The sequence below is a fragment of the Thermobia domestica genome, chromosome 3 (assembly GCF_964235325.1).
Source record: "Thermobia domestica chromosome 3, izTheDome1.hap1.1, whole genome shotgun sequence".
NCBI lineage: Eukaryota > Metazoa > Arthropoda > Insecta > Zygentoma > Lepismatidae > Thermobia > Thermobia domestica.
This window is the reverse complement of record NC_137456.1, coordinates 14,899,016-14,959,963: the sequence shown is the minus strand read 5'-3', so window position 1 is coordinate 14,959,963 and position 60,948 is coordinate 14,899,016. Positions and strand designations below refer to the sequence as shown.

At 35.3% G+C, this 60,948-nt stretch overlaps 1 protein-coding gene across 6 annotated transcripts; it reads right to left on the bottom strand.

Moving 5' to 3' along the window:
- Window positions 1–703: 703 nt before the first annotated feature.
- On the bottom strand, window positions 704–32,007 carry LOC145682426 (uncharacterized). 6 transcript variants are annotated; one of them, XM_081754061.1, is made up of 5 exons: window positions 31,699–32,007; window positions 27,849–28,007; window positions 23,415–23,785; window positions 4,641–4,779; window positions 704–1,396 (listed from the first exon to the last, which is right to left on the bottom strand). In XM_081754061.1, the coding sequence occupies exons 1-5, from the start codon at window positions 31,873–31,875 to the stop codon at window positions 1,031–1,033; spliced, it is 1,212 nt and encodes a 403-aa protein (XP_081610187.1). In that variant the 5' UTR covers window positions 31,876–32,007; the 3' UTR covers window positions 704–1,030. The 6 variants fall into 6 exon arrangements, with proteins under 6 accessions (XP_081610187.1, XP_081610189.1, XP_081610184.1 ...); XM_081754063.1 differs by lacking the exon at window positions 4,641–4,779 and having other exon boundaries at window positions 1,248–1,396; XM_081754058.1 differs by lacking the exon at window positions 704–1,396 and having other exon boundaries at window positions 1,731–4,779.
- Window positions 32,008–60,948: the final 28,941 nt, after the last annotated feature.

Below are 60,948 nucleotides of genomic sequence, written 5' to 3'. Positions count from 1 at the left end.
TGGCTATGTGCATGATATTGCCAGCAATCAATTTCCACCAAATTGTGACACGAAAAAAGTGTAATTATTATATTATGGCATCACCGTGATCTAACGTCTATTGGACTGATAAGGACTGAAAACTCAACCAGTCCTCATTATTTTTCTCTGTGTTAATTCCTGCATGGGGTCCATAGATGCAAATAAGCACTCACCCGTCTGATGGTTATGCCGGTTAGGCTCAAGGGGACGGTGATGATGAGAAATGAATGATATGGTGGAATGAAGAGTGGGGAAAACGAAAGAATCTCGAGGAAACCCACCCACATGGTGTTTGTCCACCACAGAGTTCACTTGGCGCGAGCTGGGATCGAACCAAGGACCCCATGCACCAGAAGTGAACGCTCTACCACTGAGCCACCGCGGCCTCTCGTCACAATGAGAAGATGCTCCTAAATCTCATGAGATGAAAGGATTCCGATCTAGTGATAAAATCCGGACAATCTCGACTTAACTGCGATTTTTATCTCTCAACCAGAGTAATTTTACCGAAACAAAGAAGCTTGTCCAGGAAGATACCATGGCTGATTTTTAGAAAATTAAATTTTAGAAGAAATTTCGAAACGTAAATTTTGAGTTTTTTCGAAACGTAAATTTTGAGTTTTCTTAAGAAGACTTCATATGTCAATATTCTCACATAAACAGCATAGAAACGATAGAAAAATTACAGAATATACTTTTATTTAAAACAATATCCTAATATTTCTGGTGAAATACACAAAAAACTAGAATATTAATAATAATACATGTAAATGTTATAAGACATTAACTGGTATACTACAATTAAGAAAATATAAATTTTATAAGGTAATTCATAGCAAAAGGTAGAATTTACTTAAATACTGTTTGCTCATTTTAAACTAAATACATCTTGGAGTGAAACTTGTATAGGGTGTTCCAAAAATCACGAACTTATGATACATTATACTATCTTAAATTTGTGACAAATGTATAATGGTTTCCTGGGCTTTGTTGACGGAAGCATTGTCCACTAAGAGGTAAACATATTTGATGGAATGCTACGACGCTTCACCTTCCGAGCATCACAGTTTTTTTTTTTCCAACAGACTTTTACAATATGTACAGTCACATTATGCCGATAGGTTAGGGTTGCAATCCCATAAATCGCTGAACAAGATCTGTCATTTCTTGGTTCCTCTTCCAAACTCGAGCATCCACATTTCTTGGTTTTAATAGTGCTTAAGTTTGAGCACATGTTACCGCAAACAGCTGTCATCTCTTCATAGATCTTCTTGGCTTTCATTCTCTTCAGATGTAGGTACTTTATGACGATATTCCATTTTTGAAAGTCTGACATTTTCACTACTTCAAGATTCCATGTTTTCAAGCCTTGAACCTAATTATAAATATTGACCAATCATCATACGTGCTTTTAACATCATCAATATTTTTAAAGGTTTAACAAAAAAAAATTATTAATCTCTGGGAAGTACATATTTGACATCAGTTTAAATCAAAATAATACTTTACGCTTTATATACACTTTCACACCACAAGTATGAGCTTTTAACCCCACCAATATTGGTGGTTTTAAAAAATTAATTGCAAAATCACTTTCAACCTTAAAATATATTTTATCTTTTAACCTAAGTGGCCCAGCGTAGCACAGTCGCTAAGGCTCTGGTGCGAGCGGTCCCGGGTTCGATTCCCGGTGGGACACTCGGTCGAAAAAGTGTAAAAGCCTTTTCAGACATGCAACCTTGAGTGCTATTTCGCTGAGTTTTCTTTATTCATTGCAAAAACATAGAATGCTTTCGTTCAAGTTACCGTGTGGAGTAAACCGTTACCGTTGCACATTCTGACATTACAAAGCCCTCAAGCGTGATCCTAATAACACGCTCGAAACAAGGCAACAAAATTTAGTTTTAAACAGGGTTGCCAACTGGCCGGCATTTCACCGGACTGGCAGGAAATATTGCTGTTATTTTGATTAAAGCCGGTAACCAGTACAAATTTTTTACCAGCCCCTTTATGACTGATATTTTGAAATCTGTAATCCAAAATAAAATATTGAACATCGAAATTCTTTGACAGTGAATTTACAAATACAAATTTCCGTTGTATTATACATTAAGCGATATTTTTCTTAAATCTACGAGTTTTTTTTTTTTTTCATTTAATTAACAAAGAAATTTGATAACAATTAGATTTTATTGTGAAACATTGTTTTCAACCTAGAGACAAAAGTGTATAATTTGTTATAATTATGCGGCATAAATATAGCGTTAAATTTAAATTGTCCATCGATTGTTGGCAAATAACTCTTAGATACTTCTTTAGTATAATGTTTGTTGCATTGTTTAGCTTTACGTCCCTAGCTGCTGAATATATATATATAATAATAACTTTATATATATTATTATAAAGTATGAGGGAACTTTCCTTTATATATATATAATAATAAAAAAAAAAGCATTCCTGAAAGGGGCCTCAACTATTGTTTTGTCCATTAATGTTGACCCGGAGCCGACACTTCCTCTTTCCAACGCCTACGTGGTTACGAGTACAATAATGGTCCTTTATTTCACTAGCCCATACATTACTTGGTATATTGATACACGGCGGTTTAAAGCGCCCTGATTGAAACCAACGCATACTCCGTCTTCTCATTCAATTTGTTTTTGTTTCAATCTCAAATCTCAGGGAATTTTGAGGGGATGTCGGTAATTTTATTCTTCAAAGTTGGAAACCCTAGTTTTCAAACTAGTCCATTTGTAAGTTTATCATTTTGTTTTATGAAAAAAAAAATCCACGACGACGACTCTGTTGCTTTTTCCTTAATCTTTTCACTTATTTTATTAGAATAACGCAGTAGGACTTACAAGATTTTACTGTTAATACGTTACGTCCGTTCGTTCATCTACACGCTAAATCTTGAACGAAAACAAATTTTTGATTTTTTCTTTCAATAGACAGCTACAGCGATTACCTCGGTCGAGTTCGTTAATGGAGTCACACGGGTAATTGTGACTATTCATACCCAGTCGAGTTGATTTTCAATTTAACGTTCCATTTAGCAGCGAGGCTATGTCAGACGGGACCTACTATTTAACGTGGAATCCGAAGTACATGAGCTCCCGCCGGGAAACGAACCCAAGTTTCCCACGCCAAAGGCGCATACGCAAACAGCTTAGCCATGAAGGAGCTCCTATTCATACCCAGTACATGAATAAATAAACACGGGTAATTGTGACTATTCATATCCAATACATGAATAAATGAGTTTCGCGTAATCCTCCTCTTTACTGTCCTACCCACAGTTTCTTTTTTTGTCTTTCTCATCAAGAAAAAGTTGTCTGAAATGCATGGTGAAAATTGAAATCAGCTAACTAAACACTATGGCATTTTTTTAAATACTAACAAAAAAAGCTCGTACAAAAGCAACAAAATTGTAAATACGTATTTACTTATAGACAACTATAGCAAAGAACACTATTTCAAAGGATGTTCCTCTGATGTCACGACTGACATATATTACAACTCTTCATTGTCAAAGCAAACGGTTATAATATTTTCACGTTTCCTCGCTTAGAATGTACTCGAAAGTGTTTCTGCAGACTGTCTTTTCGATAAAAACGCATGGGACACACAGTACAAACGTATGGTTTATCTCCAGTATGCATCTTTACATGTCGTGCGAACGACTTCTGTCTGCTGAAAACTTTTTCGCAAACACTACATACATATATTTTCTCTCCAGTACTTATACGAAACTCAGATGAATTTGAAACTCTGTCACCGTTACTCTGTCGTTGACTTCTAACGTGTAGTTTTAAATGCCTTCGTAAACCATCAGCACGAGATAAAATTTTACGGCATATGAAACATCTCCACGGATGCTGGCCGCTGTGGAATTTTGAATGGGTATTAAGACCAAATTCTGTTAAACATTGCCAGCCACACTTAAGGCATTCTAACGGCTTGGATTTACTGTGTTTTCGAGTATGTTTCTTTAGAAGGTCTTCAGATATAAATGTTCTCCGACAAACAGAACAGGAAAAAGGTCTTTCTAGATGACGTCTCATGTGATGCTTTAGTTTATCCTGCCGTGACAAAACTTTATTACACACAACACACTTCCACGGTTCAGCCCCTGAATGAATTTGTTCATGTGCAGTGCGTACTTCTTCAGTAGGAAATTTCCATCCACACTTCGAACATATACTACGATCAACTGTACTGTGATTCTCCGCGTGACTGTTCAACTCTTCTTCGGTAACAAAGAATCTTCTACATACTGGGCACATAAATGGTTTCTTCGAGTGAAACTTCAAGTGTCTTTCTAGACCTTCTGAGGTACGTGAAATTTTGGCACATATATAACACTTGTGGGGCTTATTTGTACTGCGTGTTTGTCTGTGTTTCTTCAGATTAGAGGGCGAACCAATTTTTTTTCGACTTACAGAACTCTTTAGTAAAGAAGTATCATGTCCCCTATGGGCTCTCTTTTTATGAACTTTTAACTGGTAGTCACTGGACAACATCATCTGACATAGCGAGCACTTATACCACTTAGTTGGATGTAATTCTTTAATATGATCATCCAAGAGACTTTGTGTGGAAAATACTTCATTACAAACCTTGCAGATACATCTCGTCTCAAGGCTGTTTTCTATCAGATCTTGCTTGCAAATCATACTGGGTATTATATCTAAAGGGTCTTCCTCAATCAAACTGCAGTATGTAATCGAGTTCCATTCCGTATTAGTCATAAAATGTCTGCAATGAGCAAGAAATTCTCAAATTAAATATGCAATCTATAATAATAAAGTAAATAATATGAAATTTTAGTAGGAAACTTTGTTTTGGTGGAGCACGTTACACCGTGCACCGAACACAAAAAATATTTATTAAAAGTATTACTCATGTGCTAATAAGTAACCAGTTCAATAAATTTAAAAGCTTCTAAACTTAACTACGACTTCAAAATGTGAATACGGATTTTTAAAAATGGGAGAAATTAGCTGGGTGGAAACAAGAAACATGTATTTGATGCTTACATGCGAAAAAAAAAAAAAAAAAAATCCGTGGAACTTTACTGTCGTGACAACACGTGTTATTCCGAGCACGAAGAACCGTGCAGCTGGCGGTCTCTACCGACTTCATGCCGCAGCAGTCCATGTTCACTGCTGTCAAGGCATATCTTTTCCCCATTTTTGACCCACCTCTATGTAAGAGCATATCCGACAATTCTATTGGGACCATGATGTCCAGGAATTATACTCTGTAGGGAAACCCTTGCACACCCATTGGACATTACTGAAATAATCTCTTTTTTTTTGTGTGTGTGTGTGGGGGGGGGGGGGGGAAGAGATGCCGTATGTGAGACTTCCTGCACGCTGATATAGATCGCCAGGTTTTAAATGTTCAAAATAATACATGTTGCAATGTATCTTTTCCACGCTTTTAAACGGCCCTAGCTCTGAAACCAAGCGCTTTACCTCATAAATTGATATGATTTCTCTTTCTTATCTTAGTCAGGAATCAATTCCCAGGTAACATCCTGTAGGTATTTTACAGACAAATAATGAATTTAACACATATTAACTATGCTGCAAATAATATACATTTAAAAGTCAATAATTTTACATTATAGAAGAAATAATACTACGAAATATATGGGTGCTGTGTTGTATCCTCTATCACGTGGAGTACCTGATTCGATTCAAGCTCCCACTGAGTGGGTTTTGTGATGGACAAACGCAATGTGTGTGGATTTTCTTGCACTTATCCCCGTTTCCTCCTACTTTCGTCATTCTATCATTATCAGTCATCTTATAGCCATTTCCCTTACCCTCAATGCATAATTGTGGGACGATAAATTAAAAAAAAAAAAAAAAATCTATTACTTTTCGTTAATAACAAAATTGAATGGAAATGAAATTATTATTTTCATACAGCACTAAGAGTTCATAAGCATCATTTAACCAATTGAGAATCCTCCAAGACCATTGACAGAACAAACTTTTATAAGAATTAGTTTTTCTTATTAACTTCTACAGGCTTTACACCAATTGTTCCATGTATTTTATTATTGTACTCATTAAAGAATTCTTGTAATATATCTATCCATTTATAATTTCCTTGAGTACTAAATTGTTTTCACATATTTTGTTTAAGAGTTCTCTTAAAACGTTCTACGATATGGGCTCAAAATTGAAAAAAATCACAAAATATCATCTCTCTATGACTTACGGTTTCCGAAATATGCCTCCTTATATCTTCCGCAAGCTGAATTTTTTTGGACAATATATCGGGAATGGTAAGAGTGGCGCAAAACAATTCATTACTCCTATTAGATAGCTTTTTATGTTGTATCAAATGCTCAAAATTGAAAAATTCACAAGTAACAGACAGACACACAAAGATACATAGAGAATTCAGTAACGAACTTTTTATTTCACTTTCACAGACAGTAGTTTTCAACACAAAATTGAGTATAAGAAATCAAAAGTTAAAGTTCTTGTGCTGAGTATTATACTTACAACTAAACTGCTCTAAACTACCTTTATAATGAAAACTATACACATTTCTCTGTAACGAAGTAATTATATATTTCTTTTTTCAATTGGATTTATCGTCCTCTTTTACACAGAAACTAGCTTAAGTTTAGACATACCCCTCCCGTTTCAAACCTACAAAAAAGCAGCAAAACATGAAAAATTGTTAGGCTAGGCTAGGTTAGGTTAGGTTTGGTTAGTTTAGGTTACCCGATAAGACTTTATGTTAGACTAGAACAGTGACTGGAACCGCTTCTCATAAAAATTTAATAGATTCTCTTTATTATTCTTATATAATGCTGTAAAACTCAATTGGAAATATCCGATTTAACGCACCGATTCGCCATCCTATATGACTATCACGCTGCTGAATCATCGAAACCTTCCGCGTCTTGCAAATAGTACCCACTTCTACATATCTTTTTCCGTATTAAACATAACTTTGCTGCCCAACTTACACATCTAAACATCACATAAGAATTCAAAATCATCATTTTTTTACCTCATTTCTTCTGTAAAATTTCATAATTTTTATAAAAGAAACGGAGAGGCAACTCTAAACTTAATCCCGTAAAGTTTCACTGACAATTTACACAAATTAAATTCCCTAAAGTTTGTCAAAAAGTACACACTATCATCTCTCTCTCTCTTTTTTTTCACATGTAGTTCTAAACAGTTTAAACAAACAGAATACTGTCAAAATTTTACTACTAAAATAAACTAGCACTTGTAACATACTTTGAAATAATAAATACTTCTCAAGTTATTAGTTATCAATGTAAAATACGTTTTGAAAAAATCATAAAACATTTCCAAAGATACTCAATTTTTAAAAAAATGAAATAGCATTATTCAGATATATTTTGAATTGAAACTAATTTTTGTGTGTGTGTTATTTTCAATACTTGATTATATGTAGTCACAAGATATTTCTTTAGCAGCACACACTACTTTGGAAAACTTCACAGAAAAAAACGACAAATATTTAACACGAATAATTTCGTTTTCAATCAGATGAACAATTACCAGTTAATTTACCACGTTTTTGTACTTGAAACACAATGTTTCAAGTCTACACGGAATAATTCTTTAGGTTTTGAAAGAATAAAGGAGAAACTCAGTACTCAAATTAAAGCCGAAATTAAAAGTAAAATGTGCACGTATTCGTGCCACGTGAAGGTAATTTCACAGAAAGAAATTCCCCCGGAGATTATAGAGATTTCGTCTATACATTCTTCTACCTTACCGCAATGCCACTTCGATTGAAAGTCGGTAGCACGTCTTCTATATTGCGTTACACATTTTCATTATGAAACACCACTGATTTGTGATATAATAACAATATACTTTCTCATTGATAACAATTAAAAAAAAAAAAAAAAAATACGAATCAATTTACATAACAAAATTTGATCAACTTTCCGAAATTTTGTTGCAGCTCTTTATTACACAATATAACTACCCATCTAAATTTTATTTATTTATTTATTTATTAAATAAATAAATAAAATCTACTTAATCGCCTTCAAAGTTGGCACCTTCGACAAACAAACAAACACATACTTGTTCCATCGCTCATGCGATTAGTGGAAACACTGACTAAAAGTCTCTTCTGTTATCTTCAGAAGTTCAGCCGTCATGTTACTTTTGATCTTTTCTACGTTGGCAAACGAAGAAGACTCATTTTTAGGTTTGTGAAGAGCTAAACATTCGTTGGTGCTAAACTGTTTTTAAGGCTATCAAACTCCCTGAATCACATTTTCCCCAATTTACACATGAGTTTGGTGTTTACCCGTTGTGCGGTCTCTGAAGTTGCGCAAACGATCACCACACACTGCTCCGTTTAGCTTTACTACTTATACACTACCTCTTAAGACGTGTTCACACTTGTTAAATTCAGAATTAGGCAACCTAAGGACTGTATTGCCCATGATACATTGTGGTGCCAAATTTAAAATATATATATATATTTCAATATCTATGTAAAACCTTGTCTCATTCTGAAGGCAATTACGTGTTGACCATGATACTCGAATGAATAATGCTGTGTTTGGAAACTATTTTACGAGGGTAAGTCAACTGAAAACCATAAAAGTAGAAATAAAAATCCGCATATGGCGCCAGTGAGCTGCCTGTTTACGATAGTATGCCGGATGTCTCCTAGGTGGCAGCACCCGGCAGATGCACAAACACCGGCGCAACAACAGTTCCAAAATGGCAGCCCCACTAGCCACATGCACCAGCGAGGAGCAGCGTTCTGTGATTCGGTTTTTGCGAAGTGAAGGTGTGAAACCGATTGACATTTTTAGGCGAATGAAGATTCAGTATGGAGATGCGTGTTTGTCAGCCACAAATCTATGAATGATGCCGGAAATTTGCAAATGGTGTTACGTCTGTGGCCGATGCTCCATGCCCCGGCCAGGCTCGGCGCGTAGTGACTCCAGAGACCATTGCAGCCGTTGAAGCCATCGTTTTGGAAAACCGCCGTGTGACAATAGACGAAATTGCAGCATGTGTACACATGAGTCGTGGATCGGCACGTCATAACGCGGTGCACGAGTGGTTGCGCCGTCGCCCAAAATACTTTTTTTCTGCAGGTATTCAGGCTCTTCCGAAGCGCTGGCGGACTTGCATTGAACGAGGAGGGGACTATGTTGAAAAGTGATTTACTTCTGTACCCTGTGTGACCAATAAATAATATTTTTAAAACAAATTATGGTTTTCATTTGACTCCCCCTCGTATATACACCCTACTTTTTCCCCTGTTTACATATGTAATTTGATATTGTCAAGCAGGACTGAGAAATATTTTTCCCTCGTAGCTATTGTAGACTTGCAACGAAACTTGGTACAAGCATTACGTATAGACCGTAGTACTTTTCAAAGTATATTATGTTAGGGTATCTGTAGACGAGGCCGCTCCAAAGAGCACTGGATTTCAATAAAGAGATTATTTGGAGAGAAATTTCCCTTCTCGTACATCATGCATACATGCGCACGAGATCATTTAAAAGGCTAGTTTCATTCTGAAGAGAATGACGTAACAGCCATGATACTTGGAAGCAGTAGCTACTTAACTGAAAGTCAAAATTTTCCTTCAAAAAAGCAAGAGTCTAAAAGGATTACTAGATTTAAAATATAATATGTCAGTCTTGGTGTAGGTTTGAAGGTTTCGGATTCGGATCAAGTATACCCGAGAAGCGCACATTAAAAATGATGACTTGTCTGGAAAATTAGTCAAAAGTAGAAGTGACGTTAGTGGTACGGTTCCTGTGAGACAAAAGCACTAAGCTTGCTGAAATTCATAGGCAGATTGTAGAGGTGTATAGGGGAGCTAAATTTCAAAGCAACATGTAGGGAAGTGGTGTTGTGCGACAACCCTGTACACAGTGGTAAACCCAATATTTCAACCACTGATGTTAGGCTCGGTACGACAAGAGTACAACTTCCACAGCCCTGACCTAACTCCAGTGACTGTCATCCTTTCCTTGTTCTAAAGCAAAAATGGCTGGCCACCATTATCTGACATGTGATTATGTTAAAACCGTTGTCTCACGGTGGCTACGAGAACCTGACGCGGATTTCTATGCAAATGGTATACAAAACTTTATCTGCCGTTCTGATAATCTGTTAAGGTTGGTTTAAAGGGACAAGTTTTGCCAATAGATGTCAATACAGTCTTCGTATCTCTCTCATGTATTTGTTACCTTTCACGAAAATTTACAATCTCTCTTACAAATTTCAGCCTAGAGACTTGAAATTTTTAGGGAAGGAACTTCATAACCTATCGAAGACAACAATCCGTGCCGATTTTTTATTTAGAATTTTCCTCATTGTTGGAACAGTTATATTGTTAAAGGTTTGGATATCCATTTCAACAATGAAGAAAATTCTAAATAAAATAAAGAAAAAAACAACGGCACAGATTGTTGCCTTCGTTAGGTTATGAAGTTCCTTCTCTAAAAATTTCAAGTCTCTAGGCTGAAATTTGTAAGAAAGATTGTAAATTTGTCAGCGAAATCGTGAATTTTCGTGAAAGGTAAAAAATACATGAGAGAAATAGGAAGACTTTAGTGACATCTATCGGCAAAATTTGTCCCTTTAAACCAACCTCAAACAAACACTGTGATTACATCGAGGAATATTGACGAGTGTCCTCTTATCACCAGGTGTGTTGATCTTCCAGCTATATCTCACAAATAAGCCATAATACGCTTTGTAACGCCCCCCCCCCCCACCGTTGTTTTTATCATCCCTTGTAATTAAATAAAAATAAAATTTGTCCAAAGGAAACACTTATTAATATGAAAGGTGGTTATAGTTTCGGCAATATATCATTCATTGCCTTCATCAAACATATTTATCTTATAGTACGAGGGTCATTCGGAAAGTAAAGAACGTTTTGCGCTAGCGCGTGCGCGTGTTCCCCCACCCCCGCTGCCGCTGGGTTATTGACCTGGGCATGCTTTAGCCTCAGTCTGGCACCAGCTGCGACCCGCTACGATCCGTCATTGCTTCGCTGTGCGACTGTAAAATGTGCGATACAATTACTGATCCCGCCAAGTGTGAGGTTCGTAGTGTGATAAGATTTTTGAATGCAAGAAAAGTACGTCCGATAGAAATTTATAGACAAATCACTGAGGTGTATGGAAATGTAATGAATGAAGCATCAGTTCGTAAGTGGTGCATTATGTTTAATGACAGACGGACGAATGTGCACGATGAGGAACGCTCGGGCCGGGCTTCTGTTGTGACTGACGAACTCAAAGGAAGAATTGAGCGGAAAGTTCAAGAGGATAGGCGATTCACTATTGATGGGCTGCACGAATTCTTTCCTGAAATTTCAAGAACTGTGTTGTACGAAATTGTCAGTGGTGAACTTGGTTACAAAAAAAAATAGTGCAAGGTGGGTGCCTCGACGTTATCGGAGGAACACAAAACCAAGCGAATGGGAGCCGCATTGACTTTTCTCAGCCGTTACCATAAGGATGGCGATGAACTTTTACATCGTATTGTTACTGGAGATGAGACGTGGATTTTGCACATCACTCCAGAAACAAAGCGCCAATCCATGGAATAGCACCATTCAAATTCTCCGAAAAAGCCGAAAAAAGCCAAACAAATTTTGAGCACCTGAAAGGTTATGGCTACGGTCTTTTGGGATCGTAAGGGTGTTTTGCTCGTTGACTACATGCAGAGAGGTGAGACCATAAATGCAGCTGCCTACTGTCAGACGTTACGTCGACTTCGCCGCGCGATTCAAAACAAAAGGCGCGGATTGCTGACCAGCGGCGTCATCCTCCTCCACGACAATGCCCGTCCTCACTCCGCGGCATTGACGAGGGACTTGCTTCAGCAGTTTAAGTGGGAAGTTTGAGAGCACCCACCCTATAGTCCAGACTTAGCCCCCAGTGACTTCCACCTATTCCCAAAGTTGAAAGACTTTTTGGGTGGAAGCCACTACGGCAGTGATGATGAACTTAAGGAAGCTGTTAGTGATTGGTTCAACAGTTTGGCGGCAACTGTGTATGCCGAAGGCATAGAAAAACTTGTACCACGGTATGACAAGTGTTTAAATTTACACGGCGACTATGTCGAAAAGTAACTTAAGTATCACATAGTATGTAACACAAATTTCGCCTTTGTATATCAGTTATTAAAGTGTTTATACAAAAACGTCCTTTACTTTCCGAATGACCCTCGTAATAATAAGCATTTGCTTCAGTCAGATATGTTTTTTTGAAGTTCAATTTCTTTTTGACACCAAATGAATGAAGAAGCAAATTTCAACCCATAAATATCACAGGAAGGACATAATCTGCGAAAATAATACAGAAAACTACATTCACACATTTTAACAATTATCAATCTCTTATCCGAGGTGTGTTCAAAAAGTATCGAACTTTTGGTTGGCAAAAATACATTTATTGATTTGGAAATCCGAAACACAAATCCCCTTCAAAGTAGTTTCCTTGGTAATGCACACATTTCTCCGAGCGTTCCTGCCATTGTTGATAACACTTTTGGAACGCAGTTTTTGGAATAGTGAAGAACCGTGCCCACGCATTCCGCATTTTTTCTCTTGATTCATATCGGGTCCTTTTAGTGGCATTGTCAGCTCGGGAAATAACCAAAGTTACAAGGAGCCATGTCGGGTGAGTAAGAAGCTTGACAACACACAGGAAAGTTGTGTTTGGCGATGAAAGCCTGAATCAAATGTCGCGGACACTTTCCTCGTGCCCAAATTCAAAATTGAATGTACCGATTCGATTGGATGGTTTCCGCTTGGGTATCGCCAAGCTTTTGGCAAAATTTGATGTAATATCGCTGCTTAAGGGGGCAGACTACTAAATATTTTTCAAAAGGTAACTATTTTTCTTTTTGCTTGTTTTTCGTAAGTGAAAAGAGATAATGGAAGGTAACTTACCACAATAATAGATAATGTTATTCTACATCTGAAAATACGAATCGGAAGAATAATTAGTGTTGCCATCCATAGAAACGACAGTGTGGCCAAAATTTGAATTACCCAAAAATCTTGGTTAAGTCAGTGACTAGAAAAATAAACTCAACGGTAATTGATGACTTATCATAATATCTGTGTTCCTTGTTAACTACGTTTTAAGTATTATTTGTATTTATTTTGTAATAACTTATATATTTTGTAAAAATTTATGTAAATTATTACAAAATAAATACAATTATTATTTAAAAAGTCATCAATTGCCGTTGAGTTTATTTTTATAGTTTCTGACTTAACCAAGAATTTAGGGTAATTCAAATCTTGACCACACTGTCATTTCTATGGATGGCAACACTGATTATTCTTCCGATTCGTATTTTCGGGTGTAAATAACATTATCCATTGTTCTGGTAATTTACATTTCATTATCTTTATTCACTTACGAAAAACAGGCAAAAGTAAAATTGTTACCTTTTGAAAAATATTTAGTAGTCTGCTCCCTTAAGTTTTTCTATCATTTTACAAATAAACTGAAATCCAACGACAGCTCACTACACGTCTTCACTTGTTGGCCCACTGCAAACGACTGAGTGGCACGCTTTCTGCGAGCGTGAAAAAATTCACGGCTGCGCATGAGTGTCCCTTCTATATCTACACTGAAGAAAAGTCTCCCGCGCTTCACAGTTTACGCGGGTAAAAAAAGGTTCGATACTTTTTGAACACACCTCGTATACAATAGACATAAACACTAATCGGAACTCTTGACTCATTTCATCAGCATCTATACGGTATGCAAGATTTATTTTCAATGACATCAGGTAAATCACATATTGTAACAATTAACTTAAACTCTTACTGATCTAATACACCTCTGTTTTCGTTTGATTATTTTTGGCAAATAGCTCTATTAATAAATAAAACGACCAAGTGAAGTTATTTTTGAAAACTAATTGTTAATGATCACATCACAAGATTTGATCAATAAAAATAAACTTACGAATTTTACAGCAAATAAATAAATCGACCAAGTTAGAGTATATTGATGAATTTTAATCATAAGTTATTTAAATCAGAGAGAATCCATTTTCTGAATATGAACATACATTACATTATATGTACGCAAAACTTGTTTAAACATTATTCTAATCTGGACATTTAAAATGAATAATGCAAACAATTACACTTCATATATCCTTTTTCTTTTAGACTTCCTTTTCTAATATAAGCCATCGTTAACAAAACTACATACATAATAATAATAATAATAAAAAAAAGTTTTCCTAGTTTTATCGTGAATACTATTTACCACTGTACAATTATGCTTATTAGTCTTTTGTTCAAATGAACAACAAGAGAAAATCACAGATTTGTGTTTACTGTACCTAGACTTAGAAAAAAAAAAAAAAAAAAAAAAAACTTGTATTCTGTACTAGTATGTACTGAAGTCGAAATACTAATACTGTTCTTGTATTTACGTTTTCAAAATAATAAAGGAAAATATTTTATATTAACGTATTTTTCAAGCGAAGTAAAACCACTGTACCGTAATACTGTGTATAGAGTATTATTGACCAGCAGATTCTTTTGTTTCGACCAGACAACACGACTTCAAATGTTTTTTCAAGTTATCCCTTCGATGAAACGCCTTACCACACACTGCACACATGAACTGTTTATTGCCTGAGTGAAGCGTCTGATGTCTCTTCAGGTGATCCGATCTATAAAAGTTTTTCGCACAGACTGGACAAGTAAATAGGTTACTCTTTGAGTGAACAGTGGAATGTTTTAGGAGATGATCATGGCGAGTAAACAACCGCGAACACACTGCACATTCGAACAGTTTTTCTCGCGTATGGGTATTTATGTGCGTCTTCAATCCTTCTCGTCTACTAAACCTCTTTAAACAAATTTCACACTGAAAAGGTTTTGGGTCTCCGTGAGCTGTTTTAACATGTTTTGTAAAGTCTATTCGTCGATGGAAGGTTTTGGAACACACAGCACACTGAAAACACCTGACATCTGTGTGATCACTGCTCATATGCTTCCTTAAACACTCAGTGTTTTCAAACGACTTGGAGCATACGTTACAGTTCAACGTCTCCGGATCGGCATGTTGCAGTAAGTGCTCCTGTGGTCCATCGCGGCTGGAAAATAATTTTGAATACACTGAGAATTTGAGATTTTTTTTCTGACTAGCAAATGTACAGGAACCATTATAATGTTTTCTTCTGGGTATAAAAGGTAATAAAATATAAAAAGATTTTAATACACGATTGTAATTCAATACATCGCAATTAGTTCCCATGCACGAAATTCCTATTCATTCCAGACTATAGTAAGGGCATCTAGGAAACAACACATGCAATGGAAGGGAAACACTCTGGCATAAGCCAAAATGAAGTGCAACTAAGAAAAGCGTGTCGTAAACTTTTAACGACCGATCAAATAAGTAAAGATTGTTCTAATTAACATTTACTTCTAATACCTTCTCTTTGCTGACGTCCGGATTAAACAATAACTAATGTCATTTTCACTCTCTAAATGCACCTCATATACTACAGTATGAATTCCAAACGGACGTAAAACAATCTCGATCAATGCGACTGAAAATTTCTTTCCTTTTCTTTCTTTTTCTCTCTGATTATAACAACGAAATCATAAAAAGTCGTCTCTCTGATTATACCAATCAAATCACAGCGAAGTTGTCTTTTTCTCTCTGATTATACCAACGAAATGATAGATCACTTGTCTCTCTCTATTTAATTATACCAACGAAATCATAGGCAAATTGTCTCCCTCTCTTTGATTATACCAACGAAATCACAGGTAAGTTTTCCCTCTCTCTATGATAATACCAACGAAATCATAGGTAAGTTGTCTCTGTGACTATACCAACGAAATCATAGATAAGTTGTCTCTCTGATTATACCAACGAAATCATAGGCAAGTTGCCTTTCTCTTTGATTATACCAACGAAATCATAGGTAAGTTTTCTCTCTCTCTCTGATTATATCAACGAAACCATAGGTAAGATGTCTCTCTGATTATACCAATCAAATCACAGCTAAGTTGTCTTTTTCCTTCTAATTATACCTACGAAATCGTAGGCAAATTGTCTCTCTTTGATTATACCAACGAAATAACAGGTAAGTTTCATCTCTCTCTGATAATACCAACGGAATCATAAGTTAGTTCTCTCTCCCTCTCTCTGATTATACCAACGAAATCAAAGGCAAGTTGTCTCTCTCTCTAATTATACCAACGAAATCATACGTAAGTTCTCTCCATCTCTCTCTGATTATAGCAACGAAATCATAAGTAAGACATCTCTCTGATTATACCAAAGAAATCATAGGTAAGTTGTATCTTTCTGATTATACCAACGGAAACATATGTAAGTTCTCTCTCCCTGATTATACCAAAGAAATCATAGATATGTTGTATTTCTCTGATTATATCAACGAAAACATATGCAAGTTGTCTCTCTCTGATTATACCAACGAAATCATAGGTAAGTTGTCTCTTTCTTTGATAATACCAACAAAATAATGGGTATGTTGTCTTTCTCTGACTATAACAACGAAATTAAGTAAGCTGTCTCTCGCTCCCTGATTATACCAACGAAATTAGAGGTAATTTTTTCTCTGATTATTCCAACGAAATTAGAGGTAAATTTTTCTCTGATTATTCTAACGAAATTAGAGGTAAATTTTTATCTGATTATTCCAACGAAATCATAGGTAAGTTGTCTCTGTGACTATACCAACGAAATCATAGATAAGTTGTCTCTCTGATTATACCAACGAAATCATCGGTTAAATTGTCTCTCTCTGACTATACCAACGAAATCATAAGTAAGTTGTCTCTCTCTGATTATACCAAGCAAATCACAGATAAGTTGTATCTCTCTGAATATACCAACGAAATCATAGGTAAGTTGTCTCTCTCTGAATATACCAACGAAATAATAGGTAAGTTGTTTCTCTTTCTCTCTGATTATACTAACGAAATCATAGATAAGCTCTCTCTCTCTCTAATTGTACTAAGGAAATCATAGGTAAGTTGTCTACTGCATAAAATTAAAAGCCATATCAAGAAAATTCTTAGAAACAGACTTAAAACAAAAGCGCTACAAAGTAGAAAATAATAAAAGCGTTAAAAATGGAGATAATAATCGTAAGCTCATTAAAGCTATAAAAAAAATCATTACATATAAAAAAAAATGTGAAGTATGTACAAAGCCAAACAAAAAGTACCAAACTAAACAAACTGATGTCTCCTAAAATTACCGTTAAAACTAATTTTATATCAGACATTAATTTGTTACACACAAGAAAGAATCAAAAACTAAGGTTACAAGGCCGATATTTCTGGATTTTCGTCTGTTATAGAAGAAAGAGGAATGTGCGGTAATTGTAATACATGGAATTAGCAACTGTGCAAGTTTCAGCCACCCACCAACCGTTTAGTTGTATGGAAACACAAATGGCGACTCGTTTGGAAAACCGGTCTCGCGCAGAAGTCCACTCAGTTGTTCGATTTTTGTGGGCGAAACATGTAACCGCGGCTGAAATTCACCGGCAGCTGATAAAAGTTTAAGGAGAGACTGTAATGTCTCGTCAGCATGTCGCAGAATGGTGTCGAAAGTTTGCGGCTGCTAGAGAAAACGTCACCGACGAGGACTGCAGTGGCCGACCCAGTACACTATCAACAAATTGTAACGTCGAGAAGCTGATTCAGAACAGGAGGACTATGTCATGGCATCTGATGGCAGAATTGGAAATGAAAATGAATGGTGGAATGAAGAAAGTGGGAGGAAACGGGAGAATCCCGAGAAAACCCACGAGCACGGTGTTTGTCCACCACAAAGTCCACACGGCGCGAGCTGGGATCGAACCAAGGACCCCAAGCACCGGAGGTGAACGCTCTACCACTGAGCCACCGCGCCCCTCAATGGCAGAATTGGGAATGTTGTTCAGAAGCATTTGTTATCTTGTGCACGATATTCTGCAGTACCGAAAAGTTTGTTCCGCAAGGACAGCATTATTACCAGATGGGAATCTTCGAACTCATCCTACCATGCAACATGTGCCTGCACCGATATGGAAATTATGCGGAAAATAACGTAATGTATGTAGTATGTGCTATCTGTTGGTTAGTTGTACAAAACAATACATACATGTTCCACTGTAGCCTTTGTAACCTTACTTCTGATTAACCCTCGAATTAAGCATATTACATATCGCTCATACACTTCGTAAAGAAAGAAAAAAAAATTTTTTTTTGAAATTAAAAATGTCAAAATACTTAAAATTTCTATTAATTATCCTTTAAGCCACTGAATTCAACTCACTAAAATATTCGTGTCACCAGTATCTCTAATGTTAATACATTGTAGAATCAGAGGGCTTTGTAGTGAATTGAGGAATATCTATGAGCTGAGTTTGCAACACGATTAGGTGACCAAAACTCGTTACACATTTGTCTATTTACGTATTATGCAAACAAGCAATCACATATTAAAAGGCATGGAAAACCGTTACAATTACTTCTGTTACGCCGAAAAAGAATACTTTGCTTGTACAGTTGTGTGTTCAATATGTTGTATTTTCATACATCTTCACATTAGTTGTAAAAATTGCTTCAGCTACTTAAATCCTTTAATGGACGTATCTTCTGTTTAGAAGAGAAAAATGAAATGAAATTTTACGTCCCACGGTTATGCCGGTTAGGCTAAAGGAGACGGTGATAATGAGTATTGAATGAAATGGTGGAATGAAGAAAGTGGGAGGAAACGGGAGAACCCCGAGAAAACCCACGCACACGGTGTTTGTCCACCACAAAGTTCACTTGGCGGGAGCAGGGTTTGAACCCGAGACCCCTAGCACCAGAGGTGAACGCTCTACCACTGAGCCACCGCGGCCCCTGTTTAGAAGAGAAAAGTAAAATAAAAGTACATTAGATCGCAGAACTATGCCAAGCATAGATCCAACAGATTGTCTATCTAGAAGCATTTCCCGAGAACGAAGAAATTTTTATTCTTTATTATTATTATTATTATTATTATTATTATTATTAGGGGAAGGCTTTCTACCTTTGATTCAATGTACCTTTGAACACCTGTGCTTTTCTCGAATTTAGAGCTATCTAGGTGCAGTGATTAAAATTCATTTGAAAGATTAAATGAGAAAAAAAGCACTACAAACGCCTTTGGCTGTTTTTATTGGGTGTTGTGCCGAGTAATGTTCCTTTTACACCCCCAGAACGAAGATTTTTTGTAGTTACCTTTTGAGTTTTGTGCTCTTCGGTTTTCTCAACTTGTGATATTTATTTGTCCAAACTTGGGGTAGAATCATTGGTGAATACAGTAATATTTTTAGTTTTAACTTCTGTTCAATATTTAAGCTAGTGGAGAACTTTTTTTCGTAATGGTGACCCTCTTGTACCTATGAACATTAATGCATCGTGTACCTTTGAACGATAAATAATACTGTTTAAAGCTACAGAATGTAAGTAGTTAAAACAATTGATATATTTTATATAGGTTAGGTTAGGATATAAAGTTATAATTTTAAGTAGTTTCTATATATTCGCTTATTGTATAACATAATGTTAAGAGTTGTATATGCTCAACTTTATTGTTCACAAGTTTTTGTTAGAACTTCTCTTTAATTTTTAATTTAATTAATAAAATTTCAATTCTGGGGAACTTTTTATAGCTAAACCTTTTATTGCAATTTATAACTATTCATATTTGTGGCTTCTATTCATATTGTTGCCGCAGAAACGTTGTAATTATCACTTTGTTCAAAGGTACAAGAGGGTCTGTTCAATGGTGCATGACCATAATGTACCTGTGAACAAAACGGGTGTGTTATTATATCCTAAAAAAGCTAATGTAATTACGTAACACGTTTAAAAATCATCCCATCTGATAGCAAAGAGGTGGCACTTTAAATATACGACAAAAATTTGAGAAAAAGTACTGAATATTAGCACCAAAATTTCGAAGACTCTAAAAAAAAAAAAGTGTTCAGAGGTACAACGCCTTCCCCTAAGCGCGTCTGTATACGATGTACCCGATTCAGCGTCGTCTTGTAAAATGAATTTTTTCAGTTTTACTTCCCATGGTTATGCCGGCCAGGTTAAAGGAGACGATGATAATGAGAAATGGAGGAATATACGGTTAGTGATTTATAAGATATCAAATACAGCAGAGAATGTTATGAGAAAGTATCTATATTATTTGGATATTGTTATGATCATCGGTGAATGATAAACAGGATTAAAGGAAGTTAAAGGTGAAAATGGGTTGTTCTGAGGAATGTGATTAGTGCTAGACTGGGCAGACACAAGGGTTACCGTTTTTTTTTTTTTTTTTTTTTTTAAAATACCGAAAATGGGAACGAAGTAAGAAATTCTGAAATATGCAAATGGAGTTGGTATATACGTAAACGTTACATGTAAGGAGCTGAGTGAACATACATATTCCCATCAGGATACAGCACGAGAAAAATGAGTACAATGGAATCGTCAGTTCCATACGTGTTTCACCTCGAACTACATTACGAGTACGTGTTTCACAATTACAATTATACATTGTTACGTATGATATTTCATCTGTACGTTATTACTCTTACCTAGGCGAGATACAAATTCAATTTATTACGTTGTGGTTTTTCTTTAATATCTTTGGTAAATATGTCGAGATGGATTTAGGAACTTTTGTTACTTGGTTGTACATATTTATCTACGTAATCTTCTATTGTATTGCCCTCTGGTGGCAATTTTCATGGTTTCTGCATCGCCAGAAGTTAAAGCCATGAAATCTACTTGTCGCACGGGAGCAAATGAATTTGTCGTAAGCAGCCCTAAGTAAAATGCGTGGTTAATTTGTGGTATGTTTTGTGTGAATATCATATAATTAATTATTCTATATGTCGCTCGACTGAAAGTATTTAGGTAAAGATGTTACCAAGAGTTCTGCTTTCATATCTGTAAATTTGTGTCGGCATTAGACGGACTAATTCAACCATTCGCCGTACGTGATCCAACAGGAAACGTAAGTGTAGAACGTTTCCTTTTTATTAATTAATTGCTTTAACTAGTCTCTTTGCTCGCTAAATTGATTCATCTTCCCTTTTTTTCATTATACTTGCTATACTTTTGCGTAATTTTCCTTTGTTGTATCACGAACCTTTTTTGGTTCGTAACCCGTTGTAATGACACATCGAAGAACAGCGGAATTTTCAAACTATATTCTGTTAAGACTATATAATAATAGTAATAACTGAGGGATGCTATCTTCTATTTAGAAAACTTTGCAATATTTATGGTTGTAGTCGAATCGTTATCTTTGTATCGTTAACTTTGTTGAAATGCTTATTGTTAAAATATACATATTCTCACAGTACTTTTTCAAATTATCGTTTAAACGAAAATGGTACTAGAAATCTCAGATTAGTTAATTTGGAGTAATAATCAGTAAACAGCTTCATTTTTTATTAGGTAGACTTGATTCGTTATAATTGATGTGTGTGCGTGGGCGGGGGATTTTTGTAATATTAATTTTGCGTATCCCTCTAACGGATTTATCTGTGTTGTTAGTTTAATAGCACACAACACAGACTACATTACCCCGTAAAGCCCCGAAACCTCCCAAAGAACCCATTTACATGATAGGATCATCACGTTACAACAATAAAACGCTATATCACAAGACGTGGCGATAAGACGCACGGAACAGTCGTATAGCATAGTTATTACCCGGCTCAGTGGCAGGAATGCGCGAAAATGTCACATGGAGCTTACGGAAGCTTTAAGAAATGCTACCCTACCGTACAGAACAGTTGCGTAGTGAGTAGCAGCACTCGGACAAGAACGGCCGACATGCGACGATCCAGATGATGTGTCAGTGTGAATACGGACTTTGCTCATGCTCTCATCGCCCAATGCATGAAGAATGAAAAAAGATGGACTCCGCAAGAATTACATCTCTATTCGCCAGATTTATCACCTTGCGATTTCAACCGAATACCAAAACTCAAGGAGCCCTTGCGTGGAACACGTGAAGACATTGCCACAGCGTGAGCCATGAAATCAGAAGATGGGTATTAGAAGCCTAGCACATCGTTTGCAGCGTGTGGTGGATTCTTTGGAAGACTGTTTCCAAGGACTTTTGATGCCACTATCCAGGCTTTACGCATGACTGAATTGTACTTGTATTTGTCTGTAATGGTGAAATTTCAAGTAAAATACATATGAAACGAATGATTCTGTTATACTCATTTTTCTCGTAATATATCCTGATAGGGATATAAATGTACAGTCAGTCCAAAATGATTGTCGCATGTCTATAAATACGTTGTTGACGGGATATAATTTGATAACGAGTTTGCCCGGTATTTCTTATAATGTTAATATGTGTATAATCGGAAAGACATGTATGTGGCAAATTTCATGTCAAAAGAGCAGTAAATAAGAACAATAAAATGAAAATAAAACTTTCTTGTCCATTTAGCAACATTTTGTTTTGCTCATTCTACTTTTCTTATTTATAATTCTTTTCCTATGAAATTTACCACAAATATACATTTCCCGATTATACACATATTAACAGAATTAAAAGTATCCTGCAAAATCATTACATTTCCCAATTATACAAATAGTAACAGTATTAAAAGACCCTGAAAAAAACATTATCAAATTATATTTCCATAACAAGACAGTTATAGATATGGGACAATCATTTTGGACATGACAGTACATACATGTACTAACCTTCCTTAGCATATTTTGCTTCGTTCCCAATTTCGTACGGAATAATTAAATTAAATAAAAATAAAATAGTTGCCATGACTTTTGTTGTAACCCTTTTACATGATACCAAGGCTATTGTAAGATTTGGTATAAACGACTGTACATAAAGGCTGTCCAAGTTCAGTGATTGCTGTGGCACTGTCTTGCGGCGGACAATATTTACGTCCGAACAAAAGAGATCCAGTAAAGTACTGGAAATGTATTAACGGAATACAACAATGCTAGTATCAAATAGGTGACATTTTCTTTCCTAGGATTTAGGATTTAGATTTCTGGGCTTTCGGCATCTAAGGTCACTTAGCCCGTCAGGTTTGAGGGATGACGTCCCTCGGCGAGCACACTATCAGGGGAAAGGGAAGGAAGCGTCCTGGGACCTATAAGTTAGGCACCACCCCGGCATTTGCCAGGTGTGAATGAGGAAAACCCAGGAAAACCTCGTTCACGGTGGTTGGCCTGAAAAAGCGTTTTACACTTTTTCGATTGAGTGCCCCCACCGGGAATCGAACCCGGCTTTTTTCTTTCTTTACGAAGTATATATGCATAGTAAATAGTAAAGATTTATTTATATTTACCCTTCAATAGGTTTCATCTCCATGTCCTCGTGGTCCACATAATTGTTTCCATCGCCAGAATTTTCATCAATGAAGCCATCATTTTCCCCAGACGCCATTTCAGAAACGTTCATCTTGTCGAGAAGCATACTTTCATCGCCAGTATTTAATTCTTCTTCACTCCTGTGCGTAATGCGTTGGACGTGTTCGTCTATGGATTTATTCTTGCCTACTCTGTCACGTAATTTTCTTAAGGTTTCGGTATTAGAGGGTTTCTCAGCTTTAACTGATAAACTTTCTGGTTCACGTTTCACAAGTACAGTCGATACATCGCTTCCATCCGAAAGTTCCTTATCATTGATATCGAGTTGAGAACCTTCGCCATTCGAGTTCTGAAAAAGAATTTCACAGATAGAACATATGAAAAGTTATAAATAATACAATTTACAAACTTTCATAGTCTCATAAAACCATATTACGCTATTTAACAAAACTAACTCACGCATGCTTTTAATGAATATACAAAACATTACCAGTCGTCAGCACGCCCAGGGCCGGCTCTACAACATGAGCAACACGTGTATTTGCACGGGGAGGCAAAATTGTCGTAACTAGATTATTTAAAATAAATATTTCTTGTTGGAAAAGACTTTATGATGCTGGTAGTTAAATTTACTAAGCTGACATATTTGAATACTACATTCATAAATCATGTTCAGGTTGCATTAGTGTAAGGGTACATGGACAGTGCTAAAGCAAATGGTCAAACAAATCCCAGCATGAATTGCTTGATCGTTGTCAAATACAAGAACTCAATTCTCGAACAGGAGCGAACGCCTGTTTAATTTAGTTATCACAGTTATGATATGAAAACTAGTCTATACAAACAAGTTTATTATCATTGAGGGAGTAAACATTTTTTTTTTAATAGATATAAAAGCAAAATCAAGAAATAAAGATAAAAGATCTAGTTGCACTGATATACTGAGATTGAAGCTCGATATTAGATTCTATAAAAAGCATTATCATCTTTTCTCTGCAGGTGTGTTTGCTTTGTTTTTCACTAACATAATATATTATTTAAAGAAGAAAAAGAACAGACACCATTTGTGCTGTTTAGCCCTTTCAGAGTGTGAGCGCTCTTTCCCTCGTCTTCGTTTTTCATGATGGGGTAGCACAATTAAAATTATAGCTTTTACGGTTTGTTCTTTCTGGAGAAAGGGGGAAGGACCCAAATGATGCCATTGCCTAGGGCCGGCCTTAACCACAAATTGTTAAAATTGTTCTGCACAGTTTCGAAACAGTCTCCTGTCTTCGTTAGAAGGTTGGAGTTATTTCAGGGTTGACTGGTTTAAACCAGCTGGTTTAAAAAAAAATGGTTTAAACCAAAAAACGAAAAATGTTTGTAAAAGTGTAAGTGTTCGTAAAATCTTGAACACATATTGTGGGTTATCACGTTTCACTCCCGTATATTATTCGTATTATATTCAGACCTAAATTCCTCATTCATTACTCAAAGAGATGATACTATAAAAGCAACTTTTTTTTTTCTGTTATAAGCTTATGACTGTTTATTTTGTGATTTTTTATATAATTTGTTATTATTGTTATTTAATTGCAATCCAAAAAATGCTAAGGCTAATGTTTAGCAAAAGGGGTCCAGCTCTTTCTTCTAAAAAATGTTTCAATTTTGGTAATTTCTGTTCAGATTAGGTTAGTTTAGGTAAGGTTGGGTTAATTTAGGTAAGTTTACAGTGTAGGGGTCCAGCAAAATTTTCCAAAAAATGATAGAATTTCGCTTATTTCTAATAATATTAGGTTAGTTTAGGTTAAATTTGGTTACGTCATGTTACGTCTAAGTACTTACATCATCCATTTCTCCTTTAAATTTTGTGTTTATTACGTGCTTCCGGACCCCTTCTGCTAAACATAACTCAATTCTAAATATTGTTTCATTTATTATTCAATGTTTATTATTCATAAAATAAATCGAAATGGCGTACTTTGGGGGAGGGGGGGTCATACAAACCCTACGACAGGCATGTGTTGAAATCAGAATTATCTTTGGTATCTATTTATGTAATTGTATATATGCAGAGCCAAAGTGGCCTCAAATAATTCATATCTTCATTCACTTTTCTTACTAATATGCAAATTAAGTCGTTGCATTTCTTTAACTTGGACTAATAAAAGTTGTAGTAAACTAACTTGGACTAAATTAGTTCTTCTGTACTCTGCGGTATTTTGAAATTGTTCATATGTAATTCTGTATAATGGTTTCACTTGTGCAACGGTTTATGTTTTTGTCCTTCTGACATGACCCTTGACAATTATATTAAGAAGTATGAAAAGATCAGTACAACGTATTTTTATCAGGAGTCCTTCGTGAGTGAGTCGGCAGACGCATCCCATTTGTGGCCAATTAGTCCCGGTTTCGAGTTCAAACGGAAGACAATTTCTCTCGGATGTAAGCCGAGAAGCGGTTTGGATTCCGCTTTAAGCTTATGTGACCCCTTCCAGCATAACCCGGTAGTTGCATAATAACGCCAAGGCGAAACAAACTGATTTCTGTCCATATGTGACATAAATACATAGAGCAAATTATTATTTAAAAAAAAAAAAAGAAGTTTAAACCATAAAAAAAGTTTTTTTTTTAGTTTTTTCTTTTCAATAAAAACCATGTTTTTTGCCAACCCCGAGTTATTTACTAATAAATCTTCTCATATTACTATAATATTAAGACGTAATTATTTACAGGTTTCAAATGGTTAGGCAATTAGCATGAAAAATCTTTAAAAGCAAGTACTGCTGTTTCCCAAGATTTCAGTTGTACAATTTCTTCCTGAAACATTCACACCAGCTGCTGTAACTATATAACTTTATTAAAAATAACATAATTATAACTTTTTTACAGCAAAGCTTATTGGGAATATGAAGCTAACAGTTACCGATATTAATATTTCTGCTGAATATGAAGACTACAGCCGCTCAAGTGAGTGAATCAGGAAGAAATTTTCAACAGAAATTTTGAAGAATATCACTACGTGCCTCTAACGGTTTCATTCTCATCTTTCAACAGTTCAGAACCTGCAAATAATTACAAGATGTCATTCCTATTGTAGGTACTCGCGAGCTTCAGTTTACGCTTATCATTTTATGCTGCACAGCCACGTTTTCACTATTTATTGAAAATGAAATCTTTGAGTTTAACGTCCAATGATTATACCCTTTAGGCTAAGGGAGACCATGATTAAGGCAAAAATGAAATGAAATGTTTTACGCCGGTTAGGCTAAAGGAGGCGGCGATGATGAGAAATTAATGAAATGGTGGAATGAAGAAAGAGGGAGGAAACGGGAGAACCCAGAGAAAACCCACGAGCACAGTGTTTGTTCACCACAAAGTCCACACGGCGCGAGCTGGGATTGAACCAGAGACCCCAAGCACCGGAGGTGAACGCTCTACCACTGAGCCACCGTGCCCCCCCCCCAAATGATTAAGGCAAGTGAACGATGATGCAACAATTGGTGGAATGAGAAAGTGGGAGTAGTTTGAGAAAACTTACGAGCACGATGTTGTCTACCATAAATTTACTGAGCACGGAATCGAACTTGGGACCCCACGCACCAAAGCGCTCTACCACTGAGCCACTGTCTCCCCTATTCACCATTTATTATTCAATTAATTTCCTATTTGAATAGTAATACGAGGGGGAGTCCGAAAATGAGTTTCCCGAGGCAACTGCGGACAGAGGTGGAGATGCAAGACCAAAAATAGCATGTGACATTAGATACCAGACGTACCTTTAGTTTTCTACATAAGTACTACGTATATTGAGACATTTGTCATACCGGTCTATAAGCTTCAAAAGTCCTTCCAAGAAAAATTTACGGCTCGGCATACGGAAGAAGCTTCGAACAGCTTCTGTGACGTCAGCACTGCTTCTAAAGCGCCTGAAGCCAAGAGTCCTTTTCAATGCCGGAAACAGATGGAAGTCTTTCGTGCGAGATCAGGACTGTATAGTGGATGGGCAAGGCTATTCACTTTCCTGGGGAAAACTATTTTTCGGGCTCCCCCTTGTAAATAAAAAAAAAAAACTACTAACCTAATATTCTAAACAACGAACAATATTAATCACTTTCATCACGGTCGTGTACTGGCTACCGCACATGGCTTTGGTGCACGTCATCTGTTTTCCACTCTCAATGAGTAAGAATTGAACGCATTACTGTAGCCTGATTCCACGTTAAATCATAGGTCCACGTCTCATGTAGTCCCAGCGCTGAAAATGCCCGATAATTTTTATACAAACAAAACTACAACAAATAAAATAGACAAACAAAAACCCACTAATTTTACACAATAATATTACACGAAGATTGAATTACAAAGTATTTTCATGAAAAACACAAACTTTTCGATTAATTATATAAAACTTAAAATCTAAAAACAATTACCTCATCATCTGGAGGAACAGAACTCTCTTCTTTTGATGATAAGTATGAGTTTAAAAGACGTTCAGCTTGGTGACACATTTCTTTGAAGTCAGAAAACGTCTCTAGTCTTGCTATGCAGAAATTACATACATAGTTCGGCAACGTATCCTCTTCTTTTACCTTAAATAAAGAAAATTATATCAAATTTGTATGTAAAAAATTGATAACTTCTCCACATAAAAATATAATATTGTGTGATCTATATCTCGAGCTCTGTTATACGTCCTAACCTTCTGTCCTTATTGTTCCTTAACTTCCTCCGGCTCCACACTTTACGATGAGTAACGAAATTAATTCTCTCTGTCAATCACTATTATATGTGTGTAATATTTAGAAAGCTTCGCCTCTCAAGTAAATCTAAGCTTAGTTCAAATATAAAGTCAATAGGATATCCGTTTATAACGGATAGTAGATGCGTGGCATCCCTTAACCTCGCCTGTATGAAATGAATATGCATTGTCGTCATTGCAAGTATTTTGCGAAACAACGAGATGAAGGTACTTCGATATTTTAAGAGGTATTTTAAGTTGCGTCTTGTTGTAACTAAAACTTCAACAAAAATTTAGAAATAATTGAATATAGCGATTACAAGGTTGTAGGAGTGTGAGTTGCTCGGCGGGTCTGCAACAGGAACAAATACTGTGTCCGAAAGGAGTGAGAATGTCATTTAGTATCTCATCCAAATCCATCGGCAGCTCCGGAGCCGGTACTGTGACTTATAATGAGCCGTTGTAAAGCACCTCGTTTATGCACATATCCACCGTTATTGACGCGCCTGCTTGTTATGGATACAGCTCCTCGCTGCCGCTCGTGCTCCCCTCCTGTGCTCCTACCGTGACTCGCTTAGATAGCATTCGTGCTTTTTAGTGGCCATCTACCACAAGTTAGATCGAGGTTTAAACACTTAGTTTTTATGCTATACGTCCATACCGTGACTACATCACAGTTACCAATAATGAACCAGAATCACTACCAAGCGAGCCTGAGACACTACCAGCGATTTAGGAAAGAATTTTAATAATACCAGAGAGTCATTTAGAATTGTAATACGCGACGAATCTCTCACGTTATGCACGGATTATATTTAACATCGGTACAGATGCTACCCCACTCAGAGCTCCTACCCCCCCTCCCCCCAAAAAAATGGTGCTGCTCAAATTTTGGAATATCTATTCTCAGGTAAAATTTAATACTCTGCACGAAACGACATTTATATGGAACAAATTTCTGCATACAACAGATTGAAATAGAAAGTAATACAGCAGAAACTAACACATGACCATACGTGATATCTCGTTGCAATCTAGTGTCATTCATTATTGTATGTCGCCACTGCCATTGACACAGAATCCGGGCCCAGCATTGTGGGAAAAAAAATAATGCGAAATGAATGGAATGATTTTTGGCTGCTTAGGGAGAAAATCGGGGCACAGCGCTTTGTATTATGGGAAATCAAATGCGAAACGAATGGAACGACTGCGATGTTAAGGGTATTGTTCGCGCGAAAGAAAGTAGCAAAAAATTTAATAAAATGAACGAATCAACTGATTTTATCTTTCAGTATCTAGTCACATTAGAAGAGAAAGCGGTTTTTGCAAATACTGGGAAAGGCAAATATATTGAAAACGAAAGGATGCCAAATCGTACTTGGAGAGCCGTAAAGAAAAGTCTTCCTAAAAATAGACAAAAGGATTTTACCCCATACTTCGCTCAATTTATGTTCAAATGTGAGGTCGTAATCGACAATCGGTTTCTCAACATCCTACGAGCCAACAACTGGTAGAAAAGAAGCCGACATTCACCAAAAGAGACGGTGAGAAAGTATAAGCTTTAACTGTTCTGGCAGTCACTAGGGAAGATCAGTGTGTGCTTTTCGAGTGAAAAGTAGTTTTTGTATGCCCACGATCGCTGACGCGCCAGCTACCTCCAGATGCACTCTGCGATCGCACTAGGATCGCCCTCCCTGACTTGGTTAGCATTCGTGCTTCTTAGTGACACCTAGCACAGGTTGATTTTTCAACAATTATTTTTGGTGGTCTCCTTGAACTTCATCTATGCTAAGTGGGGATATTGTTATGTCGCTCATGGCAAATATTCTGGAGAATAAAATTTGTTAAATAATTGATTTTTGAACAATTATTTTAGGTGGGACCCTTGAATTTCATCTACGCGAAGTACGATATTTTATGTCACCCAGCGCAAATCTTTTATGGGACAGTAAGTACGAAACTAGCAAAAGAATTATAATTTTCAAGAATTATTTCGAGTGTTGTGCCAAAACTTGACTTGCGCTTTTTTAAACTTGCACGTTTTAAGAAATCAGGGTATAGGTGCTAGGCGATGCTGACGGGCGAGAACATTACCTAGATAAAGGAAAAAACAGTAAACAAGGTTGAGTATAAAGATGAAATGTGCACCCAAATGTTCCACAACGTAAATGGAGCAATGAACTGAGATGAATGGAGACTGTGGCATGGCTCAAGCAGAGCTCCTTACTTACGACTGGCTGTCAAAACATCCAAATCTTACCATAATGGATCTTAGTATTTGGGGTTCACACTTACACCAAGTTCAAGTACAGAGAATACAAATCAGACATTCAAAACTTAAATACCGTGCTGACAGAAGCTTGGAACAATATTGTCCTTGAAACGGGTTAAGTTTAGAGTTACCCCTCCGCTTTTTATAAAAATCAGGAAAATTTACAGGAGAAATGAGGTAAGAAATGATAATTTGAAGTTTTTATTTGATGTTTAGGAATGTAAGTTCGGCAGGAGAGTTATGTTTAATACGAGAAAAGATATGTGGAAGTTAGTACTATTTGCCGGATGCGGAAGGTTTCAGCAGCATGGTAGTTGTAAAATATGGCGAATATGGCGAACAGGTGTAACGGATGCGCAAAAATAATGAATAAAACCTTTTAAAGTTTTGTGAAACACACAGAGTACTGAAATGAAGTGAAATGTAACAATTTTTAATACTTTAAGCACTGTTTTGTGTATGTTGCAAAGTCCAAGGGCAACTTCAGGCTGGAGGGGCAACTCTAAACTTAAGCCCTTGAAACTACGCAGAATGCCACTACAAGTTGTGGATAAATTCTAATTACGGGAGGCTTGAGAAATTTATTTCACAAAATACAGCTGATCGATCGAAGGGGATAAGCCCCGGAGGGTCGTTTTTTCTGCCTTTATCACAATTTAGACAAAAACAAGGTACTCGGTTCTGGAGCCTCTATTTACCTTCATGGTATGCATAGGCCACGCGCAATTAGAATTAACGTGAAATTGGTTACACTATCTACATGCCACAGTTTGTGTAACATACCATGGGAAGTATTTTGAACATTTAAATTGAATATCGCGAAGTGTAACACATATAGTCATATGAAATGAGCTGAAACAAATTTTCTGGTTTCTTGTTGGGCGCTTTGCATGTTAACCTTTATTTATAAAACAGATTTCACGTTCTGAAGAAAAAAAGCAAAGTCTACACATAAGAAATGCGAAGTAGGCTACATACGCTGTGCCATTACAACAGTGCTTTGCAAAGCATGACAGTAAATTATAGCTGAGTAGGCAATAAATTAAACAACTTACAGAGTTCCAGTTAATCATCCCGCACGTACTTTCCGAAATGATTTGATTTACCTTGAAGAAAACTCATAGAAAGAAGCGGGAAAATGAACAATGAGAATCATCATTCGTAACTGATCTTTACCTATTATTGCAGGATTTTATCAACTACATTTCCGCGGAACCTTCTACTTGTTTACTGCAATTATTCAACTATATTATTTATTAACACTTCTTACCATTAGAGTTAAACAATCGTATAGTTTGTCCTTTATACGCAATTCTAGTCCCTCATCTCCAAAAATGTTGACCTTCAGCTTCGTGTTCATCAAGCATAATCTACACAAATTATGATAGTCATTTTCTATTTTTCTTGTTTTTAATATATGTGTATATGGACCCTTCGGTTCCATCATTCCAAACGTACTTCTACATTCAAAAAAAGCATGAAACTCTTCCTAAAAGGATTTGACACGCAAGACTTACACACCACCTCTTTTGTTTTTTACTCTTCTGCTTCCAAATGACGTAACCAATCAACTTCAACATTTGTGTTTATTCTGTCTTGACTTGTCGTAGACCATTACCGGTCAAATAGGTAGGTGCACCAGCTCGCAAGTCATGTGTGCTACGAATACAAAATTGTCAAATGTGTACCTCACAAGAAGGATTTATGATTCAGAAACAAAATTGAATAAAATACAGGACACAACTGGGAAGAAAGGACTAAATCGGGAAAAAGGTTCAAACAGTGAAAGCCAAGTTGAACAGGGCAAAAAGTTAGAGGAAAGTGAGAAGTGTAAAATGAAAAAAAAAAAACAAAGAGTAGAAAAAAGAAGGGGATGTGTGGGGAAGTCTTTAATTTGCACATTTTCCGCTTTATGCAGAGTCGTTTTGACTTAAGATTAGAGTAATACTAAAAGCCTGACTACTGCAGGAAACATACGTTAGTCGAACATTTTAGTATGGCACTAATCACGCTTCAGAACGACTCTGCATAAGGCCCTTTATGTCGAGAACAGAACCCAACGAACCCCTGAAGGGCCACTAATCCGTTCCTACTCCTACTGCAACCCCTACTCCTCCTCCTACTACTACTACTTATACTATGATCCGTATAGTGATACTACATGAAAACAAGCACAAGTCATTGACTTTATTCGCAAGCACAAGTAGCGCTATGAAAACAAAGGTTAGAACTTCGCAAAACAATCCAAGACCATTATACGCCAATGAAAATTTCCACTTTTAGCATACTAATTTAAAAGAATAGTAAACCTTATTCTACGGGCACAATTTCAAAAAACATTCAGAAAAATCTGTGTTTAAGTTCGTAATAATTATATTTGAATTTTCTACGTTTTACGATGCGTTCCGTTCCTCACTTTATTAAAAGCTGGTACGGTATGAGGCACTCTTCTTGGTCTCAACAAAATGTTAGAGATCGTAATAAAACACAAAAAATACAATAAGCAAATATCCCTTTTGGTATTTTGGGATTTTTAAAGTAAATTTTAGACTTTCAGTCAAACAGCTATTGCATCATCACTACTATTCCTAAGATTTTGGTTCGAACCTTATTCTCTTCAAAATAAAACAACCTTGTTCGCTGCCGGCTTCGATCCAGAGGCCTGTGTTATTAGAAACCATTGTTTCATTCAGACATAATGTTCCGGGGGGTACTGCTTGTACTATTTAATTTATTATATTATAAATGCATTATTATTGTATTTTCCGGAGGGCACTCTGAAAACTCCGGGGAGAGCAGTGTCCCCTAAAAACATATCTGGAAGAAACACTGTTAGAAACAGTTGGTGATTCGCCTCGTCAAGAATATTGCCACCTCAAAGGTTATTACGAGTTTTGAGTATTAAGTTTACTACATCATAATGATGTATTTTCCTATTTAGTAAGCAATGCTTAGCCAGTACATTTAGCAGTTTGAAGAGCTGTAATTCCATAAATACTGGTCGTCTGTTACTGGTAGTAGCTAAGAGTGTCATTGGCTAATTCTATCAGACTCACGCGCTCTGAATGATTTGATTACTCTATTATTATATACTATATTATTACTCTATGACTCTGGTCAACGAGAACTTTGACACCTACAAAGAATGACGTAGCTGTGCACTTCATGAACACTTAAAGGTTGAAAGTCTTTTACCAACAGCATTCTACAGCAGATTAATCCATCTAATCTACAACTATAGCCACTTTATTCACTCCGACAAACACCAAAGGGAATATCCTATGAAATGTGGTCACACACGTTCTTGTACGAACCTTATATTGTGCGGTCTCTCAGTATACATTACCTTCGTTAGATAGCCCACATACAGAAATCAAGGGGTGGGAGATCATGTTATCTAGGCGATTATTCCACTGGACCACGGTAAGCTATCTATTTTGCAGAGGGGAGACGTCAGCTTGTAACCATATGATTCAGCTCATCCAATATTAACGAAGAAAATTTTAACTTTTTAAGTGAACCTCGTATAAAAGCACACTTATTTTTTTTCTCAGCAAACAAACGAATATGCATATGTATGTGTGCGTCGCGTCTGCGACGGAAGTCTTGGTGGACCCTCTCGTCTCTCCAAATAAGGTACTAAAATTCAACACAGGGAGCAAACTTCGTCTCCAAAAATTCCTGCCTATAGGTTGTCATAGTTATTTTTAGCTCTGACATCTACAGGGTGCATGGCGAGCCTCTCTGCTAAGCACAGAGAGGCGGGGACAAAAGTCAAGTCAGTCTGACAATTGTTTTTGGTGTGATAACATCATATAAAGCAACAGAGTCGAAAGCCTTCGGACAATTCTCAAAAGTTAAATCTAAAACAGCTAGTCAGCTCCGGATGAGCAGACGAATAACATTGCGCGTACTATGGTACATTTGTTATGTAGTTAATTATTGTGTTTAGCGGATTAAAAGTTAAACGGTGTAACGATGAACTAATATTAAATATATGGTGCGTTGATGACAATGAAAATGTTGCCTCAAAAAGAAAAATTGAAATCTTAAAACATTTGTTCGTAATTGTTGCTTGTAAAGTCGTCTTGACAAGGACTAGATGCGCAATGAAAAAACTTCAAGACCACCTGAAAGATAAAATGGAAAGTAAGGAAATTCATCCCTCCAACATTAAGAACATCTCCCTGGAAATGCCAAAGATTATCTCACTTCAGCATGTGTTTGTGCAGTTTCAGTGTTGTTTATTAAAACGAAAAGTGAAATTTCGTATATCCTTTATCAAAATAATTATCATGGTACAAATTTATATTTTCTAGTTTAAGAGATTTTAATTTACTTTTCTTTCCAGCATAAATAACTAATGCCTATGCAACATAATAAATTTTGCATTATTAAATTATATCGGCATTGAAAATACGATTAGAATCAGCTTTTATGTCAATTTTCCAAAATGTTCTGACTCGAACTCTGAACCGTGTTGTCCAGTGGTTATATGGTCGGCTTTGGTAAAAAAAAGTCCAAACTGCGATTGAAGTCTAAAGAAAACGTCCAAAAACATAGAAGATCAAATCCCGGACTGTCATGAATGCCTAGCCCTCCAAAGGAACTGCAGGACACGAACCCAAGACACTCATAAAATGGCTAATCCCTTCACAGGGACCTAAACCCACTACTCTCATAAGCTCTTGAACTCAGTGGGGATTTTAAAAATTAGGAATAAAATACATGAAAATTGACGAATCAACCATGCAACGTTAATTATTCTGGTTATGCAAGCAATAGCATAAATTAGGAACAAGCAATTACAAAACATGAGAGAACAAATTAGATCAGTGAACATCAGCAATGTTGCCAATTCAAAGTGTTAATCTATGAAAACTACAATTTCCCTAGTTGCCCCTTACAGAGGCCTCATCAGTAGTTAGGGATGGTTACTTCTGGCGCATTTTCCCCCTCCACCCCTAACTACCAAAAACTATGAAGCCGCCACTGTGCACTTTAACACAGAGGGATACCCCAAAGTGAGATTGAATATGCTTTTATGACATTTAAATCATAAAAACTTACATCTAAAAAACTTACAATCTAAAAACTTAAATCTAAAACTACAACTCTTCTAACTTATAATGTCCCCATGGTAGGGTATTGATCCCATCCTTTAAAACACATCTCTTATCATCTACACAACTTAAAGCTAACTTATTTACTTCTATATTGTACAAATCGTGCTTATAACTTCTAATCAAGTTCATCTTCTTATAATATTCTTTTTGGCTAATCAAACAGTCCTTATATTCGTTAAATGAAAGTTCTTTATACACAACACTCTTCTTAACACCTTTAGCCTTCTTACAACACTTTTCTTTATCGAACTTACCTTTAAAGTCTTTATCTGTTAAATCTATTTGAGGTGCTTTTATACTGTACATCTTACTTCTTAAACCCACAAACTCTTCTATGATTGTGCCTTTAATCTCATCCTTCATCTTACCAAGTATTTTCTTATTGATTTGTGGTATCTTATATTTGTTATCTTTAGGGTAATCACTCGTGTCGAAGTAATCAATGTAATTTTTCATGTCCTCGTACACATCCTCTGTTTGAATATGGTATATATAGCTATCAGTATCTGTATAACATACTTCTATTTTGTCTTGGTATTTTGGCTTCATCACATTATAATGGAAGTCGTACATTAAATATTTTGACAAATCTAGAATTGACATACCAACATAAATCGGTTTGTTAAATTGCACTTTAACCTTGTTCATGTGAACTGCTACTAAATTTTCCGTAAAAACTGTGGTACTCTTATAATTCGGTTTTGCTACAAGCTTCTCGTATTTTTTCTCATCACTTACAAGTTTGATATTAACTCTCTTTCTAATATTTTCCATAGTCTTTCCAAAAACTGAATTGTTCATGAGCTTATAGAAGTCTTTTTCAAAGTCATTTGTTGCTCTAGTTCTCATCTGTGTGTTTAAATCAATATATTTCTTTAACCAATCTGATTGTTCGAACTCTATTACTCGATGTATCGTGTTAAGTTTTAATCCAAGTGAAAGACATTGTTTTAGGTTTCGATAGTGAATTACATATTTTTCTTTGTCATATAGGGTTGTTAAGAGTTTTGATTGTTTTGAACCAGGTGGACATATGTTTTGAGGTGCTAATGGGTAGTCTTTGTGATAGTCATGCAATTCTTTAGGATATTCAAGATCAACTTCTAATATGTAACCAGTATCAGAATCATCAGGTATATTTGTGAAATCTATTTCTTCAATCTCATCCTCGCTTAACCATCTAAATCCCTTATACGGTAGATATTGACTCATTGCCCACCCATACAAGTTATTGGCGTCTAGATACATTAAGTAAGAATCTTCTTTATCCTTATCGTAATCTTCCATATACTTATTGTTTGCTTTCACATATCTTTTTGAACATTGACTAATCCCACCTTTTATACCTTTCTCTACCATTAATACCATATCATAATCCCATAACAGCTCTCATTTTATATTTGTCATCTTTAACATAGCATCCCAAGCTAAACCTGGTGCTGTCATATACCAAGCTGGATCAAGATCATAAGCTTTAAGACATGTTTCTCTAAAGTTCTCAAACACATCTGCTAACAATAATACATCTGTTTTCAAATATAAATCATGGTATTGTCCGAGATTTTTAATGTCAAATGTTTACATGTCAAATGTAAACATAATGATATGGGTAAACACCTTTTCTTATCACAAGTTGAAACTGTTCTTGATTAGGATAAAAGTGTTGGGTATGTATCATTTGCTCAGGTTTCAAGTTCGATGACAATTTGTCTAAACTGCAAGCCATAAATCTAAATGAATCTACAAATTTCAATTTAATAGCTCCAACCTTTTTACTGAATGATATGTATCTTTCCTCGTTATTGGGTATTAGATCTATTTCTTCTTTATTACATCCAAGCTCTTTTATAAACAGGTGAGAGTCATATCCTGTCAAGTTATGTATGATCACTGGCACAAACTTTGGTACTTTAACTTTTAAATTGCAGTTATTACATAGAGGTGCTACAAACTCTCCTGTTATATGATCGTGATGTTTAACTTTGTGGTTTTCTGGTGTATATTTTACTTTACAGTAAGAACAGGATTCGGATTGGTTGAACTCTTTTCTCTGACTTTTTGTTAATGGTAATTCGTTATTTTGTTTGTATATGTTCGATATGTGTTTAGCTTCTTTTGTTAACAGTCTTATAAATTTCTTAGCAGCGTTCTTACCTCTATACAAAACAGGATTAGTTTTACTTCCATCGCTCTTTACTACATAATAACAAAATCCAGATGGCTTATGTTGTTGATATTTTTTCGTATATGGCTCGTCATCCGGTTAACATTCTTTACAACCCATAACTTTATGTAACAAACATTCAAAATCGGCATAAATCACAAATGGCATTTTCATTATGTATTGGTAGTTTTTAAATTCAACACATTTACCTTCTTCAGGCATTATTATTTTTACTGGCTCATTTAACGAACAATCTTGCTCATGTTTATTTAAAGCGTTTTGAGAGTAAAAGTATAACAAACATCTATCACATAAATATTTTCGAGCTCTCTTTTTAGTTAACTGTGTACATACTAGTCTGCTTAAATCCTTAATCCAACAATAGTGTGTTTTAACTTGGTCTTCATTTTGTTCTTTTACATATAATAAATTGACATGATTTTCTTGCTTGTTTTGTGTGTGATATAGTATATAGATTGAATAGTCTTTATCATATGCATAAACATTTATAGAAATATTAAGTAATTTTTCAGCTCTTGGAATATCGCATAGTTTTACAGGAAAATGAATATTTTTTAATTTTTCTTGTAAGTATTTGACAGCTTGCTTGTACTTGGAAGGTCGCTGTGGATCTTTATTAACTGGGTATAGTGCAGAACAAATTGAATATAAGAAACATTTTTCATCTTCATTCTTTACATTAATTACTGCCTTTTTGTTTTGAATTTGTTTAGGTAATTCTATGTATGTTGATCCTCTATATGGTGTATATTTGACGATTGCTAGTTGTAAAAAGTTAATGTTTATAAGAGCCCAGCCAGAACCTCTAGCTTGGAGCTCATCCATTCTTGTTCTTAACCTTTGTTTCATCTTAGTTATTTCTTCTTTCAAATTACTTGATCGATATATTTCTTGGTTTTCAGTGTTAAAATAGAAGTTTTGAGTTTCTTCACCTTTCTTATATGTACAACTTATATAAAGATTAGCTTTCAATGAATTATGTTTACTTAAGCTAATTTGTAATCTGTTTGATATAGCTTTAGATGTTGCAGTAATATATTGTTCAAATGGATCTTGTGGTTTGTAATCTGTTGTAAATCTCCATGTTTCTAATCTTGATTTTAATGCAATGTTCTGCTGTTTTACATCGATTGGTTGTGATTCAATTTTGATTCTTGGTTCTTCAATTACTTCTTGTTTAAAGGGGAATATATTTCTAATCTGCCTTCTGTTTGTTCATCGTCATGTTGTTTAAGAAGGTCTATTAGTTCTACTTTTCTTAATCGCGAATATCTTCTGATTCCTCGCTCTTTACATTGTCGTCTTAAATCTATTACAGTAAACTTATTATAATTATTCATCTTATTTATTATATAGAAAATCTTCGTTAGTACTCTTCACCGGGTTGTTTCAGTTCATTTTCATTTTTCTAACACATCGTTTAAACATCTGCACGCGTCTGCCATTGCCTATATATGTTTCCTCGTTGTGTTAGTCTAGAACTTTCATGGGAAGACCCATCAAAGTCACATATACACATTTAAAACTGATTCATTTTTGTAAGCTTACTCATCATCATCATCATAATCATCACTACCATATTTGTATTCATCATCACTACTCAAATCAGATGTTTTTTGTTGCATTACTAATAACTCTTTCTCCTTTAACAGTATTTGCTTCTCTAGTAGTGTTGCTAAGAGTTTAAGATCATGATGAATTAGTTCAAATCTATCATGTAATAAATCAAAATTTTTCTCCATATTTGTTATATAGAAAACCAACAAAAATGAAATAATATTAAAAATCTAAGAATAAAAACAAACATGACTAGTGCTAAGGAAATATTATCTTACAAACCTGTATTTGATTGTGTATGTAAATATTTAGATATTGGTGGTTATAATGATGAAGACAAAATAAATTTTAGCGTGTCCATAGGTATGTTAGATCATTTGTTCAAGAAAGCCACTAAAGAAAACAACTCATTTCTTACACAAAACATTCTCTATGCGAACGTTATGAACTTGTCAGATGAGATATTAGATTCACTGACTGATGAACAATGGTTATCTATAGGCTATGATGATTATGAGGGGGAATACAACTATGATCACATTACAGAAGACTTCATACGTAAATATCTACAGAAAGTTAATTTGATTGAAATATGTTTATGGAAAAATTTATCGGAAGAGTTTATAAGAGAATTAGCTGATAAAGTTGATTGGGAGATTATTTCAGGAAGCCAAGACTTATCAGAAGACTTTATAAGAGAATTTGCAGATAGAGTTGATTGGAAAGAAGTATCGTATCACCAAAAGCTATCTGAAGAATTTATTAATGAGTTTATAGATAAAGTTGATTTTGATGCTATATCTTACAAAAACGAACTCTCTGAAGCCTTTATACGAGAACATGCAGATAGAGTTAATTGGTGGTACATATCTGGAACTCGTCAATTATCAGAAAACTTTATAAGAGATTACGCTGACAAAGTAGATTGGGAAATGATTTCAATGTCTCAAAATTTAACAGAAGAATTTATTGCAGAGTTCGAAGGTAGAGTTCATTGGCGTAACATTTCAACTTATCAAGACCTATCTATAGACTTTATATATTCGTTTAGACATTACGTAGATTGGAGAGCTATAATAAGAAAATATCATAATAATCCCAATTTAGGTGATATGTTGAATGTAGCATTCGCTGTTGCAGCAGAGGGTTAATATATAACTAATTATCTTTTATGGCTCTTATACCATAAAAGTTGTATGTTTGAAAGAGAGCCAGTGCTGGTGGCACTCAGTTGTAACCAAATTTTCTTCTGGTAGGGATGTTCAAAACTCATTACCTTTACCTTTACAAATCTCTTATACTTAAAAACAAATCAATAACAAACTCATCATCTTCTCCATCCGCATTCCGTAGGTCTACATGACAACGATGTGAAATAATACAATCATACTTTTCTTTTACTTTGTTTAGGAGGTTAATCGAGTTTGGGTCTTTGGTTTTAAATAATATAGTCATGTCTGGATATTTTTCTTGTAAGCATTGTAATCTTGTCTTTACGTTGCACTCTTGAATTCTTCCAACCCAATACCTATAACTCTCATAGTTCTTTACTTGTTCTCTTCTGTCTGTTTCGTACTTTTCTAATATCTTTTGTAGTTGAATAGGGGAGAGATTCTTTTTAACAATAACTAGTGTGTGTACTTTCCTTGGATCTTCTGTATGTTCTGCAGCTATCTCTCTAAGTCTTGTGTTTTCTATTCTTAAATCGTTCATTTGTTGTTCTATCTCTTCTACTCTTGCTTCTAGGGCGGTTGTGTTTTGTCGGAGCTGTTTAAAACTAGAAACGAAATAGTCTTCGATGATATCATAGCACTTGTCGTAGAAGTCTTGTGATATCCATAAGGCAATAGCAAGAAATATCTTTTTGTAGACATATGTTCCGGAGATAATAACGTTGGTTTCTGTATCCCCTCCACCTTTTACTAGATACTTAGAGCGACTCCCAGATTTCTGGGAGTCGGTTTTTTCATCGTAATACCTTATTAGCTCTTTTGATTGTTTATTTTCTAACCAGTGATCAAACCTCTTACCACCACTCTGACACAACTTAGTAGCGTTAAAGTATCCTGTACTCTTATCTATAATCAACTTGAAGTCGCCAAAAACCCCATACCAATAGTTGTCCTTGATCTGTTCATAGCAAATATCGTTTAAGCTAAGTGAACTATCCATAGTACTCATATTTATTATATAGAAAATGTTGATTTTTAACTTCATTTTCGTTATGTTCCTGATGAATTTGTACCTTTAGATGCGAGAAAATACTTAACAGATAGGGAGCTCCGATTGGTGCTACCAAAAATGTATGAGGTTGTATGTTTGAAAGGGGTCCAGTGCTGGTGGCCCCCTTGTTGTAACCTTAATTATCAGATAATAATCTATCATACAAGCGATCTATACTGTTAATCAATTCTTCTTCTGATAGTGATGTCCAAAACTCATTGCCTTTACCTTTTTACACCTATTCATCTTTTAACTCCAATCCTTTTAATTTTTCGATTACTTCGTCATCTTGAATTTCTTCTATAACTTCTTTGATCGTGTTAAGTTCACACTTGAAAAATTCACCTTTATATTTAAATTCATCTAATTGTTTATGCACAAGTGACTCTAACTTTTTAGCATCATTTGTCTTATACGTTTCTTCATAATGAAATAGCTCGAAGTCAAGTCTAAACTCATTAAACTGACCTAGGCGTTGTTCGAGATTTTTTGTATAACCCACTTTATATACTCTTTTCTTGGTGCTGTTTGGTAGTTGCTATATAAACAAAGCCTGACTTATCATTATCTTTTTTCAATTGAGACCATCTTTTTATTTCTTGGAACAAGTTTGGATGAACATATGTACCCCTGATTATTGTTATTCTTCCTCCACTAACCACGTAATATATTTTTTGAGATTGATGCTCTTCTTCTAATCTTTTTATTAGTGTTGTTGATTCTTTGTTCCTTAACCAATTATCAAATCTTTTCCCACCATCTTGGCACAGCTTAGTAGCATTGAAGTAACCAGTCTTCTTATCTATAATCAGTATAAAGTCACCAAACAAACCATACCAGTAATCATCTTTAATCTGTTCATAGCAAATATCATTTAAACTATACGGATTATCCATAGTACTCATATTTATTATATAAAAATGTTTATTTAATCATTTTTGAAATCGTCAGCAGCTAGTTTTACTGTGTAAGACGAGTTTCTGAAGTTCCTAGCTTCGGAGGAATTTTGAAGTTTGTTGTAGTCATAGCACTTGTCATAGAAGTCTTGTGATATCCAAATAGCAATAGAGAGAAATATCTTTTTGTAGACATATGTTCCGGAGATAATTGATGTTGTTTCTACATCCCATCCTTTTACGAAATATGCGGAAGAGCGACCGCCGGAATGCTGGCAGTCAGTTTTCTCATCGTAATACCTTATTAGTTCTTTAGATTGTTTATTTCGTTACCAGCTAGTTTTTACTGTCTAAGATGAGTTTCTGAATTCCCCAGCATGCTGGGAATTTCGAAGTTTGTTGTAGTAGACCAGACTCGTTGATGAAGATTGTATGAGGATGTATGATCTGTCAGGAAAGTAAATGTACACCTATTTTTCGAGTCTGGCATTCCTGCGCTCCATCCGTGGAGAGTATGAGAATTAAATCAATCAAATGTTTACTGAGGGGCAAAAAGAAAAGCTTAATCTGAATAAGACATTGCAGAGGGGCACAAGCTGTGAATACGAATAGTGCATTGTGTAAATAAAGGACGACACCGAAAGAGAAAGCCAGAAACAGCTGTTAAACTTACAAAAAAAGAGTAAAAATTGTCGAAGTGGGAAGATAAAACACAAATACAACAAATACGCCGACAACTAAACGGTCAGCATGCCATGATCTTGGTGTAGTGGTTAAGGTGCTGGTTTACAAATGCAAAGGACGCAAGTTCGAATCCTCGACAAGGACATTTTTAAAAATTTTTGTTAATAATACATACAACTCATGAGAGATGGTAAAAGAGGTCGTATTTAGTTTTTCGTAGCAATTATTATTGGTAATGTTTAGTACTGATAATACTTTTTGTCTTTGCGTATTGCTTTTGTTCTTGTCTTCATTTCGAAAGAGAAGAATATCCGAACAAATGCCACCAAAATTCCTCATATTTTGAATGTAAACGCCATTTGCAATTAGTAAAGAATAAAAATTGAACGTTCCGAAGTAGCTTCAAAAAGTAAAAAGAAAAACATGGAAGTGGACCATACTCATGGTTATTAAAAATACAATTTCTACATGCCTTACACCTCCCGACCACGTTTCTACGTTAGCAAGTAAGAGGTTTGTGTTTAGGTTAGGCTCGTCAATACGTTTTGCAAAGGGGCCCGGTTTAGCTCTGACGCACCACAGGTGCGAGAAGGGAGAAAAACACTTTTTCTCTCTCCCTCTGTGTGTCTATTTATCTATCTATTTGTATATACATAACGCTATTTGTGAATGCCATAACCACCCTAATTTTCAGCGGATTGAGACGAAACTTGGCACAAACATTAATTGTTGAAATATCTTGATGAGTTCGTTAACCAGAATAATCAGATGAAAATGTTCAAAATGGTGGCCCTTCAAACTCTTAAAAAGTTCCAAGGGAACCAAATTTCGCCCATAAATAGGTATTCAGAAAGTTTGAATAACTTTTCCTCTTTTACTGAAATATTTGTGTGCAGAAACTTATTGAAATATTGGACCCAATTAATCGCCTAAAGAAGGTTCACGCCCTTTCGCTACGGTCAGTTTTTTTTTCTTTGCAGGAGGGGGTTATCTTTCTATTGGAACAAGATGATTGTTACTGATGATATGAAATTACACATTGAAAGTGAAGTAACTTGTGTAGCGTGTTACTTGAAAGAATAATATAATAAATGTGCATTCCTCTAACACAGAGAACTCATGTATTTCGAGTTCGGGAGCCTGAATGGCGAGGAGTGTTATTTGATTTGCTTTTTAGTAACACATTGCATTGCAAATAAAGGTAGGCACCATTAGTGGTAAGTAAAATAATAATAATAATAATAATAATAATAATAATAATAATAATAATAATAATAATAATAATAATAATAGTAGGTGTTGTTTGTGGCAAGGTAATATCTTCCTCAGTTCTTCAAACGTAATGATTGTAACGCCACATCTCCCTTACAAACAAAATATTAGCAATTTATATCGAGAGAACGGGAAACTGTAGAGCGATGGGACCAACGTTGGACAGCATGCACTCATAGTACTCAGAAAAGTAAGCGATTTCAATGCAAAATGAACGAAGAGTCATTGTCATGGGTACTCATGGGGCCATGGCAGAGCCCTCTTTAGGCAAAATGTCGATAGCTTATATCGAGAAAACAGGAGGTGATACTGGGATGGGACCAACGTTGGACACCGTGGACCCATAAGGCGCATCGAAAAAATTAGGGAGGCGGGCGCCAGCCAGCGTTACTTATTTCCACATAATAATATAAAATTATATTGTCGAAATACACACACGAGTTAGCTACTAATATTTCATATTATTATTATTATTATTATTATTATTATTATTATTATTATTATTATTATTATTATTAATATTATTATTATTATTATTATTATTATCTACAGCGTCTTTTCATTACGTGAGCATGTTTGACATGAAACCAAAGAGAAAATCCATCCTGTAGCGAAAAGAAACAATACTTTCTCTCAAATGGATAAAATATCAAGCCGAGATTGATTTGAACTCGCATGGACGGCGCGAAAAGCCAGTGCTTTGTCCACTATTTTTTTAAACTGACTCACCGAACGCGTTTCAGTAACTTACTTATTGCTAATTTTACTTGCTTCACTCGTTTAACTTGCTTTTTCTAATAACTTATAACGACAGGGACACGAACACAGAAACATCGAGAACAGTTAAAAATGATAGATGCTCTCCCGCCGAGAATCGAACCCGAGACTCCATACACCCAAGGCTCACGTGCTAGCCTCTAGACCAGCGGCGATGGCAACGCTCACTTCCTGTGTCGTTAGGGATTACGACCACTGTATTGCCAGCTATCACTTCTGTGGGTTGTATACTATGATCACATGTTTTTTCTTTGCTGGAAGAGTAAAACCTACATTATATGTAATACATGAGGTATTTAGACCTACATGCTCTTCATATAATGTAATAAAAGGGTCATGGTGTCGGATTTTAATACATGACGTATTGCAGTATACAACATGCTTTGCATTACTTGTTTGTTTGTAGACAGCTACTAGCTTAGTGTTCTGAAAGGTTGTGTATAAACTAGGGATAGCCCGTTCCGGAATTATTAGTTTTCGGACTCCCGAAAGTAAAGCCGGACAAATTCCGGAATTCGGAAAATTCCAATTTTGTAATACGTTCGGAATTCGGAAAAATCCGGAATTTAGAAATTTCTGATTTCGTTAACATTCCGGAATTCGGAAAATCCGGATTTTTTCGAAAGTCGGAGTTTTTCTCAATTCCGGATTCTTTCCGAGTTCCGAAATTCTTCTGAATTCCGGAGTATAACTGAATTCCATAATTTTGCGAAATCCGGAAAGTGAAAGTTCCGCTTCCGAAAAATGAATTTATTTTGGTTAATATGAATCGTGGCGGAAATAAGTCTTTGACCAGGTAATGGCGACTGCTTTGAAAGAAATGGGGAGTATGAGAATTCAATCTGTCATATTTGTAGTTTCGTGTGGAGAAAGAACGAACTTGTGAACCAGTAGTTTAAGAAAAACTCAAGTTATTAATATAAACTTTGCCGACTTCATAAAAGAAATACGAAAGACATTTTGAATCGAAATATATAACATACAAGTTTGCAAGCGGAGACAAAGAAACCTAATGTAACCAGACTAAAGACGGATCGTTTACCGCGTAGCGATCGCGGTTCAGTGATCAAGGTGCTTCTGCGAATGCACGTTGCAATTTTTTTTTCTTACTTTAGAATTTTTGATGGCGATTGATCAGCGATAACATACGTTTTATTATATTCAGATATTTGAATACTCGGATTTTTCAATACTTGAACTATCAAATCTTCAGGAATAATAATAGTAATAATAATTATTATTATTATCTCGTAGAAGATTAAAAGCTAGAAGCTAAATTATCGCTCAGGTCATACCATTACAAGGAGAAACGTGACATTTGGAAAGAATATTTCGGTTTGGTTTAATGTTGCTCACGAGAAGAGGAGTTTCTCATCTCGTTTCTAAAACAAATAAAATAACATGAGAATTAACATTTTACATTCGAGACGGGTCAGGGCTAAATCAAAATTTTCGTCTCTCTTTGGAGATGAGAATCGAGACGAGACGAAAAGTATCGTAAACATTTCCCGTCTTGTGTCGATTCTCGAAATAGTGTATGTCCATTCTTTAAGTAACAATTGCTCTGTAGACTGAATCTCATAGGCTATTTTGTTACATTGTATTTCAGAGCTCATTGAATATGCTCTGTGTAGGTATTTTTGTAGCAAAGCTTTTATATTTACCTCTGCATATTCTAAAAATTAGTTTATTATATGCCTTACTGTCGCGTGATATTCAGGTATATTTATTACAGTTATTTTCCTCAAAACATACTTTCTACATGAAACTTCAGTGGAACACACTAGTTTAAAATGTTGGTAGTTGCAGAGGTGTGTCTTGAAGGTACGGAACCCTTTCCCCGAAATCTCTACTTTTAAGTAAGTTTTGCCAAATTTCAGGGCAAGTTTAAAACTATTATTATTATTATTATTATTATTATTATTATTATTATTATTATTATTATTATTATTATTATTATTATTATTATTATATCAACTCCATGTATAATCTTTAAAAGATATACGGTTTGTATATGAATAGTAAAAGCTAATTGACTGTCGATCTCGGTCGTCTGGAAGTCTTCAGGAGGCAAGGACATCGGTCACGTTCTGGGTTTGAGTTCCGAAGGGGCAAGTATTCGGGCTCGAGCAAAAAATTGTTAAAAGTTATAGGCTTCATCCAAACATATTCAAAACAGCTGGGACCGGGTTTGGGCTTCTCAACGGCTCGAGCGGCTCGGCTTACAGCTCATTCAATATCGAACCGAATCGAGAAGTGAGCCGAGCCAACAGCTCACCACACCGAGCCGATTTGAGCCATCGGCTTAGTTGAGCTGAGTCGAAACGTGCTGATGAACTAGTTTCAACTTAGCTGGCTCGAACCGGTTCACATGAGCCGAGTAGGTGACCCATCCCAACCGAGAAAGCTCGAGCCATCGGCTCATTTGAGCTGAGTCGATGGCTTGTTCCAACTAAGCCGGCTCGGGTCATCGGCTCATCCCAACCGAGCCGACTCGAGCTGTTCGCTCAGTTGATACGAGCCGAGCCGGTTGATATCACTTCCCGTGTTGGTCTTCTGCTTGGGCTCAAGAATTCGACCGTGCATATCTCAGCCTTGATTTTAAGAACTACAGTATATACTTATATTGGTGATTACAACATTTGAGGCTGTCTCGTAATAATAATAATAATAATAATAATAATAATAAACTCTTGTCTTCTCGTTATCTAGACGAGACGAGATACACTAAAATTGCCCCACGAGATGCACTAAAATTACGAGATGAGACTTACCTCTGTCGTGAGCAACACTAAAAGTATTCCACATTACTGCTTACATTTCTCATGGCTTTTGCTTTCCAATCTGATCAGGCCAATATTTCAAAACGAGTTAAAACGAGCTGAACGAGCGAGAGAGCCATTATCAAACTCAACTCAACTCGAAACTAGATCTCGAAAACAGCGACTTGGCTCGGAACTCAATTCAAGAAAATTACCTTTGACTCGACTCAAATTGTACTCGAGTTGAATTGAATTTTGGCTCGACTTGTGCTCATCCCTATTCGTGTTTGTATTTTATGTTTCCACTTCAACAATGTCTACTCTTTTTTCTCCTTTTACCTGCTGTTTCTGGATTTCTCTTTCGGTGTCGTCCTTTATTTACACCGTGCACTATTCTTATTCCCAGCTTGTGACCCGCTTCAATGTCTTATTCAGTTTAGGCTTTTCTTCTTACATTGACTTCACATGTGATTGATTTAATTCTCACTTTCCGCGCACGACCGATGAAAATGTTTTATTATTATTATTATTATTATTATTATTATTATTATTATTATTATTATTATTATTATACTATTGAACTTGCACGGCGAAATTACTGTATAATACGATATCATTTCTGTAATTTTACTCCATTGTATGTTATTTAGTTTATTAATGGGCACTAAATTGTCTCCAGATCAACGAATAAATTAACTACGGCATGCACTTTGGTGGAAATATCATTGCAATAAGATTATTGGTTCGTTCCAAACATGTTCATGTAATGATATTTCCACCAAAGTGCATGCCGTAGTTAATTTATTCGTTGATCTGGAGACAATTTAGTGCCCATTAATAAATTAAATAACATACAATGGAATAAAATTACTGAAATGATATCGTATTATACAGTAATTTCGCCGTGCAAGTTCAATAGTATAATAATAATAATAATAATAATAATAATAATAATAATAATAATAATAATAATAATAATAATAATAAAACATTTTCATCGGTCGTGCGCGGAAAGTGAGAATTAAATCAATCAAATGTCAAGTCAATGTAAGGAGAAAAGCCTAAACTGAATAAGACATTGAAGCGGGTCACAAGCTGGGAATAAGAATAGTGCATGGTGTTAATAAAGGACGACACCGACAGAGAAATCCAGAAACAATAGGTAAACGAAGAAAAAAAAGAGTAGAAATTGTTGAAGTGGAAACAAAATACAAATACGAATAGGGATGAGCAGGAGTCGAGCCAAAATTCCACTCGACTCGAGTTCAATCCGAGTCGAGTCAAAGGTATTTTTCTTGTAGTACTTAAAATTATACTGTAGTTCTTAAAATTAAGGCTGAGACCTGCACGGTCGAATTCTTGAGCCCAAGCAGAAGACCAACTCGGGTAGTGATATCAACCGGCTCGGCTCGTATCAACTGAGCGAAATTGTTGTATTACTATACATCTGCTTCCGCCCCTGTCAAATCTGGTCGATCTCGTTGACGCGACATATTTGCTTTTTTATACCCCTTTCTTCGTTTACTGAACAAAACAGTAACTATTCTGAAATATACTACTGCGCATGCCTCGTAGATAAATATTTCTGATGCCAATAGTTTCCGTTTTGTCCAAGGAATGTTCTTTTTCTTATTCCCAGCATGACCCTTTTTATTACATTATATGAAGAGCATGTAGGTCTAAATACCTCATGTATTACATATAATGTAGGTTTTACTCTTGCAGCAGAGAAGAAACATGTGATCATAGTATACAACCCACAGAAGTGATAGCTGGCAAGACAGTGGTCGTAATTCCTAACGACACAGGGAGAGAGTGGTGCCCTTCCCGCTGGTCTAGTCGCTAGCAGGTGCGCCTTTGGTGTATGGAGTTCCGGGTTCGATTCTCGGCGGGAGAGCATCTATGATTTTTAACTGTTCTCGATGTTTCTGTGTTCGTGTCCCTGTGGTTATAAGTTAGTAGAAAAAGCAAGTTAAACGAGTGAAGCAAGTAAAATTAGCAATAAGTAAGTTACTGAAACACGTTCAGTGAGTCAGTTAAAAAAAAAAGTGGACAAAGCACTGGCTTTTCGCGCCGTCCATGCGAGTTCGAATTAATCTCGGCTTGATTTTTTATCCATTTGAGAGAAAATATTGTTCCTTACGCTACAGGTAGTCCACTCTTTTCGTATTTTTCGCTCTCGTTCACAGTTAAAGTAACTGACTATTATTCTTTCTACGAATGATGGATCTTCTCTTTGGCTTCATGTCAAATCGCACACGTAATGAAAAGACGCTGTCGATAATAATAATAATAATAATATGAAATATTAGTAGCTAACTCGTGTGTGTATTTCGACAACATAATTTTATAATATTATGTGGAAATAAGTAAGGCTGGCTGGCGCCCCCCCCCCTATTTTTTTCGATGCGCTTTATGGGTCCACGGTGTCCAAAGTTGGTCCCATCCCAGTATCACCTCTCGATATAAGTTATTGACACTTTGCCTAAAGAGGGCTCTGCCGTGGCCCCATGACTACCCATGACAATGACTCTTCGTTCCTTTTGCATTGAAATCGCTTACTTTTCTGAGTACTATGAGTGCATACTGTCCAACGTTGCTCCCATCGCTCTACAGTTTCTCGTTCTCTCGATATAAATTGCTAATATTTTGTTTGTAAGGGAGATATGGCGTTACAATCATTACGTTTGAAGAAGAATTGATTAAGATATTACCTTGCCACAAACAACACCTATTATTATTATTATTATTATTATTATTATTATTATTATTATTATTATTATTATTATTATACTTACCACTAATGGTGCCTACCTTTATTTGCAATGCAATGTGTTACTAAAAAGCAAATCAAATAACACTCCTCGCCATTCAGGCTCCCGAACTCGAAATACATGAGTTCTCTGTGTTAGAGGAATGCACATTTATTATATTATTCTTTCAAGTAACACGTTACACAAGTTACTTCACTTTCAATGTGTAATTTCATATCATCAGTAACAATCATCTTGTTCCAATAGAAAGATAACCCCCTCCTGCAAAGAAAAAAAAAACTGACCGTAGCGAAAGGGCGTGAACCTTCTTTAGGCGATTAATTGGGTCCAATATTTCAATAAGTTTCTGCACACAAATATTTCAGTAAAAGAGGAAAAGTTATTCAAACTTTCTGAATACCTATTTATGGGCGAAATTTGGTTCCCTTGGAACTTTTTAAGAGTTTGAAGGGCCACCATTTTGAACATTTTCATCTGATTATTCTGGTTAACGAACTCATCAAGGTATTTCAACAATTAATGTTTGTGCCAAGTTTCGTCTCAATCCGCTGAAAATTAGGGTGGTTATGGCATTCACAAATAGCGTTATGTATATACAAATAGATAGAAAAGTAGACACACAGAGGGAGAGAGAAAAAGTGTTTTTCTCCCTTCTCGCACCTGTGGTGCGTCAGAGCTAAACCGGGTTCCTTTGCAAAACGTATTGACGAGCCTAACCTAAACACAAACCTCTTACTTGCTAACGTAGAAACGTGGTCGGGAGGTGTAAGGCATGTAGAAATTGTATTTTTAATAACCATGAGTATGGTCCACTTCCATGTTTTTCTTTTTACTTTTTGAAGCTACATCGGAACGTTCAATTTTTATTCTTCACTAATTGCAAATGGCGTTTACATTCAAAATATGAGGAATTTTGGTGGCATTTGTTCAGATATTCTTCTCTTTGGAAATGAAGAAAAGAATAAAAGCAATACGCAAAGACAAAAAGTATTATCAGTACTAAACATTACCAATAATAATTGCTACGAAAAACTAAATACGACCTCTTTTACCATCTCTCATGAGTTGTATGTATTATTAACAAAAATTTTTAAAAATGTCCTTGCCGAGGATTCGAACTTGCGTCCTTTGCATTTGTAAGCCAGCACCTTAACCACTACACCAAGATCATGGCACGCTGACCGTTTAGTTGTCGGCGTATTTGTTGTATTTGTGTTTTATCTTCCCACTTCGACAATTTTTACTCTTTTTTTTGTAAGTTTAACAGCTGTTTCTGGCTTTCTCTTTCGGTGTCGTCCTTTATTTACACAATGCACTATTCGTATTCACAGCTTGTGCCCCTCTGCAATGTCTTATTCAGATTAAGCTTTTCTTTTTGCCCCTCAGTAAACATTTGATTGATTTAATTCTCATACTCTCCACGGATGGAGCGCAGGAATGCCAGACTCGAAAAATAGATGTACATTTACTTTCCTGACAGATCATACACTTGACAATGTCCTGGAAAACGGGACCTTGATTTGTTTGTATGTAACTTTGTCTTGGAGCGACCCCTCGCTTATTTTTTGATAATTCCCACAGTCGAAATACCGACCCTGGAATATGTTATGGGGGGTATCGTTTCGTTACCCCCTTATCTCGTTCAAACTATCCTTTTATGGCATAATAACCATAAAAGACAAACATTTATATTTACACTACAACATTACTCTTATCTATCCAACTATTATGTGAATCATCAAACCCTAACCATTTGACATATACTTTATCACCTTTCTTTCTCAACACTTTCTCCACCAAGTATTCATCTTTATGCTTCGTCTTTAATAGTTCTGGTTCGTAAAATCTACCTTGCACATCCTCTTCTTCTAAATCTTTAATTCTATATGTAGGCGGATTAAATGGAATAACTTCACTAATAACAAATACTTCTGTTGACCAATTAGGTGTATATCCTTTCTCAAATAACCCTTTCGATTTACTTATACGAACATGATCACCTAACTTGTATTTGGGCTTAACACGCTTATATTCTTTATGATACACTTTCTCCAATATTGTTCTCTCATTCTTCTTATTAACTTCTATAGGTTTTAAACCAATTGTTCTATGAATTTGATGATTATACTCTTTAACTAGTGTTGGTAATATCTCTATCCATTTATAATTCCCTTGTGTCGTGAACCTTTTCCACATGTTCTGCTTAAGCGTTCTATTGAATCTTTCAACCACAGAAGCTTTCTTACCACTATAGGTTGAGTAGTGATTAATCTTATTTTCATCCATCAACTTCTTAAACTCTTTATTGTAAAACTCTTTACCTTGATCAGTTTGTAAGTTGCTAGGTTTTCTCGTTCTTAATATGGATTCGAATGCTTCTGTAACATTCTTCCCACTCTTATCTTTAACAGGAACAGCAAACGCATATTTCGAGAACACATCTATAATCGTTAGCAAATACTTATAACCTTTATTGATTTTGGAAACACCTTTTAACACTCCACTATCCATTTCTACAAGATCAGCCTGCCAAAGATCATCGATACCTTTTATAACCACACTTAATCTGCCAAAGTTTTTTCTAGATGGTTTGTGAATTTCTTCTATAATGTCTTCTCTAACACCTTTACCTTCTTCTAGTCAATCAGGCTTTTTAACGAATTGGGTTTTAGTAACACCACATACAGAACAAATACCTTTCTTTAGATATCTCCCATTCTTTGTTTGTTCAATTCTAATGGTATCTTTCTTCGTATCTGTCGATTTCTTACACTTAACACAATACATCCTGTTTATTATATAGAAAATCAATAACTACCGTTGTTTAATATTATGCTTTCAACATTCTCACCATCATCATCACTATCTTCGTCTTCTCTTTCTACATGCATAAGAAGCAATAGTAATTTACCATGTTTCAGATCAGAACCTTTAGATGGTCTAACTGCTAATTTGTCATTTGTATTAAAGTGCAATGGAAAAGTTTCAACTAGAGAATCATTTAAATATAGATCTATATAATACGTATTCTAAGATGATGCATTAACCTACCTTTATAAAGAAATTTGTATGTGATAGATAGATTATGTATTAAAAAGAACGGAGTTTCAACATTTTCTGATATCAATCGACTATGAAGCTCTATAACATAACTCCGTTTGATGAAGTTAAGCTCTTCTTTCAACATAGCAATATCTTTTCTCACAATATCTAACTCCGATGTCATTTTAACATTACCAAAGATATCCATATTTATTATATAGTAAACGTCTTTAGGAAAGCTCTCTTTCTATGTACATTACAACAAACAATAATTGTCCTTCTTCCATAGCAGAATTTTTATTTGGTTTAATCGTAATTATATCGTTCTTCTTAAAGTCAAAAGGTATCTCTTTAACCAAAGTATAACCCAAATATATATCTAGAAAGTATTTATCCAAACTTAAGTCCATGTGCATTATTTTTCCATTATAGAGAAATTTGTAACCGTTAGAGAGATTAAATATTCTAAAGATTGGCTCCTTAACGTTTTTAGCTCTTAATCGATATAGTAGAGGCATGGTTTCTTTCTGCATAACCAGTTTAGTAGTATCCATCCTAATCTTTTGAAAATCTTCTTTCTTTATGTATGTGTCTTGTAACGTTTCTAATGCATCTTCAAATCGTTTTCTATCGTTCTCTAATTGAGCTTCTATTGATCTAAGTTGACTTACGCTAACAACATCATTTAAATTCTCCAACAATTTTAATTTTTCTTCACTAATATCAACATCATCTTTTCTATCTTTAACATTACCAAATATATCCATACTCATTATACAGAAAATTCCCATCCCAGTTTTTCAAAACATTTCTTTAGCATCTCTATTTGTCTAGGTGAGCGTTTAAAATCAATATCAACACGAACATCGTGCTTTCTCAACAGATAGTACAATACACATTTCAAGTTAATAAACAATGTTCTTTCCGGATACAGCTCCCTAAAGACCTCGTGTAAGTTTTCGAAGTCGTTTATAAGTGTTTCCTCCATATGTCGTAAGTTTAATGGTTTTTGATCGGTTAGGTGATAGCGTATTAAATAGACATCATCATAATATTTTGTGTATTTGTTTTTCTTTAGTACTTCTAGAACATCTTTTGTTGATATTAAATCTCTTGGTATATCTCTAAGTTCATCATTTAACACCTTGAGCACCTCTTCGGGGACAATTCTATCCTGTAAAGCTTGCAAACGAGATAGCTGTAAGTTAAATCTTTTTATAGTATCATACCATGGTTTTCGTACGCAAGCAGCTTTCGTTTCTTCACAAGTACTGTAAACCCAACCACTCTCTACAGAACAATCGTCACAAATGTAACTACTCATACCTTTTGTTAATGACTTACTACCACAATAACTACATTGTAATGGTCTAGAGCTATAACTCAACAGCAAGTCCTTTAAGGTAATTATTGGACGTAACTTTCTCAACTCTTCTTCCGTGTACAAAACTTTTGGTATTAACCTTTTCCATAGATCAATAACATTATATACGTTGTCTTTATCTTTTAAGTCTATCTCGCTAACATCCAGAAAATACTGATAAAAATTATATCTATCTAGTTCATCTAGTTCATCCTCATGCTTCTCAAAATAATCTAGAAATCTATTGTGTATAGCTTCCATATTTAACTTAAAGCAAAACTTTTATGGATACAAAACCATAAAAGCACTTAATCATTTTTAATCATATACATAACGTCGCTAAAAGAATACCCTTGATTTAGAAGATTTAAAACCTTAACACAAAGATGACCACATATAACTGAGTTAAAGTCTTGTATTCGTTCGTCATTGTAAAGTAAGTTTTCAGTACCAAGATATTGTACCAGTTGTTTAGGAGGAACACCACCATAAGAATCGAACACGTACTTTATGTTGTTATCTTTCCAATAGCATATCCAATGAGTACCAATGTTTTCTGATTTATCAAGGTTAACTACACCACACTCATTTACATAAGGTTTTTGTGGAAGTTCATCACTCATAAATACACCTCTAAATCGTTTTATCTTTAGTTCTTTAGCCAACCTCTCTATATCGAAGTTGGTCAATGGTTTTAGTTTTTTGACTTCTTTTGTTTACCTGCCCCTTGCTTTTCTTCCATAGCCATATTGTGTCTTTTTTGTTCTTCAAGTTCTTGTTTATTCTTCTTAGCATCAAGTACAGTTTTAGTAATCGCTGCTGCACCACCTGCTAATGAGCCAACTGCTCCTAAAGCTGCTAGAATGGCTGGAATTGTAAAGATAAAACCACCAATATGCTCTTTCTTAATCTTTTTCATTTGTGCAGTAGTTAAAGTTAAATCCATTCCTTTACCTTCTTTAATTTTCTTAGCTTTATCGTTAAGTTGTTTCTTTGTTAATACATGATCAATATTTAAATCCTTTAGTTCGTTATAAGGAACACTAAACATACAACCTTTAATAGAACACATCTTCCTATTTATCTAAGAGAAAATCTTGGTTTGTAAAAGTACAGTTGTTGTTGCTCCACCAAAATCAATTAAGGAATCATTCTCATCTGTTATCCTTATCTCAAAATTGTCAACCTTGTCTTTGGATATAGGGAAAAATAATGGATAAGTAGGCTCGTAAATAATACTATGTTTGAACTCAGCGTCTGTTTTGAATGATGCTATGATCCCTGTTTCTCTATGTGTGTATTCTGTATCTTTAACAAACATGCCATCTGCTATATTACAGTGAACATTTATAGTATCAAACGGATGAAACTTTGGCAACTTACTTCCAATATGTGTTTTGTTCTTTTCTAAAACTTCATAAAACTCAAATCCAAGAACAGTACCTAAGTTTCCCATCTTGATATCAATATCACCTGTTTCTATTTTTACTCTATTTGTAATATGATCCTCTTTTAACGTTATGTTTATGGAGTGAGATTTTAAATACTCATTAAGACTGTTTAAGCTGTATTGTCCATTTGGTATACGAACAGATTCGCCTCCATACGTAAACCGCGCATTATGTGTAACGTTTGGTGTCAGATATGTACTGTAAAACCCAACTAGTCCTATACTTAAATAGTTGCTGCTGTTGTCTAATTCGTAATGGAGCTTCTTCTTTAAAACAGAAGTATCACTCGTTAGCTTAAATACCTTAGCCATTTATTATATAACAGATGAATGAGTTTGATTTACCTAGAGATATTCCAAGAGAGAAAGTAATCAAGTTAATAGAAGATGTCATTCGAAAGTTAGAATGCAGTTTAAAGAAGAAAAAGAGAAAACTACGAATTGTTAAATATTCATACTACACTTTGATCACGTTGTCGGTTATTCTTTCTGCAACAACTGGGTTTATTAATATTTTTATACCTGTAACAATTTACTCGATATTAACAACGTCTCTTGCAACTGGAAGTGCTATAATAACAGGTTTGTCTTCGAAGTTAAACATAAGCAAAAGAAAAGACGAATATAAAACCATTGTCACTTGTATTAACTCATTTAAAGAACAGTTAGAGATGATAATAACATTGAATGGTGAAATGGACAACGAATATATAAAAGATACGTTGCTTAAGATCAGAGAACAACTTAAAGATATAAGATCATAAGATTTGCCCCGCTGTATTCGGAGGTCCAAAATGTTCTTAAGGGTGAGCAAAACGCTCACCCTACAGTTCATCCTCAAACTGTTTGAAAGGGGGTCCAGTGCTGGTGGACCCCTGATTTTCTCTATAATAAATGAGTAAGAAAACTATTAATTGGGATGTAAAAGAGATGATAAAAGAAACAACAGCTAAGAAAAGAAATGGAGAGCTTATACCTGATGATGTTCGTTGTCTTATCGTAGGTTCGTCGGGATCTGGTAAAACGTTTTTGCTATTTAACTTCTTATTACAGCCAGGTTGGTTAAACAATAATTACTTCTACATATATTCTAAAAGCATGAATCAGCCAAAGTATGAGCAGTTAAAAGATCGATTTGAAAAGACAGAACTAAAGTTTAAGAAGCAAATAGCAACGTTCTTAAGCGGTAATGACTCTATTGTACCTATTGATGAATGTGAAGAATACTCTGTTGTTGTGTTTGACGATTACATTTTGGAGAATCAGGATACTGTTAGAAATTACTTTACAAGAGGTAGGCATAGGCATTTAGACTGTTTCTATCTTGCACAAACATATTCAAAAGTACCTAAACAGCTTATAAGAGATAACGTCAACTTCCTATGCATATTCAGACAAGATGATACTAATCTTAAACATGTGTATAATGAGTTTGTTGGGGGAGATATGTCTTATGATAAGTTTAAAGAGATATGTTCAAAATGTTGGCAAGAAGATTATGGTTTCATAGTAATTGATATGACAAGGAAGGTAAACAATGGTAAGTATAGGAACAAGATAAAACACTTCTTGAACGTTTGATGTTTATTGACGTTTGACGTTTTAACGTTTGACGTTCTTTGACGTTTATTGACGTTCATTGACGTTCTTTGACGTTTATTGACGTTCTTTGACGTTCGTTCGTTTTCTATACAATAAATGGATGAGAAAGAAATTGATAAGAATATTAAGTTGAAGGAGTTCTTGATAAAGGGCTTCAAATCTTGGAAGAAAGAAAGAGCAGGTATATACGATAAATTTAAAACACAAGAGCAACCTGTAATTGATGCTATTCAAAACTTGGGAAGTGAGATCAAAGAAGTAGCAGAACAAAATAAAAATCTAATAACTGAACTTGTTCCAGTTGCACATAAGACGGTCTCAATAGATCCCAGTCTATTAGAAACACCTAAAAAGATAACTTATGATAGTTCTCCAAGTAGTAGTGATACGCCTATAACGGGAGAAATAAAACAAATGAGAAAACAAATTAAAGACAAAGTGGAAGGAGTAGAACCTTTAACAACAGCACAGTCATTTGGGAAGATTGCGACGAAATATTATAGTAAAAGAAATGATGCTGTGTTTGGAATAAGAACTGTAGAAGAAGATGGAAAAATAATAAACAAGATAGGAAATTTGGAAGTTAAAGTGAATGGTGATGATTTGATAATTAATGGTAAAACTTATAAAGGAACAGAAGGTCTATGGGAATTGTTAACGACGAATACTAGTAAAACCATTGAAGATTATGATGATGACGATTTTGAACAGTACAAGGAAATAATAATAGACTCAGATGCTGCCTTCCAAAAATATAATCGAGATAAAAAGGTAGCATCTAGTAGAGGTTCAAAGTACATTAATATTATCAAGCCTATTTGGGATAATTATATTAAACCAACTTTACCCCCAACTCCTAAAAAGAACACGACACCTAAAAGGACTGGTGAAGGAATTAAACAATATACAGAGATACCTAAAGAATATATATGGATGGATGATGTGAGAAAGTTAATTGATCGGCTAATAGTTATAGATGGAGAAGAAAGGGCTGGAAATCATAACTTTTACAATGAGAAAGTAGGTATAGTGAGTATGATTAATAATAAGCTTTCACAATTTATTCCTAATGTTCCGAAAGGTATAGGTTATTTGATTAAGATCTTAAATACGCTACCGCCACGATTCTGGAATGAGAAGCTTGGGAAAGGATTAGTAAATGATTTGATTAATAAACTCCCATTTGAATTACATATTCCAGGTTTTAGATTTTGCGGGCCTGGGACTAAGCTTCAAGAAAGGTTAGAGAGAGGTGATGAAGGTATTAACCCATTAGATGAGGCTTGTAAAGAACACGATATATACTACAGAGACAATAAAGATACAGAGTCGAGACATATTGCAGATAAGGAACTGGAAACTAAAGCATGGAAAAGAGCATTTAGTAGTGATGCGTCAATTGGTGAACGATTAGCTGCTTTTGGGGTTGGTACTGCTATGAATGCTAAGGTTAAGTTGGGATGGGGATTATAAGTTTTTGACTGTTAATAGGCCCTTCACATGTGAAGGACCAATGATTCTTTTATGGGTATATCCCATCAAAGCGTTGTTTCAAGATTTTCTTTATAATAAATGGATAGTGTTGAGAGCTACGAGTTACAGAGTTTTAAAGCTAACACAAGAACATTTAATAATTTGAATGAAGCTAATAAAGATATTGAGTTTGATTTCAACGTGGGTGATGGCTTTATACATCCACACAAAGCAGATTGTCATATGACTTTTGAAGTTGTTGGTGCATCAGTTGGAGGAACATTTGGTGCAAACGATACTATAAAACTTGTAGATAACTTCTTCCCATTCTTCTTTTCTCAAATTGAGGTTAGAAAGCATGGAGTTGTTATAGATAAAATTGAGCTACCTGGAATTACATCTACAGCTGTCGGAACATTAAAGATTTCCAAGCCAGAAGTTGAATATTTAAAACAAGCAGGATTTGAAACAGATGATAAACTTGGTCTAAGAAAGGACTTTAGCGTTTTGTATCCATTAAGATTAATTCCAGGCTTCTTAAGTGATTATAAAGAGGTTATGTGGAAAGGTGGGTTGAGAATAACATTTACAAAAGCTAACAACAATAACGATGTTTTGTACAAATGGACTGGATCGGGAGCAGCTCCTCATGATGGAAAAATAACAATAAAAAGTATGGAGATAAGAATGCCTATTGTTGAATACGAGTCTAATTACGAAAACAAGTTAAAGTTGAATATTCTTAAAGAACCAAAAATCATGCTTTCATTCCATACTTATCAATGTGTTCAGAAGACTGTTGTAGGTTCTTTCTTGGAGTTTGATGTTACTACTCAATTTAATTCTAGACAATTTGATATGCCTGATTTCGTAGTTGTAATGTTCCAAACTGATAGAAGTGGAAAACAAACAGCAGATGCAAGTAAGTTTGATCATTGTAAGGTAAAGAATATCTATCTTAAGAATGGGAGGAATGAGGTATTTCCAAAAGAATCAAGAAACTTAGATATTGCTAACAAGGATTATTTCAAGATGTACGAAGATTATACTGCATTTAAGAGAATAACGTGTGGCAACACCGAAATGTACTATGACCCTAAAGAGTTTATAGACAACAGACCAATGTATGTGATTAATTGTAGTAAGAGAAAGAATGTATCAGTAAATGAAAGAACAAACAAAAATTGTTGTAGACTTTTCAGAAGGTGTGGCTGGTGATACTATATGTTATGCGATTTTAATTGGGTGAAAGAACTTTACATATGATCCCAAGAATGAAAAAGTAGTAGAAGAGTTTTAGTTAGTTAGCAAAATATCAACGGGCATAAGGGTAT

Excerpts from the sequence above, each read along its gene's own strand:
- LOC145682426 (XM_081754058.1), bottom strand. The coding sequence starts at position 31,875 with ATGATGGAACCGAAGGGTCCATATACACATATATTAAAAACAAGAAAA. Across the intron at positions 28,008-31,698 it reads ACGATTGTTTAACTCTAATG|GTAAAAGAAGAGGATACGTT; the intron begins GTAAGAAGTGTT and ends TCTTTATTTAAG. Across the intron at positions 4,780-23,414 it reads GAGATGAAACCTATTGAAGG|ACATTTTATGACTAATACGG; the intron begins GTAAATATAAAT and ends TGCTCATTGCAG.